General features: G+C 44.0%; 2 protein-coding genes and 1 pseudogene across 2 annotated transcripts; all 3 read left to right on the top strand.

Annotated features, from left to right (window-relative positions):
- The first annotated feature begins 23,850 nt into the window (after nucleotides 1-23,850).
- LOC123049776 (mitochondrial inner membrane protein OXA1-like) lies at nucleotides 23,851-29,567 on the top strand. The gene is made up of 9 exons (XM_044472653.1): nucleotides 23,851-24,353; nucleotides 25,711-25,792; nucleotides 26,341-26,385; nucleotides 26,510-26,568; nucleotides 27,682-27,748; nucleotides 27,879-28,010; nucleotides 28,448-28,567; nucleotides 28,931-28,985; nucleotides 29,076-29,567. Exons 1-9 carry the CDS (start codon nucleotides 23,914-23,916, stop codon nucleotides 29,291-29,293), a joined length of 1,218 nt encoding a protein of 405 aa, XP_044328588.1. The 5' UTR covers nucleotides 23,851-23,913; the 3' UTR covers nucleotides 29,294-29,567.
- Nucleotides 29,568-47,565: 17,998 nt separating this feature from the next.
- Nucleotides 47,566-53,023, top strand: LOC123184727 (mitochondrial inner membrane protein OXA1-like; annotated as a pseudogene).
- Nucleotides 53,024-53,148: 125 nt separating this feature from the next.
- On the top strand, nucleotides 53,149-58,475 carry LOC123049765 (mitochondrial inner membrane protein OXA1-like). Its single transcript, XM_044472645.1, has 9 exons — nucleotides 53,149-53,726; nucleotides 53,811-53,901; nucleotides 56,158-56,199; nucleotides 56,346-56,404; nucleotides 56,622-56,697; nucleotides 56,797-56,928; nucleotides 57,347-57,454; nucleotides 57,584-57,638; nucleotides 57,757-58,475. The coding sequence occupies exons 1-9, from the start codon at nucleotides 53,278-53,280 to the stop codon at nucleotides 58,005-58,007; spliced, it is 1,263 nt and encodes a 420-aa protein (XP_044328580.1). The 5' UTR covers nucleotides 53,149-53,277; the 3' UTR covers nucleotides 58,008-58,475.
- The last annotated feature ends 13,614 nt before the right edge of the window (nucleotides 58,476-72,089 follow it).

Genomic DNA, 72,089 nt, shown 5'->3' with positions numbered 1-72,089 from the left:
GTATCAGAGCCTCGTCTCTTTATTAAGGACTTTACCATCCAAAGAGTATGGTTGATACCGTAGACGGTGTGGAGGAACACTCCGGTGTGAATCCAATCTCGTCTACGGGAGATGGGGGAACTTCGGTCTCTCGTGAGGAGTTCAATGTGGCCTTGGAGACATTGAAAACCTCCATGACGACCGAAGTTGAAAGCATGTTTACTAAATTTCTTGAGGGGCTTAAACTTTCCACCGCACCGTTGAAAGTGGGTGATCCCGCCAACAAGGTGTCGGATGCTATCCCCGACAAGGGGGAAGCTAGTAGTGAAAAAGCTCCTTCTTCTAGTGGCAAGAATGGCACCGGCATCTTTGCCCATGTGGAACCACCACTTGTTTATGGTGGACCGGTTCCTTCCACTCATTTGAATCATGCCGGTCCTCCCCCTAAGATTGTGAAAAATGAGGATTTTGATTCTTGGGTTTACCGCTTTAAATGTCATTTAAATCATGTGAACACTAACCTTTGGAGAATCATTGAAGAAGGTTTCTATCCACATGATCCAAGCAACTTCACTCCTCGAGAAGCCGCGGACAATCAATTCAATGAGAATGCTCTCTTCATCATTCAAGATGCAATTCCACCCTAAGACCTACCTCATCTTCGTCCCTTCGCCTTGGCCAAAGATGCATGGCATTGTGTCGTGTCTCTCTACCGGGGAAGCGCAAGCATTCAACGGTCCAACTATGAAGTGGTACAAGATGAGGCCGATGAGTTTGCAATGAAGGAAGATGAAGAACCTCGTGAGCTTTATCGGAGAGTAACCAAACTCGCGGTCTCACTATGAGATCACGGGAGCAAGGACACAGATGACAATTGGATCAAGCGCAAATTCCTCAAGGCAATGATGCCCTACCACAAGGCCATGTCCTCCGTCATTCGTCAAAGACCGGACTTCCACACTTTGACCTCAAGCGAAGTGTTGGATGAGTTTGTGGCCATGAACATTTTGGACAAGACCGCCGACAATGCGGTGCTCCGTTCTCAACGGGCAAAGAAGCCTAACCTTGCATTGAAGGCCAAGCTCACCGTGGAAGAAGAAGAAGAGGAAGAAGAGGAGAGCAACCCCGAAGATACGAAGTATGCATATCATGAACACATGGCACTTGCTTCAAGGAAATTTTGGAGCAAGAAAAACTTGAGGCCCAACTTTAGCAAAAACAACTCGAGTGGCACAAGGGGCAAGCAACGTGTAAGAACTTGCTACAATTGCGGCAACATGAGTCATTTCATTGCGGAATGCCCGTATGAGAAGAGGGAAGACAATGGTGGCAAACTCATCCGAAAGGACAAGGCCAAGTCGTTCCCCAACAAGAACAACTTCACCAAGAAGACTCCTCCCAAGGCTTTGGTTGTGCAAGAAGAGTACAATGAGGATGATGACGATGATGAAGATGATGAGTCGGTTGCCATGGCCTCCGTTGCCATTGCAACAACGTCACGGGTGTCTCTCTTCGACTCACCCAACGAGAGCATCACCGCCAAGTGCCTCATGGCTAAAGCCACCAACAAGGTAACCTCCAACATCAAAACTACCATCATTAATCATCCTTCCCCAACGGATAGCATTAATGAACTTGAGGGAGCTAATGTGGAGGCTAACGAGTTTGAGGCTTTTATGGGCAAACTCAAGGGAAAATCCAAGAAGCACTTTGTTGCTCTCTTGGAACAACTTGGTGAGGCCAATGACATGATCGAGGCTCACGAAGACACCATCTCTAAGATGGAAGGGCATAGTTGTGACTATGCCGATGAGATTTCGGATCTTTCCAATGCTCTTGAGGAAGAGCGTGGTCTTCGTTTGGCTCTTGAGGAGTCACACAACGTTGATCATGCTAAGTTAAAGAAAGATTATGATCATGCCCTCATTGTTTCTCGTGTGCTAAATTCCGAGAAGGCCAAACTCGGGGTTGATCTTGCTAGACTCAAAGAGGAGTTTGATATACTTTACAAGGCCCACAAGGCCTTGAAGGGTATTCACGCTAGTCTCAAGGAGTCTCATGATCAACTCCAAGTGAAGCAAACTAAGGAGAAAGCAACTTTTCCTCATATGGTATTAATTGATAATGCAAATCCTACTAACCCGTGTTGTGAGCATATACATCTTGTTGAGGAGAATGCTAAGTTGAAGGAGCAACTTGAGAGAGGTCTTGCGACTTGCATACAAGGCAAGAAGAACCTCAACGATCTCTTGATCAACCAAAAGGGAGGTGTGGCCAAGGAAGGGGTTGGGTACGTGCCCGACTCCAAGAACAAGAAGAAGAATGACAAGACCAAACGACCTCCTCCCCTCATGCAAACCTTTTTGAGGGAGGGAGGGAGTGCCCCCGAGGAGAAGAAGAAGAAAAATGTCAAGAAGGGCAATGTCACCCCTCCCAACAAAGCCGGCGATTTTAATCCTTCTTATGTGTTATGACGTGCAAGTGATGGGCATGTTTATGCCAAATTTGTTGGTTCTCTTCATGAGTATATTGAATGGTCTATTTGGGTTCCTAAGACCCTTGTTACTAACATCAAAGGACCCATCACAAAATGGGTACCTAAAACCAAGCATTGATCTCTTGTAGGTGTTTGCTTCCGGTGGTGGATCATGGTTGCTCGATAGCGGAGCTACAAATCATATGACCGGAAGCAAGGACTTGGTGGTGTACGTGCACAAAGTTCCATCTATGCCCACCAATGTCGAGTGGGGTGACGCCTCATCCTCTAAGGTATTGGGACTTGGCAAGGTGGTCATCTCTCATGATCTCACGATCGAGAAGGTCATGCTTGTTGAGTCCCTTGCATACAATTTACTTTCCGTTCGTCAACTTGCAATCATGGGCTTTGCCACTTTCTTTGATATCGATACCGTGGCCCTCTTGTGGAGCAAGACTCTTAAAGTAGCCTTTGTTGGGCATGTCGAGAACGGTCTATATGTGATTAACTTTTCGGAGCGACCCACTAAGACCGCGACATGCCTAATGGCTAAAGTTGATGTGGGATGGCTTTGGCATCGCCGTTTAGCCCATGTCAATATGAGATCTTTGCAAAGTCTTCTCAAGGGGGACCATGTCCGTGGACTAACGGATGTTAGTTTTGTTAAAGATCGTGCTTGCAGTGCCTGTATCGAAGGAAAGCTACATGAGAAGGATCACCCTCCCACGACTATCATTTATTCAAAGAGGCCCTTGGAGCTCCTTCACATGGATCTTTTTGGACCCCCATCCTTCGATAGTCTTGGAGGTAGGAAGTATTGCTTGGTGATTGTGGATGACTACTTAAGGTACACATGGGTGTATTTCTTCAAGAGGAAGAGCGAGACCCAACAAACCGTCATTGACTTTGCAAATGAAGCACAACATCAACACAATGCAAACATCTTGACAATAAGAAGTGACAACGGCACCGAGTTCAAGAACTACACCTTGGATGAATTTCTTAGTGATGAGGGAATCAAGCATCAATATTCCGCACCATACACCCCTCAACAAAACGGTGTTGCAGAGAGGAAGAACCGGACGTTGATGGATGCGGCAAGGACCATGATGGCGGAGTTCAAGTCTCCATACAACTTTTGGGCCGAAGCCATCAACACTGCGTGTCATGCATCCAATCGGCTCTACCTCCACAAGGGCTTGAACAAGACCCCATATGAGATACTCACCGGTAACAAGCCCAACCTCAAGTACTTCCGGGTATTCGGGTGTAAGTGTTTCATTCTCAAGAAAGGTGTTCGGTTGTCTAAATTTGAGGCTAGAGCTTATGAGGGCATATTCGTTGGTTATGCTACAAACTCTCATGCTTACCGTGTCCTCAATAAATCCACGGGACTTATTGAGGAGACGTGTAACGTGGAGTTTGATGAGAATAACGGCTCCCAAGTGGAGCAAAGTGGCACTTGTGACGTAGGTGATGAAATTCCTCCTCAAGCCATAAGAAGAATCGGTGTTGGTTTCATCCTACCCATTGAGGAACCCCTTGTGGCTGAAGGAGAAGGACAATGCTCCACTCAAGTGGAGCCATCACCAACCCAAGGCCCACACGCTTCCGAAGAACAAAGTGAAGGCCCTCAACCTCATGAACAAGACCAAGGGCAAGATCATACTCAAGACGGTGTTGACACACCAAGTGATGCCCAAGGTCAAGTTCTCTCCCCCGAGCAAGTTCAAGATCAAGAACAAGCTCATGACGGCGCTCAAGATGATCAAGTAACCGCTCCTCAACTCACCACCGAGGAGGAATTAGAGCGTCGTGCCGCCAAGGTTGCTTCCAAGCTCTCCACCAAGGATCATCTCATGACGAATGTGCTTGGAAACTTAAGAAAGGGGGTAAGCACTCGTAGACAATGAGCAAATTATTGTGAGCATCACGTGTTTGTCTCTTGTGTGGAACCCCACAAAGTCTATGAGGCGCTAGAAGATCCGGATTGGCTCAATGCCATGCATGAAGAACTCAACAACTTCGAGCGCAACAAAGTGTGGAGATTGGTGCCAAGGCCAACGGGGAACCATAATGTCATTGGAACCAAGTGGATATTCAAGAACAAGCAAGATGCCCATGGGATTATAATTTGCAACAAGGCTCGTTTGGTAGCACAAGGCTACTCCCAAGTCGAGGGTATCGACTACGGTGAAACCTTTGCTCCCGTTGCTCGTCTTGAATCCATTCGCATGTTGATTGCATATGCTTCTCATCATAACTTTAAGTTACAACAAATGGATGTGAAGAGTGCTTTTCTTAATGGTCCCATTAATGAATTGGTTTACGTCAAGCAACCCCTCGGGTTCGAGGATCCCTACTTTCCCGATCATGTGTATCAACTCGATAAGGCACTCTATGGCCTTAAACAAGCCCCACGTGCGTGGTATGACCACCTTACCGAGTTGTTACAAGACCGTGGTTTTGAAGTTGGGCTAATCGACCCCACTCTTTTTACTAAGAAGGTCAAAGGGGAGTTGTTTGTGTGCCAATTATATGTTGATGATATTATCTTTGGTTCTCCTAACAAAGCTTTCAATGAGGAATTTGCCGCTCTCATGACCTCAAAGTTCGAGATGTCTTCCATGGGAGAGTTGAAGTACTTTCTAGGGTTCGAAGTGAAGCAAAGAAGAGAAGGAACCTTCATCAATCAATCCAAATACACCCAAGACATGCTCAAGAGATTCAAGCTAAGTGACGTCAAGCCGGCCTCCACTCCAATGCCCACCAAGTGTCAACTTTACTTAGATCCCAATGGTAAAGTGGTGGATCAAAAGGTATATCGTTCCATGATTGGTTCCTTGCTTTACCTTTGTGCATCTAGACCGGACATCATGTTGAGTGTGGGAATTTGTGCTCGGTTTCAAGCCGCACCTAAGGAAAGTCACTATGTGGCGGTCAAACGAATCTTTCGATATTTGGCTCATACCCCAAACTTTGGCTTATGGTACCCAAGAGGATCAAACTTCAAGCTTGTAGGGTACTCGGATTCCGATTGGGCGGGAGACAAAGTGGATAGGAAGTCCACTTCCGGAGGGTGCCAATTCCTTGGTTGCTCTTTGGTAAGTTGGTCTTCCAAAAAGCAAAGTTGTGTGTCTCTCTCGTCCACTGAGGCGGAGTATGTTGCCGCTGGTAGTTGTTGTGCACAACTTCTATGGATGAGGCAAACTTTAAAGGATTGCGGTGTTACTTGTGACAAAGTGCCTCTTTGGTGTGACAATGAAAGTGCCATCAAGATTTCTCTCAACCCAGTGCAACACTTCAAGACGAAGCATATTGAGATTCGGTATCACTTCATCCGGGATCACATTAGGCGAGGAGAGATCGAGCTCAACTATGTCAACACTCATGACAACCTTGCAGATATCTTCACGAAGCCCTTGGATGAAGCAAGATTTCGCGAGTTAAGGCATGAGCTAAATATCATTGATTCGAGCAATGTTGCTTGAACCCGCGCACACCCTATCACGCTCAACTTGTTGTCTAGTTCAGGTGTAGGCATGGACATAGGAGGAGTGTTGTTCTCTCAATGAACTCTCCCTCCCCCCATTATGCATAAATTGATCAAGTCTTTCACTTTAGCCATTGTTGATGGCACTTGTGCTTAAAAGACGACTTTTGGTCATGGGCCCAAGGTTAAAATCTTCGCGGTGCCATACCTTTTGACTCAAACATAGGTGGCCTCGGCCACCGCCCTCTTGTGAAGAGGTGTGTCTTGGTCGTTTGCTGGTGTGTTTGCCGTTTTCGTCGTTTCGTCGAGCTAAAGCCGTGCCTGTTTAGTTGTCGTGGCGTGCTGGGCGGTACTACCGCTGGTGGTGCACGGTACTACCGCTTATAAGCGGTACTACCGCCCCCCAGCGCGGTACTACCGCTGAGGGACGGGACCAGGGGGTTAAGTCGGGGCAGGGGGAGGTTTCTTATCCCCCATACCCATTCACTTCGCCCCTCTTGTCTCTTCCTCTCTCCAGCCTCCTCTCGCCGCGGGAGGGCTCCGGCGGATCTCCATCTCTGGGGCGTCCCTCTCCATTTCCCTTGGTGGAGTCGATCCCTACCTTGTCCTCTTGCCATGGATGCCGGTATTGCCCCCGTTCTTTCTTTCGTTTTGTTTCCTTTTTAGTTCTTGTTTCTTAGGGGCAATGGTGGTTGCATCTCTAGATTTTTGGCTAAATCTAGGCTTGAGTTGGTTGGAGAAAGCAACTAGACTATCTCGATTAGAGTTTGGTAGGATTATTTTTGAATTTGGTAGGCCGGTAGTGCCGGATCTGACCATGGTAGTAGGAACCCGCTGTTTCACTGCCTCGTGCTAAGAAACTGTTGTTTCTCCGCCTCAAGCGGTACTACCGCTCTCTTGGAGCGGTACTACCGCTTGACCTAGAGCGGTACTACCGCTCTCTTGGAGCGGTACTACCGCTTGACCTAGAGCGGTACTACCGCTCTCTCTGGGGCGGTACTACCGCGGGCAGGTCACGGTACTACCGCTGCCTGCCAATTTCCTTCATTTTCCTGCCTTACCTTGATCTTTTGTTGAGTTTGTTGGCTTATGCTCGTTCTTTCTGGTTGTTTCACGTTGTTCTTGTGTTTGGCTCCAGGTGATGACCGTTCCGAGCAGCAAGGTCGCCGTATCAACCCCGGGCATGCCACATCAAAATGCTACCGCACCTCAGAGCCTGCCGGTGGTTCCTCGAGCACCCAACCGCCTCCAGCAAGTGCTTCTGCAAGTGTTCCTCCACCTCCTCAGCAATCGAAGCGAGCCGCCAACAAGCCAAAAGGGAAGACTGTGACTGAGATGACCAACAAGGAGTTTTGGGAGAAGCGTCGCCGCAACCCCTATGCGGTGGACCAAGAACCCACTTTGGTCAACCGCCCGTTCTGGAACCGTTTTCAGTTTGCCATCTACTTTGATGTGATCAAGGCCAAGAAGAATCTTTTTGTTGATGTTCGCTCCATTGACATTGATGCTATGGAGAACGATCCGGAGTACTTTGGCGAAGCTCTTCAGATGTGCACTCAGCTAAACATTCTCAGGATCATGCAATTCAATAAGGATTTCAATGCGGATTTGGTGGCTCAATTCTATGCCACCGTCCACCTTGGGACAGATGTCGATAGGACTCTGACATGGATGACCAATGGCAAGCTGCTTTCTGTCAAGTGGAAGGCTTTCATGGAGTTACTTGATGTGGTGGATACCGGGCTTGAGACTCCTGTCGGTTTCCGTCCTCACCGCAATGCTACATCCACCCACAAGCAAGCCCTTTGGCCCTACTGCATTGTGAAGATTCACCCAGTAACTGAGAAGAAGACCTATGAGTTGTCTCCGTATCTGGACATTCTTCATCACATATTCCATGAGACTCTCTTCCCTCAGATCGGGAATCTGGATATGGTCCACTCTTACCTCGTGGACATGCTCCTTTTCTGTCAGCATGAGAAGGAAGCAAGCACTGGAGAGAGCCTGGATATCTCTCATGTCATGTGGTCTCAACTTCTATCTGCCGTGTCTGAGCGCAAGTGTCCTATCTATGGTCCATTCACCATGAGGCTCATTGAGAGGGCCTAGGCACAGACTTATCCCCGAGTGCTGCTAGAGACTGGAGACTTGGTGTCTCACGAGATCAAGCATCTGAGGAAGAAGGACAACTGGACAGCGCCTCACATAGGGGGTCCATCTGCTACTGCTGCCACAGGGGGTCCGTCTGCTGATGCTGCTGCTGCTGCTGCTGCCATGGGGACCGAGGGTGAGGCTGCTACTGATGATCATGAGGAGAACTTTGGCCCCTCTAGTGCAAAACCGTCGTGGGCACAGAAGCTTAAGCGCAAGATGAAGAAGCTTTTCTGCTTGGAGTCTCATGGTCAGTACATGACTCATGTGGCAGAGAAGCATGCCAGGACGCGCCACAAGGAGCTCATGCGTTAGATGGGAGCAACTGTTGTTAGTGGGTCTGAGGGTCAGATCACTGAAGAGGAGGACTGGATTCATCAGAATTGCCACTGGACCGACTCTGATGCCGAGCAGTTTTCGACCCACGATGAAGATGCGGAGATGTGATGTTCGAGCTCTTCCTCCTCCCATCACCTGGAGTCGTAGTGTCACTCTATGCCCTTTTTGGTGTCTCGATGCCAAAGGGGGAGAGAGTGTAGGGATTTGCTTCTTGTGTCGTGCTTTGAGTCGTCTTGTGTTTTCTTGTGTGTTCCTTCTTTGGTTTGGTTTGGTGTGAGACCTAAGTCCTAGTCATATGGTGTAAGACATATGCTCCCTATCGCTACCTTATTACTTATGTCATATATTTTGTGCTTAGTATTGTTGGACTATAAAATATAGGGGGAGTGTTGATCCGAATGTGTGTGTCATGCCTTCTCTAGGTGCACACATTTTGGGGGAGCCCGTCTATATTTTGTAGTTCTTAGTTTTCTTCGTTTCATCTCTTTTCCTTGCGCAAATCCCTAGTTGTCATCAATCCACCAAAAAGGGGGAGATTGTTACGGCATATCTCTCTCAAGGTAGTTTTGGTGATTGATGACAACATGTTTGCGGACTAATCTTGTACGTTGAATTATTCACAGATTCTCCCCTGGCACGAGACGCTTTCTTCCCCTCGGAGTGTATTTCAAGACGGTGTAGCTCTTTCGTTTCTTTCTCGATGGACTAGTTGCGTAGAGGGCACCGTACTATCAAGAGGGGGTCCGCTAGGGTTTTGCATGGGTGGAATCATCACGTACACATCAGCTTCTCACCCTCCGAGCTTTTCCTGTCCTTTGAAGAGATCTCTCCTCTCTTCCTTGTTCTGTCTGGGTCTAAGCGGCAGTACCGCGCACCCAGCGGTAGTACCCCTGAGAAGCCACAAGCGGCAGTACCGCTTCATAGCGGTAGTACCGCTGTGGCTCCACAGCAGTAGTACCGCTGGGGGCCTGGCACATCCGCCGTGTCCTCAGCATATTTGAGAGATCCCTTCTCTCTCACACATGCCCCAGCGGTAGTACCGCACTACCTGCGGTACTATGGCCGAAGGGTCACAAGCGGCAGTACCGCTCCACAGCGGTACTACCATCCTTGACCCCACTGCCGTAGTACCGCTGGGTAGTCTGGCTCCTACTGCCTTGATTCGAGAGGTCTTTTTCTCGTGTCGGGTTTTGCGGCACTAGTCACGGTTGTCGTGGCGGTAGTACCGTTCCAGGAGCGGTAGTACCGCCCTACCACCGCGGTAGTACCGCATTTGGGTCCGTTCCCTACTAAGTCTCCTCAGTGCGGCAGTACCGCTGGTTGGTGCAGCAGTACCGTCGCCTGGTGGTAGTACTGCCCCCTCTCAGCGGTAGTACCGCCCTGTGCAGGGCTGGTTGGTGGGGAGCAACGGGATTGTTGCCCTCACTATAAAAGGAAGTCCCCTTCTTCCTTCTCACTTACCTCTTCCTCCCCCAAGCTCCATTTATTGCTCAAGCTCCATTAAATACTCCAAGCTTCATTTCCGCCCGATCTATCTCTCTAGCCAATCAAATTTGTTGATTTGCTCGGGAGTGGTTGAGAAGGCCCCGATCTACACTTTCACCAAGGGATTTTCGATTCCCCCACTCATCCCTAGCGGATCTTGTTACTCTTGGGTGTTTGAGCACCCTAGACGGTTGAGGTCACCTCAGAGCCATATTCCATTGTGGTGAAGCTTCGTGGTCTTGTTGGGAGCCTCCGATTAAGTTGTGGAGATTGCCCCAACCCTGTTTGTAAAGGTTCGGTCGCCGCCTTCAAGGGCACCAATAGTGGAATCACGGCATCTCGCATTGTGTGAGGGCGTGAGGAGAATACGGTGGCCCTAGTGGCTTCTTGGGGAGCATTGTGCCTCCACACCGCTCCAACGGAGACGTACTTCCCCTCAAAAGGAAGGAACTTCGGTAACACATCCTCGTCTCCACCGGATCCTCTCTTGGTTATCTCTTACCTTTACTTGTGCAAGCTCTTTATTGTTTCTACCCTTGCTTGCTTGTATGCTTGTTGTTATTGCATCATATAGGTTGCTCACCTAGTTGCACATCCAGACAACCTACTTTGATGCGAAGTTTAATTTGGTAAAGAAAAGCTAAAAATTGGTAGTTGCCTATTCACCCCCCCTCTAGTCAACCATATCGATCCTTTCAGTCGTGCACAGCTCCTCATCGATGGCGAGCTCCTCCTTCATCTTGACATCACGGACGCCGTCGGAGAACGCTGAGATGATGGCCTCGTCGGTCACCTTGGGGATCTTGATTTGCGTGTTGTTGAAGCGCTGGATGTACTTCTGCAGGGTCTCTCCTGGTTGTTGCTTAATGTGGCACAAGTCACCCGCGACCGAGGGGCGGTCACGAGTGCCCTAGAAGTTGGCGATGAAGTGGTTGCGCATCTCGTCCCAGGAGGAAATCGAGCCTGGAGGCAGGTTCAGGAGCCAGGAGCGGGGTCCATCCTTGAGAGCCATGGGAAACCAGTTCGCCATGACTTTCTCGTCACGTTGGCCGCCTCGATGCTCAGCTCGTAGAGCTGCAGGAACTCCGCGGGGTCGGGGGTGCCGTCGTAGCGAGGAGGCAGATCTGGCTTGAACTTGCCCGTCCAGGCAATGCTACGCAGCTCGGGAGTGAAGGCGCGACAGCCGGCCGTGGTCGCCGAGGCCCGCCTTGGATGTGGAACTCGGTCTTGGCGCCCGCGCGCCGCTACGGCAAGCGGCACGGGGCCTTGTCACAGCAAACGATCCTGGCGCGGCGGTGCGAGGAGCGGCGGAGCGTTCACTTGTGGTCGATGGACTTCTTGACAGCTTCTTTCTTCACGCGCAGGCGCCAGACACGGTGGGTCGTGCCATGGAGCCGCGTGCCTTGGCGCTAGGGCACCGTCTTGGTGCAGAGGTGGTGGAGGTGCTTCGTGAGCCGCGTCGCCCATGGCTGGCAAAGGGCAAGGCAGAGAGTGGGACGGTGCAGGGGAGCCCCCTGCGCCGCAGATAAGCTCGGCGATGTGGTCAAGCCATTCCTCATAGAGGTCGTCGACTGGGCGGTAGCGCAGGAGCTCGTGCGCCATGAGGAGTGCGGCCCGTTGGTCCGTGGAACGCGACGAGCGTGAGATGACGAACCGGCGGGAGTCAATGATGGGGTGGCGGTGCGGCCGTCCTGTCGCACCGAAGGGTGCAGCGAGGATGCTTGCTGCTCGTTCCCCGCCAGGACGGTGGTGATGTTGGCGGCAGGCGACGGAGAGTGATGGGGTGGCCCGCTGACAGGGGTTGTCTGAGCAACATGGGTGGCGAGGGCAGCCCGGCGCTAGGAGGGCGCGGCGTGCGTCCGCCATGGAGACGATGAAGCGATGTGACACGGAGCGATGGAAGGGAAGCTTCGGCGCAACCCTACCTAGCACGACAAATGTCGGATCATGGGTTCTGGCAAAACCCTTAAGGTTCGAACACTGGGGTGCGCGCGAAGATTTCCCCCTACCGATCCATGTTCTAACTCAACTAAGATCTTACGAACTAACTCGACGAACTCACAACACAAGGGACGCAGGATTAAACTGGTTCGGGCCACCGTTGTGGTGTAATACCCTACTCCAGTGTGGTGGTGGTGGATTGCCTCTTGGGCTGATGATGAACAGTACAAAGGGGAAGAACAACCTCCTGAGGTTGAGGTGTTCTTGTGCTTGGCGAACTTGTGTGTGGCCTTGGTGGGGTGGATCCGGTCCAAGATGAGATCCCCCCTCTACGGTGGTGGCTAATCCTATTTATAGAGGCCCTGGTCCTCTCCCCAAATATTGAGCGGGAAGGGAGCCAATAACGGCCAATTTGGAAGGGGACAGCTAGTACAACTTATCCTGACAAAAGTGGTCTTCGCCCGCAAAAAGCTCTGGTGGTGACGTCGCCTTGGGATCCATGGTGACCTCCGTCTTGCCGTCCTTCTGGTCTTGGTCTTGTTGCACCAATATGGAAACCTTTGCTTGATGCCTCGGTACTCCGCGCCTGCGCTTGCCCCCTTAGCATCAAAGAGGAAACGAGGACGCTGCGCGTGCTTGCACCCGCCTGGTGCTCACCTGGTCTCGATCGTCATGGCTCACGTCACGAGAACCTCGCGAGGTTTGCCTGGCCTTGAACTCTCCACCCCTCACGAGCCGGCCTGGTGAGGCTGCTCCTGAGGAGGTCTTGTTTCGTCCGCCTCGCGAGGCTTGGCCCCTCGCGAAGGTCTTGAATGCCTTGTCGATGAAGATGGGTCGTACGGGCCTGCTAGCAAAGCCATGCTGTGGGTCGCAGGCAGGCAAGTCTAGGGACCCCCATTCCCAGAACGCTGACACAGCCAATTATGAACCATTAGATTGGAAAGGAAGGGAGAAGATCTAGGAACAGATTGTGCTCCTGGCACACTTGCAAAAAAACCTTGTGTTGTCCCTGCATTGGACGAACTAGGCGCACAGATCTCCTCCCCAAGGCCCAAATGCAATCATCTCTCTCCCCCACCTTCGGATCAAGGTTACCAAATTTCAGGTTACTAGATCTCGTACAGTTTATTACTGCAGGCCTGAGGGGGCATTTCATTAGGCGTCTTGTATTCCATAGTTCCATAAATCTTGTGTTACATTTCTGTTTAATAATTTTGTATGGTATGGATGTTGGTAATGCATCATCTAAAAGACCCTGCCAATGAGTACCATTTACTAAAAGAACTTGTATGTGGTGAGAGGAAGTAATTATTTCAAGACCTTTTTATGATTTCCATCACTTTCTGCACCTGATGCTTCCCTGTAACGTGCAACATTGTATATATGTAACATCTTTTCTTATGCCACTTGTGTGCGTCAAGTTATACATATTGTTGGGGAATGCAGTAATTTCAAAAAAAATCCTACGCACACACAAGATCATGGTGATGCATAGCAACAAGAGGGAAGAGTGTTGTCCATGTACCCTCGTAGACCATAAGCGGAAGCATTATGACAACGCGGTTGATGTAGTCGTATGTCTTCACGATCGACCGATCGTAGCACCGAAGGTATGGCACCTCTGTGATCTGCACACGTTCGGCTCGGTGACATCCCACGAGCTCACAATCCAGTAGAGTGTTGAGGGAGAGCTTTGTCAGCACGACGGCGTGATGACGGTGATGATGATGCTACCGGAACAGGCCTTCGCCTAAGCACCGCTACAATATGACCGAGGTGGATTATTGTGGAGGGGAGCACTGCACACGGCTAAGAGATCAATGATCAACTTGTGTGTCTATGGGGTGCCCCCCTCCCCCGTATATAAAGGAGTGGAGGAGGGGGACGGGGCGGCCTCCTAGGCGCGCCCCAAGGGGAGTCCTACTCCCACCGGGAGTAGGATCCCCCCTTCCCTAGTTGGATTAGGAGAGAAGGAAGGGGGAGGAAAGGGGGGCCGGCCCCCTCCCAATTCAAATTGGTCTTGGGGGGTGCCCCTCCTTTGCTCCCTTCTCCTCTCTTCCACTATGGCCCAATAAGGCCCATATACCTCCCGGGGGGGTTCCGGTAACCTCCCGATACATCGGTAAATGCCCGATCTCACCCAGAACCATTCCGATGTCCAAATATAGTCGTCCAATATATTGATCTTTATGTTTCAACCATTTCGAGACTCCTCGTCATGTCCGTGATCATATCCGGGACTCCGAACTACCTTCAGTACATCAAAACACATAAACTCATAATACGATCGTCACTGAACGTTAAGTGTGCGGACCCTACAGGTTCGAGAACTATGTAGACATGACCGAGACACGTCTCCGGTCAATAACCAATAGCGGAACCTGGATGCTCATATTGGTTCCTACATATTCTACGAAGATCTTTATCGGTCAAACCGCATAACGATATATGTTGTACCCTTTGTCATCAGTATGTTACTTGCCCGAGATTTGATCGTCAGTATCTCAATACCTAGTTCAATCTCGTTACCGGCAAGTCTCTTTACTCGTTCTATAAAGCTACATCCCGTAACTAACTCATTAGCTACATTGCTTGCAAGGCTTATAGTGATGTACATTACTGAGAGGGCCCAGAGATACCTCTCCGACAATCGGAGTGACAAATCCTAATCTCGATCTATGCCAACTCAACAAACACCATCGGAGACACCTATAGAGCACCTTTATAATCACCCAATTACGTTGTGATGTTTGGTAGCACACAAAGTGTTCCTCCGGTATTCAGGAGTTGCATGATCTCATAGTCATAGGAACATGTATAAGTTATGGAGAAAGCAATAGAAACAAACTAAACGATCATCGTGCTAAGCTAACGGATGGGTCAAGTCAATCACATCATTCTCTAATGATGTGATCCCTTTAATCAAATGACAACTCATGTCTATGGTTAGGAAACATAACCATCATTGATTCAACGAGCTAGTCAAGTAGAGGCAAACTAGTGACACTCTGTTTGTCTATGTATTCACACATGTACTAAGTTTCCGGTTAATACAATTCTAGCATGAATAATAAACATTTATCATGATATAAGGAAATATAAATAACAACTTTATTATTGCCTCTAGGGCATATTTCCTTCAGTCTCCCACTTGCACTAGCGTCAATAATCTAGATTACATTGTAATGATTCTAACACCCATGGAGTCTTGGTGCTGATCATGTTTTGCTCGTGAGAGAGGCTTAGTCAATGGGTCTGCAACATTCAGATCCGTATGTATCTTGCAAATCTCTATGTCTCCCTCCTTGACTTGATCGCGGATGGAATTGAAGCGTCTCTTGATGTGCTTGGTTCTCTTGTGAAATCTGGATTCCTTTGCCAAGGCAATTGCACCAGTATTGTCACAAAAGATTTTCATTGGACCCGATGCACTAGGTATGACACCTAGATCGGATATGAACTCCTTCATCCAGACTCCTTCATTTGCTGCTTCCGAAGCAGCTATGTATTCTGCTTCACACGTAGATCCCGCCATGATGCTCTGCTTGGAACTGCACCAACTGACAGCTCCACCATTTAATAAAAACATGTATCCGGTTTGTGACTTAGAGTCATCCGGATCAGTGTCAAAGCTTGCATCGACGTAACCGTTTACGACGAGCTCTTTATCACCTCCATATACGAGAAACATATCCTTAGTCCTTTTCAGGTATTTTCAGGATATTCTTGACCGCTGTCCAGTGATCCACTCCTGGATTACTCTGGTACCTCCCTGCTAAACTGATAGCAAGGCACACATCAGGTCTGGTAGACAGCATTGCATACATGATAGAGCCTATGGCTGAAGCATAAGGAACATCTTTCATTTTCTCTCTATCTTCTGCAGTGGTCGGGCATTGAGTCTGAATCAACTTCACACCTTGTAATACATGCAAGAACCCTTTCTTTGCCTGATCCATCTTGAACTTCTTCAAAACTTTATCAAGGTATGTGCTTTGTGAAAGTCCAATTAAGCGTCTTGATCTATCTCTATAGATCTTGATGCCCAATATATAAGCAGCTTCACCGAGGTCTTTCATTGAAAAATTCTTATTCAATTATCCTTTTATGCTATTCAGAAATTTAGTATCATTTCTGATCAACAATATGTCATCTACATATAATATCAGAAATGCTACAGAGCTCCCACTCACTTTCTTGTAAATACAGGCTTCTCAAAAAGTCTGTATAAAACCATATGCTTTGATCACACTATCAAAGTGTATATTCCAACTCCGAGAGGCATGCACCAGTCCATAAATGCATTGCTAGAGCTTGCACACTCTGTTAGCACCTTTTGGATCGACAAAACCTTCTGGTTGCATCATATACAACTCTTCTTTAAGATATCCATTAAGGAATGCAGTTTTGACATCCATTTGCCAAATTTCATAATCATAAAATGCGGCAATTGCTAACATGATTCGGACGGACTTAAGCATCGCTACGGGTGAGAAGGTCTCATCGTAGTCAACTCCTTGAACTCGTCGAAAACCTTTTGCAACAAGTCGAGCTTTGTAGACAGTAATATCACCGTCAGCGTCAGTCTTCTTCTTGAAGATCCATTTATTCTCTATGGACCGCCGATCATCGGGCAAGTCAACCAAAGTCCATACTTTATTCTCATACATGGATCCCATCTCAGATTTCATGGCCTCAAGCCATTTTGCGGAATCTGGGCTCATCGTCGCTTCCTCATAGTTCGTATGTTCGTCATGGTCAAGTAACATGACTTCCAGAACAGGATTACCGTACCACTCTAGTGCGGATCTTACTCTGGTTGACCTATGAGGTTCGACAGTAACTTGATCAGAAGTTTCATGATCATCATCATTAGCTTCCTCACTTACTGTGTAGGAATCACTGGAACTGATTTCAGTGATGAACTACTTTCTAATAAGGGAGAAGGTACAATTACCTCGTCAAGTTCTACTTTCCTCCTACTCACTTCTTTCGAGAGAAACTCCTTCTCTAGGAAGGATCCATTCTTAGCAACGAATATCTTGCCTTCGGATCTGTGATAGAAGGTGTACCCAACAGTCTCCTTTGGGTATCCTATGAAGACACATTTCTCCGATTTGGGTTCGAGCTTATCAGGTTGAAGCTTTTTCACATAAGCATCGCAGCCCCAAACTTTAAGAAACGACAACTTGGGTTTCTTGCCAAACCACAATTCATAAGGTGTCGTCTCAACGGAATTAGATGGTGCTCTATTTAATGTGAATGCAGCCATCTCTAAAGCATAACCCCAAAACGATAGCGGTAAATCAGTGAGAGACATCATAGATCGCACCATATCTAATAAAGTGCGGTTACGATGTTCGGACACACCATTACGTTGTGGTGTTCCAGGTGGCATGAGTTGCGAAACTATTCCGCATTGTTTCAAATGAAGTCCAAACTCATAACTCAAATATTCACCTCGACGATCAGATCGTAGAAACTTGATTTTCTTGTTACGGTGATTTCCCACTTCACTCTAAAATTCTTTGAACTTTTCAAATGTTTCAGACTTATGTTTCATTAAGTAGATATACCCATATCTGCTCAAATCATCTGTGAAGGTGAGAAAATAACGATATTTGCCGCGAGCTTCAATGTTCATTGGACCACATACATCAGTATGTATGATTTCCAATAACTATGTTGCTCGCTCCATTGTTCCGGAGAACGGAGTTTTAGTCATCTTGCCCATGAGGCATGGTTCGCAAGTACCAAGTGATTCCAGAAGTCCATCAGAATGGAGTTTCTTCATGCGATTTACACCAATATGACCTAAAGGGCAGTGCCACAAATAAGTTGCACTATCATTATCAACTCTGCATCTTTTGGCTTCAATACTATGAACATGTGTATCACTACTATCAAGATTTAGTAAAAATAGACCACTCATCAAGGATGCATGACCATAAAATATATTACTCATATAAATAGAACAGCCATTATTCTCTGATTTAAATGAATAACCGTCTCGCATCAAACAAGATCCAGATATAATGTTCATGCTCAACGCTGGCACCAAATAACAAGTATTTAGGTCTAAAACTAATCCCGAAGGTAGATGTAGAGATAGCGTGCTGGCGGCGATCACATCGACTTTGGAACCATTTCCCATGCACATCGTCACCTCATCCTTAGCCAATCTTCGCTTAATCCGTAGCCCCTGTTTCGAGTTGCAAATGTTAGCAACTGAACCAGTATCAAATACCCAGGCACTACTGCGAGCATTAGTAAGGTACACATCAATAACATGTATATCAAATATACCTTTCACTTTGCCATCCTTCTTCTCCGTCAAATACTTGGGACAGTTCCGCTTCCAGTGACCAGTTCCTTTGCAGTAGAAGCACTCAGTCTCAGGCTTAGGTCCAGACTTGGGTTTCTTCACTTGAGAAACAACTGGCTTGTTGTTCTTCTTGAAGTTCCCCTTCTTCCCTTTACCCCTTTTCTTGAAACTGGTGGTCTTGTTGACCATCAACACTTGATGCTCCTTCTTGATTTCTACCTCCGCAGCCTTTAGCATTGCGAAGAGCTCAGGAATCGTCTTATCCATCCCTTGCATATTATAGTTCATCACGAAGCTCTTGTAGCTTGGTGCCAGTGATTGAAGAACTCTGTCAATGACACTATCATCAGGAAGATTAACTGCCAGTTGAGTCAAGTGGTTGTGGTACCCAGACATTCTGGGTATATGTTCACTGACAGAACTATTCTCCTCCATCTTGCAGCTGTAGAACTTATTGGAGACTTCATATCTCTCAATCCGGACATTTTCTTGAAATATCAACTTCAACCCCTGGAACATCTCATATGCTCCATGACGTTCAAAACGTCGTTGAAGTCCCGGTTCTAAGCCGTAAAGCATGGCACACTGAACTATCGAGTAGTCATCAGCTTTGCTCTGCCAGGTGTTCACAACATCTAGCGTTGCTCCTGCAGCGGGTTTGTCACCTAGCGGTGCTTCCAGGAGTAATTCTTCTGTGCGGCAATGAGGATAATCCTCAAGTTACGGACCCAGTCCATGTAGTTGCTACCATCATCTTTCAACTTAGCTTTCTCTAGGAACGCATTAAAATTCAACGGAACAACAACACGGGCCATCTATCTACAACAACATAGACATGCAAAATACTATCAGGTACTAAGTTCATGATAAATTAAAGTTCAATTAATCAAATTACTTAAGAACTCCCACTTAGATAGACATCTCTCTAATCATCTAAGTGATCACGTGATCCACATCAACTAAACCATGTCCGACCATCACATGAGATGGAGTAGTTTTCAATGGTGAACATCACTATGTTGATCATATCTACTATATGATTCACGCTCGACCTTTCGGTCTCAGTGTTCCGAGGCCATATCTGCATATGCTAGGCTCGTCAAGTTTAACCCGAGTATTCCGCGTGTGCAAAACTGGCTTGCACCCGTTGTATATAATCGTAGAGCTTATCACACCCGATCATCACGTGGTGTCTCGGCACGACGAACTGTAGCAACGGTGCATACTCAGGAAGAACACTTATACCTTGAAATTTAGTGAGAGATCATCTTATAAGGCTATCGCCGAACTATGCAAAATAAGATGCATAAAGGATAAACATCACATGCAATCAATATAAGTGATATGATATGGCCATCATCATCTTGTGCCTTTGATCTCCATCTCCAAAGCACCGTCATGATCACCATCGTCACCGGCTTGACACCTTGATCTCCATCGAAGCATCGTTGTCGTCTCGCCAACTATTGCTTCTACGACTATCGCTACCGCTTAGTGATAAAGTAAAGCAATTACATGGCGATTGCATTTCATACAATAAAGCGACAACCATATGGCTCTTGCTAGTTGCCGATAACTGTGTTACAAAACATGATCATCTCATATAATAAAATTTAGCATCATGTCTTGACCATATCACATCACAACATGCCCTGCAAAAACAAGTTAGACGTCCTCTACTTTGTTGTTGCAAGTTTTACGTGGCTGCTACGGGCTGAGCAAGAACCGTTCTTACCTACGGATCAAAAACCACAACACGGTATACTGATTGCTTTTTGATCTTCAGAAAGAACCCTGTTCGTTGAATCCGATTCAACTAAAGTTGGAGAAACTGACACCCACCAGCCACCTGTGTGCGAAGCACGTCGGTAGAACCAGTCTCACGTAAGCGTACACGTAATGTCGGTCTGGGCCGCTTCATCCAACAATACCGCCGAATCAAGAATCAACTAGTGACGACAAGCAATATGTATATACCCACGCCCACAACTCCTTTGTGTTCTACTCATGCATATAACATCTACGCATACACCTGACTCGGATGCCACTGTTGGGAAACGCAGTAATTTCAAAAAAGATCATACGCACACGCAAGATCATGGTGATGCATAGCAACGAGAGGGAAGAGTGTTGTCCACGTACCCTCATAGACCGTAAGCGGAAGCGTTATGACAACAATGACAACACGGTTGATGTAGTCGTACGTCTTCACGATCGACCGATCCTAGCACCGAAGGTACGACACCTCCGCGATCTGCACACATTCGGCTCGGTGACGTCCCACGAACTCACGATCTAGTAGAGTGTCGAGGGAGAGCTTCGTCAGCACGACGGCGTGATGACGGTGATGATGATGCTACCGGAACAGGGCTTTGCCTAAGCACCGCTACAATATGACCGAGGTGGATTATGGTGGAGGGGGCACCGCACACGACTAAGAGATCAATGATCAACTTGTGTGTCTATGGGGTGCCCCCCTCCCCTGTATATAAAGGAGTGGAGGAGGGGGAGGGAGCCGGCCTCCTAGGCACGCCCCAAGGGGAGTCCTACTCCCACCGGGAGTAGGATCCCCCCCTAGTTGGATTAGGAGAGAAGGAAGGGGGAGGAAGGAAAGGGGGGCCCGGCTCCCCTCCCAATTCGGATTGGGCTTGGGGGCGCCCCCTCCTTTGCTCCCTTCTCCTCTCTCCCACTATGGCCCAATAAGGCCCATATACCTCCCGGTACATCGGTAAATGCCCGATCTCATCCGGAACCATTCCGATGTCCAAATATAGTCGTCCAGTATATTGATCTTTATGTCTCAACCATTTCGAGACTCCTTGTCATGTCCGTGATCATATCCAGGACTCCGAACTACCTTCGTACATCAAAGCACATAAACTCATAATACGATTGTCACCGAACGTTAAGCGGACCCTACGGGTTCGAGAACTATATAGACATGACCAAGACACGTCTCCGGTCAATAACCAATAGCGGAACCTGGATGCTCATATTGGTTCCTACATATTCTACGAAGATCTTTATCGGTCAAACCGCATAACGGTATACGTTGTTCCCTTTGTCATCGGTATGTTACTTGCCCGAGATTTGATCGTCGGTATCTCAATACCTAGTTCAATCTCGTTACCGGCAAGTCTCTTTACTCGTTCTGCAATGCTACATCCCGTAACTAACTCATTAGCTACATTGCTTGCAAGGCTTATAGTGATGTACATTACCGAGAGGGCCCAGAGATACCTCTCCGACAATCGGAGTGATAAATCCTAATCTCGATCTATGCCAACTCAACAAACACCATCGGAGACACATGTAGAACACCTTTATAATCACCCAGTTACGTTGTGACGTTTGGTAGCACACAAAGTGTTCCTTCGATATTCGGGAGTTGCATGATCTCATAGTCATAGGAGCATGTATAAGTTATGGAGAAAGCAATAGCAACAAACTAAACGGTCATCATGCTAAGCTAACGGATGGGTCAAGTGACCCCGTTAATCAAATGACAACTCATGTCTATGGTTAGGAAACATAACCATCATTGATTCAACGAGCTAGTCAAGTAGAGGTAAACTAGTGACACTCTGTTTGTCTATGTATTCACACATGTACTAAGTTTTCGGTTAATACAATTCTAGCATGAATAATAAACATTTACCATGATATAAGGAAATATAAATAACAACTTTATTATTGCCTCTAGGGCATATTTTCTTCACATATGTCCAATAAATTTGTGACGCAATTTCCACATCATGAACTAGATTACTGATATTCTGATGTTGCCTAGCGTTAAAACTGGTGTCATGTTTTTTTGTTAAAAAATGCATATACAAAACATCTACAGTGTCTCCGAAAAATTGTTGTAACATTTCCTTCCACACACAAATGGTACGGGTACAATGTAAAGTGGACATGGCAGGATCTAGCTATGTGAAATGAAGCAAAATAAGTATTCTGGTAGTAGCTCATGCCGGCCGTTAAAAAGAAGCAGTATACAGAAGAGGTGGGAGATGAATTTTGTCCAGCTTTACTCATTTCTACAAAAATGAGGACCAGTATGAAAAATTGTCAAGTGCCTTTTGCAAATGTTCCATCGGCCCACGTTGAGGTTGAATCTTCCCCTCTTATTCTCCATCCAACGGCCCATAAGTAGCTGGTGCATCAGGTGCACCAGTCCCGTTAGTGCACTGGATACTTTCTCCATGTCACCTAGAGGTCACATATTTGTTGGATGATAACTGCTTACCTATGGAGGTTTTTGGATATTGTCTAGGCTTGTAAATTGGACAACAAGCATTACATACACCACAAATAATCAACTTGACAACCAATCATCAAAGTAATCTCACAAATACATAAAAAAAGATTAAGCACAAATGAGTCTTGCTAATCCCTAACATCTCTCACACAGAGAATTAATTGCCCATGAGAGAAGAGTAATAACTGAACACAGAGATCAAATGAAAGGGGCCATATCGATATTATCATAATTTGTCACAACAAGATAAATGATTAAACACATCACGATCTATTTATCAAAATACAAACGTAGTTTACAAACATGGCCTTACAAGTTGGACATTTCTCTAAAATGGTCGTGTTGCCGATGGAGACGTGATTCAGAGAGACCCAGAACGGATCCAAGTGAAGTAATTCTCCTCTGAATCTCTCTCCCTCTGCTATGGTCGATGGTTCTATCTACCCTGTTGATCTGAGACCTCTCGCTCGATTACGAAAGTTGTCTGTGTAGTTGAGAGGAAGGCTCCAACGGCTGGTACGAGCGGCCGCGCTTATATCGGGCGTCGTCTTCTCTTAATTTGTTGCCAGATCCAATTATCTCGAAAGGGAAAGTTATCAATTCCTTTCTCAATCAAGCAAGATACAATGTTTCTTTATTTTCGATGTATCAGATAGTGAATGAACAAAACCGACACATAGTATGGTTAAACAAGCAAAGTACTCTAAAAAAACCCAATATAAAAGGGATCTATCACCCTCGTCCTAAGCTACAGTGATAAATGAAGTTGCGCTGCCATATGTCCACATCCTCTGCCTATCGTATGTTGCCTCGACATCGACTCCTGCTCAATTCCCTCCAATGTCGCATGTTGTGTTGTGACGAGCTTGCAGTCTCGGTCGATCTTTGCTCTTCGATGATGCAAGATACCTTCCCACTTTTCAAACTGTTTTGATGTAGCTGTGTTGGAGCTCTCGGTTAAGGTTCATATCCGTCGACAACCTCACGACTACATTGCTCCAGCATCATGCCCCTTGTAGCAGATCTTGCGTCCATGCTTACGACACTCGTTGATTGTGTTTGCTCATGTATCACGTCAGTGGGATCCGGCGTGCACGTGGGTAATTTCGACGTCTCGTAAGGTCTTGGTATTTTCATACCTTCCACAGTACCCCAGTTAAATCACAGATGCTCTCTCCGTTCCTAAATATTTGTCTTTCTAGATATTTCAACAAGTGACTACATATGGAGTAAAATGAGTGAATCTACACTCTAAAATATGTCTATATACATCCGTATGTGGTAACCATTTGAAATCTCTAAAAAGACAAATATTTAGGAACGGACGGAGTATTAAGGAGGAAAAAACGATGCAAACTACCGAATACATATGCCGTGTTGCAAACCCACTGGCAAATAACTAGTTCCCCCCCAAAAAGGGAACTTCACCCTTCTCTTTCGGGCGTACCGCGCTGCGAGCAGCAATGGCGTTGGCCGCGGCCGCGCGCAGAAGCCTCGCATCCGGTGGCCTCTCCGGCCCCCTCGCCCGCCGCCTCCATCCGTCACTGGCCCAGCTGCTTCCATCCAACTCCTCCGGCGATCCTCGAAAGCCCTCGCCCCTTCCACCCCCACCCGCACCACGACCGTTTCACTTCGCGCTCGCCCCTCGCGGGACATCCCAAACCCTAAGCTTCCCCCCGTTCGGTCTTCACCTCTTCCCCGGGCCATCCCGCCGCAGCTTCTCCTCTTCCCGCGACACTGGCTTCACCGACACCCTCACCGATGCCGCCCATTCCGCAGCGTCCGCGGCGGTCCCAGCGAGCTTCCCCGGCGAGGTGGCATGGGCCGCGGAGGACTCATCAATGGCCGTCGCGGCGGTGCAGCATCTCATCGACGTGATCCATTCCTTCACCGGTCTGAACTGGTCAGGGTTTAGGGGTTTGAGGAATTTGTGCCCTTTACCTTGGGGCGATGCTAGGCGCCGGCGCGCCGGCCGAACCGTTTCGGCCGGTCGCGTCCCAGCCGCCCGATGCAGCCAACCAAAGCCGTCAGATCTGCCTTCTCCCCTCCGCCTTGACTTCTCTCTTCTTCTTCTTCCGCGCGCGCCCACCCCGGCCGCCTCCTGCCGCCGCCCACCCCTCCTCCCCTCACCTGGACCTCTTCCCCCCCTCGCAGTCCCATGTTGCTGGATGCGCTCTTCGTCCCCATCGCCGCCGGTCGCCGTCGCAGCACCCCTCGCGTTCCCCAGCAGGAAGTCGCTGCCCCCTTGTAGCAAAAAACGCCGCCGCCTTGAAGCACGCCGAAGCCCCTCTGTCGTTGCAGCACCTATCAGCCGCCGTCGTCGCTGCGTTTGTCGTGTCGCCGTGCAGCTCTCAACTTCGCCGCTTGCCACCATTGGTGAGTCGGGTTGAAGCTTTTTCTATCATCGGTTGCAGCTTTTCTCTATGCCGGTTGAAACTTTTTTCGCACATTAAAACTTCCGCCATGCCGATTGAAGCTTTTTTCACCCAGGGTTGAAGCTTTTTTGTAAGGGTTGCAGCTTTTTCTGTGTCCAACATTTTGGTTGCGAAAAAATCCCCCGGCTGAAGATTTCTTAATCTCTGGTTGAAGCTTTTTCATCTGCGGGTTGAAGCTTTTGTCAAAACGGTTGTAACTTTTCCTCTGTTCCATTGTTTGGTTGAAGCTTTTTTATCTGTTGGATGTAGCTTTTTGCGTCCACGGTTGTAGCATGGGGAAACACGGTTGTAGCTTTTTCCTCTGTTCGCAACTCTCCCCGATGCCGCGGTTGCAGCTCCCCCCCCCCCCCCACCCCCCCGGTCGCCATGGTCGTAGCACGGGGCACCTCGGTCCCCTCCACGACGTTTTGCCTGCCGCCGGTTGCAGCAAAAAAAGGGGGAAAGAGGAGGAGAAAGGAAGTGAGGAAGAAGGAAGAGGGGGAGGTGGGAACACGAGCGGGGCTGCAACCATGGCCCGACGGGGACTTCGATCTTCCAAGCTCATCCATGGCCGACGGCGAGCTGCTCACGTGCTGCATCAGGGGAGGCGAGAGATGCATGCGTTGTGGGGCGAGATCCGCGCGAGGTGGAAGAAAGCAGAAAGGATAACGTTTGGTGGCCCCCATGTCTACGTGTCGCCTGGTGGGTGGCTGGAGCAAAGCGTGCGTGGATGCGACCGGCCCAAAGTTCGGCCGGCGCACCGCGCCCAATCGTTTCCCTTTACCTTGTCTTCAGAATTTCGTTTCCGGTGTGCATCATGTTCCTTGTGTATTGTTTTCACTGCAGGTGGATTTCTATTGCTCTCTCCACAGTGCTGCTACGCTGTGGGATGTTCACAATTTCGACGCTTGTCAATAAACGACTATATGTAAGATCTTATGTATTTACCATTGTTCCTCCCTTTGGTTTTACTTTATTATGCATGTTAGAACACTTGCTTATACTGAGCGCTATAAGTAAGTAGGCTCGTATCTTGTGTAGCCAGAAGTTGCTTGTGCCCAATTAGTCACAGGTCAGATTTTATCCCATCTTTTGGTCATGAGAAGTAAACCAAATTTCTGCATGCAAAGTTAAGATTCTTTGCTCGGGGTTAATCCCACCACCAAGCAACAATTTTAATCAGCCATCTTTTTGTAGACCCAAAACTCACATGTGGGGAATATGTAGTAAATGTGTGCTATGAATGCAATACCCCTGAGTAAAATGTGTGTTAGGAAATGTGAGAACCTCTCCAGTATCCTGTAGGTTTCAATTGTTCCATATGAAGTTCTTGCAGAATTCCCATGCATCGCAAAAGTGCCTAACTAACTACAGAGCCAACTGAAATAAAATTTTAATTGTCATATTTTACTTTGAAGAACTTTGTTTTGATCACAGGATTAACCCTACTTTCTTTAATGCTTCAAACTTATATAGGGTATGCGTCAGGACCTTGAACAATACATCAAGTGGGTAAAGAATGTATGTAAGATCCCTGCAATAAGGGAAGCGAAACACTATTATATTTTGTACTACTCCTATTGCACTGTACAAGCCACATATTTTATTGTCAAGAAATTTGACTATACACAATCATTTCCTGCAGACTAAGGGTGAGAAATCAATACAAGAACTTGCAGATGCAGCAGATCCTATGGTCAGAAAGTATGTAAAATGCTTTACTTGTGCTTGTATTGTGACATTATTGCGGGCGCTAATGTTTTCTTTCTGAGCAAATACCGTTAAATGTTACATAGTTCTTGCTGGATGAAAGAAGAGACGTGTGTGATGTTTAGTGTTAACATGAAAGAGAGAAAAGGAAGTTTTGTGCTTCCCCTATCTTCTTTCTTTCCAGTGTTCAATCATGACACATATCTGCCTAAAAGTTATTCAATAGGAAAAAGATGTTAGATTGTTTCATCTGAGACATGAAATGATTTTGGCCTAGCAGACAACCCAGTTTAAGAAAAATCTACTCCCTCTGATCCATATTAATTAATGCACACTTAGTACAACTTTAGTACAAAGTTATACTAGGTGTGCGTCAATTAATATGGATCTGAGGGAGTAGTAGAGCTTGTTTTTGATGGGGGCTGTGCACTGTGCAGCACAATATATTAAGAAAACCGCACTAATCCTGTCCAATTACTGTCGGCTCCCTGTAGATTGATATATATACATCCCCAGGAAGACATAAATGCATTTAACTGCAACAAAGTGTGGAGCCATGGCTCCATGGGACTGAAAAATCATTTCTAGTGTTGAAGTTGGATGTATGAACGTGGAAATTTAGTTAGGCCCTTTTTATTTGTGTTCTTGCATTTGCAATTTCAAATATAAAAAGAGTGTTGTTCCAGTCAAACACTTTGGAAGTTGTATAATGTCCATACCCCATACCTCCTTCAGCCAATCGGGTCACTTTTGCTGGACAGTTTAACGATAATAATTTCCTTTAATATTTGCTTATTTACTGTGAAATTAGAGTGCATGTGCAAACTTCCTACTTTGCCTTCTTAATACTATGGTGCCGTGGTGTGAGTGCCTGGGTCTAGCCAATATAATAATAATTCATCTTGCTGTGTAGCTTATTTGGCCTTTCCCTTCCAAATTGTTGCTTCTGACTTCTGTGCTCCTTATTGCGTTGATCAAAATTCCTTTTGACTGACAAATTTAACCGTGTGCCATAAACAACATCCAACTTCTTTTGCTCCTACTTGTTGTTTTAGGGACCTTGCATGGATTTCTCTAAATTCTAAATACTCGCTCTTGTTCACACAGGCTTGGTTTTCTGCCAACTCTTCACATCATTGTGACACCATATACCTTTATAACTCTTTACAGTGCTGTAAGTTGATTTCACATGTAAACCATCTGTTTAGCCAATTTTTTATGCATCGCTTCTTACCACCACAACCACCTTCTTGTTTCCATTTTCACAGACTTCTTGTCATTTCAATTTTCTGTCATGCTTCTAGATATCAAACATGGTTGAGAAAGTTCCATCTTTAAAAGGGGGTGGAGCTTTATGGTTTCCTGATCTGACGACCCCTGATGCTCTTTGCATCTTTCCCATGATAACATCACTGTTCATCATGCTTCGCTTTGAGGTATGTGTACAGTTCTTCTTATCTAAATGTATGTTTGTTCTTGTGCTACAAAGTTCGAGATGCCATTTATCGCATCCTTCAACTAATTTTCCTTTAGATTTTGTTTAGTTTGTCTGTACTCCCACTGTACACTGTTTCCATGAGATTAATTTGTTTTCTTAAGTGTTACTCTCTATTGAGAAATGTAAGGTGGCAACTGGCCAGTGCTGGCCACGCTTTTCAGGATTCCGATATTTAGTTAAACAATGTGTACATTATTTGATACAAACTGATGTTGTTGGATTTGTATTAAAATCCCACCTAGCAAACTCAATTTTTTATCACAGAAACCACATAAATTTCACTAATTGTTGGTCAAAGATAAGCACTGGGAAGCGTGGACACCTTACCTTTCCAAATGGATGGAGGGATGACTAATATGAGTTTTTGGCTTTTAGGTCAACTATGGTGTTGCAGCAAAACGTACAGAACGCTCTCGCAAGATGGAAGATAATGTAAGGCAGGTTGTGAGAGCAATGTCTCTTCTACCTATGCTGTGGACAGCTACCCTTCCTCAGGTAGAGTGGATTACTTGCTCATGCTTGGAGTTTTTTGTTATTGAATAATTTTACATTGTTGAATTTAGCCTGAACACCCTCAGAATAGGAAGGTATTTACCCCCCGCCCCTCCTATTTCAAATAAGAGCTAAAAATGGTAACCGGCTTAATTTTTTTGTTTGCTTCAATGCCTTGAGACAGTAGGTTTATTACCATGTCTCCGTGGGTTCTTAAATACTGCATTATGGTTACTGTCTTTTATAAAGGCCAGAAGATTAAATCCAACTACTAAGTATTCAAGCAAGTCTATTTAAGGTTGTAAACATGCTGATACTGCCCTACTTTCTGATGTCAAATCATCTCCAAATTTATTGTCTGTCCAGGCGATTTCTTGTTCCTTGGTCACCTGGAGCGGTCTGACTCTTGCAGGAAAGATAGGTGAGACCTGTCACAGGCTCCTGTACCTTGCAATTGAGTTTGGCCTTATTTCCATTACGCTTGACAATACACGTCTTTCATTGCTTGCAGTTCTTAAGCATCCAGATGTGCAGAAAGTACTATACGGTGGCCCCTTTCTACTAAAACAAGAATGTTCCTCTTCCGATGGACAGAAGGGCCCGACTGCTGAAGATTCCCCGCCTCCTGTCAAAGAAGAGGAAGAGCCAGTTTCTCCAGAGACAAAGAAATCTTCTGATGCCAGCATTCACAGAGACGAGTCTGACAAGAAATCGACCAAAGACGGTTAAATTTGGTATAATCCCGACTTATATCGCAGCATGTCCACTTGCTGGGACGACAATCTCCTAACGAACTGCCGTCTTGTGCTTTGTATCTGAGCCTAGATAGCTATGCTGCCATTCCAGGATTAGAGTGGCCGGCTGCTACTGCAGATGAGTAGGTAGCATACTGACGTGATTTAGCTTATCGTATCTTTAGTTTGTTAGCTCTAATATGATGGTTGAAAAGAAATTGGGAGCAGAAGCTTCATTTTTCTTAAGCACTGATGGCTTGGTCTTCGAGGAGCAAATTTATTGCGTTTTTGTGAAGAAACTTGCCTGATATCAAATGAAGATCTGTCATATGTCCTTATTCTGTAGGGTCCTTTCATTTAGATGAGGTTTAAGTAGATCTCACCATAGATGACACATAACAGGATTTTTTATTCCTTTCACTTATTTTTCCTCCTTTTGTTTCTCCACCCTCTTTATTGTATTTTTCTCTCTCTAGAAAATACGTAAATATAGTTGCCATGCAGTTGTGTGTAGTAACTCCTAGTGAGCATACGTTTGCGCAATAGCCGGCTGGCGTGCCGGAAAATGCCAATGGAGGCCGAGCTCCAGTGAGCTCGTTTTCAATTTTTATTTTTTTGGAGCACGAAAAATTCCAATTTTATTTTTTGAACACACATGCATATGTATACTATGTATATGCAAAATTTCACAGTATTATATGTTTACATGTGGCGTACAGGAAAAAGACAAATACACATTTTTAACGGGCCTTTTATTTTTGTTATTGGGCCAGAAATTTGTTATTTTTGTACAGCCTACAAATCACAACATTTTTCGACGAAATCTAACACGTTCTTGTGGAATACATATAAGTTTTCATGGTATTTTTTTAGTTTTTTTTGGAACTTTTAAATACGCTTTTTGATTTATTTTTTCAAAATACCGAGCTCACTGCAGCTCGGCCTCCAAAAATCCGCACTCGCTGGCGTGCTTGCAATTGGAGTTGCGCTCGGCTGAAGTGGGATGTTGTAGTTGCGCATAGCCGGCGGGCGTGCTATAATTACACGTCGATGAGCATGCTGTAATTGTGTGTGACGTCGAAAAAACAACATAAAGTAATCAAACAAAAAGGGAACATCTTCACGAATCTTCATGTAAATTAGATGATGCTTTGCCCGTTGCTGCGGAAACTTTGTTAAAGAAATGTATAAATAGTTGTTGAAAATAATTAAATCTAATGAAAACAAAATATAATCTTGAAAATCAGTAAAAAATATGTCTAGAAATTAAAAAAAGTATCACAGTTAAAAATGCCATTTCGAACAAAAATGTGAAAGATGACTAACATGCATGTATGATGTGGCAGTGCTACATGCATAGAGTAATGCAAAAATAATTATAATTTATAAGTTAAATACATGGCTTGCTTATGTGGTAGACTAAAATGCATGACTTAGTGGGAGAGAAGACTTGAATCGGAGGAGCTGAGCGAGATATAGTTAACACTCTTCTAGATAAAAGCTAACAAACCCGTATATTATAACACTAAATTTTGATCATATTATGTGTTTTTTAATGATATTATGTGTGTTTTCTTGTCGATGAAATGGTATAATTTCATTATCAAAATCACCAGAGTTACGGTATCGAAGGTGTGGTAGGTTATGTATTATTTTAGCGAGATTCAGATTCTAAATAAAAATATTTTTTGACCGAGTGATCAAACTACAAATCGTTTTCATTGTCGCACCCTCACATGAGCTCATCTTTAAAAATAGATCCCGCGTTGATATAGTTTGACAACTTTTTAACATAGGTTATCTTTGCCATATTTGCATAATCTCAGGTGCTTAATGTCTTAGGAATGTTGTGGATTGCCTTATGAATATTTGCCTTTTTTTTATGTGCATGACAGAGCATTATTTCTCACGAATGCAAGTTTAACTTGGCGTGGCTTGAACCATACATTTCTTAACTTGATCAAATTTGCCTGCTGTGACTTAGTATTTTAGACCAGATTTGCTTATAACTTAAATTAGAACAATGCCCGTGCGTTGCAACGGGATATAAAAATTCTACTCCCTCCGTTTCATAATATAAAATGTTTTTTAGCACTATACTAGTATAAAAAAACGTCTTACATTATGGGACAGAGGGAGTAGTATGTTAACTTGTGATTTACCTGTCAATGGACGTTCCCGTCGACAACGAGACGCCAACGGTGACTTCGTAAATCTCAAGATGATATGCCGGCTCGGTCTCTCGAAGGCGCTCATAAGGGTAGAGTGTGCGTGTGTGCGTTTATATGAGTGAGTGTATGCGCATATGTTTAACCGCTTGCGTCTGTACTGTGTTAAAAAATGTATTTGTGTAAATAAATGTTTATCAAAATTTGACATTGAATTACCTTATATTTTCATTAGAGGTTTGGTAAGTAAATTAAAATAAAATTGATTCGGAAGATAAGTAAATTAATGTGATTGATTATTATATACATAAAAGATTGGACAAAGAGGTAGTGGGAAGAAAGGTAAAGTGAGAACCGACTTATATCGCAGCATGTCCACTTGCTGGGACGACAATCTCCTAACGAACTGCCGTCTTGTGCTCTGTATCTGAGCCTAGATAGTTACGTTGCCATTACAGGATTAGAGTGGCCAGCTGCTACTGCAGATGAGTAGGTAGCATACTGACGTGATTTAGCTTATCGTATCTTTAGTTTGTTAGCTCTAATATGATGGTTGAAAAGAAATTGGGAGCAGAAGCTTCATTTTTCTTAAGCATTGATGGCTTGGTCTTCGAAGAGCAAATTTATCGCGTTTTTGTGAAGAAACTTGCCTGATATCAAATGAAGATCTGCCATATGTCCTTATTCTGTAGGGTCCTTTCATTTAGATGAGGTTTAAGTAGATCTCATCATACATGACACATAACAGGATTTTTTTATTCCTTTCACTTATTTTTCCTCCTTTTGTTTCTCCACCCTCTTTACTGTATTTTTCTCTCTCTAGAAAATACGTAAATATAGTTGCCATGCAGTTGTGTGTAGTAACTCCTAGTGAGCATACGTTTGCGCAATAGCCGGCTGGCGTGCTTGCAATTGGAGTTGCGCTCGGCTGAAGTGGGATGTTGTAGTTGCGCATAGCCGGCGGGCGTGCTATAATTATACGCCGATGAGCATGTTGTAATTGTGTGTGACGTCGAAAAAACAACATAAAGTAATCAAACAAAAAGGGAACATCTTCACGAATCTTCATGTAAACTAGATGATGCTTTGCCCGTTGCTGCGGAAACTTTGTTAAAGAAATGTATAAATAGTTGTTGAAAATAATTAAATCTAATGAAAACAAAATATAATCTTGAAAATCAGTAAAAAAATATCTAGAAATTAAAAAAAGTATCACAGTTAAAAATGCCATTTCGAACAAAAATGTGAAAGATGACTAACATGCATGTATGATGTGGCACTACATGCATAGAGTAATGCAAAAATAATTATAATTTATAAGTTAAATACATGGCTTGCTTATGTGGTAGACTAAAATGCATGACTTAGTGGGAGAGAAGACTTGAATCGGAGGAGCTGAGCAAGATATAGTTAACACTCTTCTAGATAAAAGCTAACAAACCCATATATTATAACACTAAATTTTGATCATATTATGTGTTTCTTTAATGATATTATGTGTGTTTTCTTGTCGATGGAATGGTATGATTTCATTATCAAAATCATCAGAGTTACGGGATCGAAGGTGTGGTAGGTTATGTATTATTTTAACAAGATTCAGATTCTAAAAAAAAATCTTTTGACCGAGTGATCAAACTACAAATCGTTTTCACTGTCGCACCCTCACATGAGCTCATCTTCGAAAATAGATCCCGCGGTGATATAATTTGACAACTTTTTAACATAGGTTATCTTTGCCATATTTGCATAATCTCAGGTGCTTAATGTCTTAGGAATGTTGTGGATTGCCTTATGAATATTTGCCATTTTTTTATGTGCATGACAGAGCCTTATTTCTCACGAATGCATTTTTAACTTGGCGTGGCTTGAACCATACATTTCTTAACTTGATCAAATTTGCCTGCTGTGACTTAGTATTTTAGATCAGATTTGCTTATAACTTAAATTAGAACAATGCCCGTGCGTTGTAACGGGATATAAAAATTCTACTCCCTCCGTCCTATAATATAAGACATTTTTTTACACTATATACTAGTGCAAAAAACGTCTTATATTATAGGACGGAGGGGGTAGTACGTTAACTTGTGATTTATCTGTCAATGGACCCCGTCGACAACGAAACGTCTACGATGACTTCGTAAATCTCAAGATGATATGCCGGCTCAGTCTCTTGAGGGCGCTCATAGGGGTAGGGTATGCGTGTGTGCGTTCATATGGGTGAGTGTATGCGCGTTTGTTTGAGCGATTGCGTCTGTACTGTGTTAAAAATGCATTTGTGTAAATAAATGTTTATCAATTTTTGACCTTGAATTACCTTATATTTTGATTAGAAATTTGGTAAGTAATTAAAATGAAATTGGTTCGGAAGGTAAGTAAATTAATGTGATTGATTATTATATACATGAAAGGTTAGACGAAGGGGTAGTGGAAAGAAAGGAAAAATGAGAACCTTACGTTCTTTTTAGAGGTATAAATACACCGGGAGTCTTCAAACTTGCACGCGACGGTCAATTTGGTGCACAAACTTGTAAAATACATGATTCTGGTCATCGAACTTGTGCGGACGTGCAAATACGGTCACATATCCTGTACATGGGCGTATCCGATACTTGGCTGCCTGCTGTCAGCAACAGATGGCACTCAGCGCAGCGTGTTTTTGCACAAAACCCCATAGCCTTTTTTATTTGTGAAAAATTAACAACTGATGGGTCCCACTTATCAGTATATAGCGAAATTTAAATACGAAGAAGTGTGTCGCCCAGTCTAGAACACACGCCTAAGGCGAGGACACAATCCGGCCAAGCCACTCCAACCCAATCCTGTGGATGTTTACGTAGTATAACTTTGCTTTACTGTACTATAACGAAGGAGCTTGTGTAGCAGAAATGGGTTCCATTTTGTGCGGCCTATTTTGCATCTGCTCTCCTTTTTTTTACAGATTAATAGATATGTAGTATGTAAATTATAATCTCAATAATAAAATGACTTCCAAATATTGTTCATTTATTATTTTAAAATAATATTTATGAATTATAAAAGATATTTGCATAATTATAATACAAATATTTTTTAAATATTCATAATTGCAAAAACATTGTTTTCAAAATTTGTAGAATAACTTTAAAAATAAAAATAATAATTTTAAAAATAGTAATAATTAAAAAATGTATGTATAGTTGCACCTGTTCGTTTTTTTGAAATTTTTGAAGCAGAAAACTTTGTTCATGTATTATTTTAAGATAATATTGTTAATTAAAAAATTGTGTCATAATAATATAAGTATTTTTATAATTACTATTCATAAATATTATTTTAATTATACAAGAATTTCAATAATTATACACACGTTTTCAAAATCTTATGTTTGTATAAGTAAAATATTCATAATATAAAATCTAAAGTCTTGTTATGAATATTTAATCGTGTCTAATATGTAAATTATATATTCTTTTTGAATATAAATCATGATTAAAAATTGTACACAAGTGAATATTCATAAATATTTAATAAATATTGTATTCATCATTCTGTATAATTTAAATATAAGCCACGAGTGTATAATTCTTTTTGTATTCATTATTTTTTATTTAATAACATTTTAAATGTCTGTATTAAATAAATATATTTTATGTAATACACAAGTTTATATTTCATAAACTGTTGACTCTACATTTTACGCAAGAACATGTGTCGAACATCGTATTAAGTCATGTCATGTGCATGACACATATTTAGTTGATAATCCCGGACGTTTTCAGTATAAGTGAAATTGTATCTCATGTTAGACACGTAAATGTTCCTGTTGCAATGATTGGGTCTTTCTTGTGCGTACCTGAGCTAGCTAGACCGAAGACCCACCACCCGCGCTTTTGTATTTCGCTCCTCGCTGGAGCGTATTTTTGGTACCAATGATGATTGTTTTTCTGCAAATAAACAAAGGTGAGGCTGTTTTAAGCAAGAACAAGTCGCACCGAGTGCCTTCTTGTCATTGACAGTGGGCCTTGCACACTCTGGCCTGCCAAGCAAGCATCGTATACGTCCGCGTACGGGATATGTGACCGTATTTACACGCTCACGCAAGTTCGATAACCAAAATCACGTATTTTACAAGTTTGTGCATTAAACTGACCGTCGCGTGCAAGTTCTAAGACTCCCAATGTATTTACCTCTTCTTTTTAAGTACTTTGCTTTTTTTTTTGTAATAGATTAGAATTTGTGGAGCATGCCCTTCTCTTTTGTCCTCATACTAGAGATGTTTGGGACGTGATCAAGGATACTTATGGGATCTGTCTACAACGCCATAATTTTATATCCTAAAAAAACGGCTTTTTGATTCCCTCGGTTGATCCTTGGATCAAAATTATACTATATTGGCATTGACTATATGGCATATTTGGGAAGTTAGAAATTATGCTAGAAATAACCCAGAGGCACTCTATCCTCAACGTACAGCCAGGGCCGGTCCTGAGATTTCGGGGATCCTGAGCGAAACTATAACTGAGGCCCTCTCAATATAAATATCAAAATAGTAATTAATATATGTTTATATCAAATGTTCTCAATACATATATAAAGTCCACCGAACACAATTTTTATATCGAATAATTTCTACATACTATCTTCAATAAAAAATCTAACTCTATCTATTTTTATTATAGGCCGCCTTCTCCACTATTATTTCCCTTTCTTTGTTAATTATTATGGTATCCCAATTTTTTGGATGATAGATATCCATAACAAAAATTGTTTTTTTTGTGTAAACTAGCTGATTCTATACAAGACGAATTAAATATGTGCTCATAATCATTTACAGTGTTTTCATCTACTAGTTGCCCTTGTGCCCGTGTCTTCTGGATTAAGGCTAGTAGTTCGGTCAGAACAAATGCCATGCCTTGATTTCTTCAACTCCTCATATTTACTCTTACAAAAAGTTATCAATCGATCCTCTTTGTAACTATATAAACTCATCTGCTTGTTCCTTTTTTTTTTCCTCGCCGGATGCATATGTACTCCCTCTATTTTTGTATACAAGGCCACAAACCCATATTACAGGTATCAAGGTAAAAATCAATGCATGTTTAAGTCAATGTTGCAAGCTAGCTTGTCACCTTGTTTGTCTGTCAGCGACCCAAATACGACCACAGTTGCGTCGATCGGTGGCAGCCCAAACTGCTGCCACGACAGCCGAAGCAACAAGCCCACCAAGTGATCAGCACATGGGTCGGGCCTGGTTGGGCGCCACTCCAGGGCAAGGCAGACTACAAATATCCACGGGAGGTGCAGCGAAGAGTCATCCGGGCTTGGATCACGAACGGCAACGGCGACTTCCTCTTTCCCCTATCATCTCCTACCTCCTGTACTCCTCCTCAACCTCTTGTAGCTCAGCTTGATCTTTCTGTAATGGAGTAATTCGAGTGATTCGTAAGTGGGTACCTAGCATCGTGGTACCAGAGCCTCCTTCCACCCTTCTGATTCGCCACAAATTTTCCCGAGTTCGTCCAATTTTTGCCCAATTTTTTTTGAGTTCATCAATTTCTTCCACCACCATGCATCCGGAGCTGAAGGCCTACTTGGTCGATTACCATGCGCGGACCATGGCACGCTACAACGCCGTGGACAAGCAGCACGGCGGATGTTGAAGATCCTCACGGGCGTCTCGACCCCGCAGCTGGCTTGCCCCATGGGCACGGCAGCCGATGGCGGCCTCACCGACGACGCCAGAGCCCCGGCGGTCGTCCATGACGTCTTCTCCTCCACCACCAAGGCCCAGGAGACCTTGGAGCTCACCCCCGGCGCGTCCCCTGCTTCCATCAAGATGGTGCCAGTCACCTGTTCGACGGAATGTTCGACCCAGGTCATCACCGTCACCCATGTCGACGAGGTCCACGACGCCACCACAACCCTGCGCCCCGAGCGCGCAGTCGACATCAACGACAAGGAGGTCGAGAAGCTCACACCCGCGTGGGCACCACCCACCATCAGCACCAACACCTCTCTCAACGAGGAGTTCGTTCCTCTAGTGGCGACCACCATCAACATCGACCCCAAGGCCGTCGTACAGGAGTTGGATACCTCACCACTACCCTCCATCGACACCTCCACCCCGGTCGTGAGCGATGGGGAGCACGGCGTCCTTCTCGTCGTCTCCAGCAACCTCGCTGCACCAGCGCTGACCATGCGCTGGGCAGACTGCCCTGTCCCTGCAAGCGACTGGGTGAAGCCTCTTACTGCCACCATCAACAGTGCCGACGAGACACATGACACTGCCATCGCCGAGCGTCTGCACCTGCCTTCCTTCGAACATCAACCATGGCTACCCACTGTACAAGTGCAGTTCTATCACATGGGACCCCTCTTCAGGCCTAGTCTGTGGCCGTCGTTCCGACCTCTGTCAGTCGCAAGCTACTTGGAAGAACCATGTTCACGTATCCATAGTCAATCACTTGGAGGTTCCTGCTTCAGTCCTTGTCTAATTCGATTGACAATCTGAGATGTTCCTCGGGACGACCCTATTAATGGAACCGATTCAGACAGGACTTGCACCAATGGAATTCAACATAAAGTGCCTGAAAGTATTAGTACAATTGGACCGCTTGCAGTTGCATGCTCAACTGAACTAGAAGCTTGCCTTGAGGAGTACTGGGATGCATCTTATTTTCTTCATCAACCAGATCCAGGAGATGGTATAGCAATCGCACGTGAGTCAGATGTTTCTGCGAACCTCAAGAGTTTGGATAAAGGCTCAGTGGGTTCGTTTGGTTATCGGAATGATCTTGTTGTTACAGTCGACGACATGCTCGAGTCCACTTCTGAAGATAACTGCAGTACACGCATTTTAATACAGGACAGTGCATGGCATGTTTCCTATGAGGCTTTTCACTTTCAGCATAATGAGAGGGATCCCAATTCAGCCTTAAACTGGTTTGCTCATGCCAAAACCACTCACGACACTCATCATGCTACCGTGGTTGAATATTTTATCCATCTGGTGAGAACTTTGTTGATTATGATTGAGCTGGAGCAGTGCACTAACCCAGGCTTATTTGTTAAATGGTTTGTCGAGTCTGGGAGCAGCAAAAACAGCAAGGTTGTTTGGCAAACATCTACGGAATATTTCTGGAGAGTGTGTGTTATGGGGGCCCTGATTATGCCATTTCTATTTAATCTCATGAGTAACTTGTGCTCAGCAGGAGGTATCATGTTCACCTCATGTGATTCTTTTAATTTTTTGAGAAAGGGTGATCACCTTAACAGTCAGGAGAGCACCACGGCTACCTCTGCTTTGACATTAAACACTTCCATTCAGTTCATGTTCTCTGTGAGAGTTGAGCGCTTGGCCCCCCTGTGCGATAACGTGCATTCATCTAGTGACCAAGCTGCAGAAAATGGTACTGACAAGAGAAAAGTTCTGCTGACTACTCCATATGAGGTATGGCTTACCAAGCTCCGACCAAGACCATGGCCATGGTTCGAGTTTACTCCGGAGACCATTCAACCTAGGCTAGACTTGGTTTCACTTTCAGGTCATTGCCGCAAAACTTGTGTGGTGTTCGAGCAATGCTTTTGTAGTCAGCTCTATTTACGGATTGAACACTTGAGGCTCATGTGTGATGAATTGCCCAATACTCCTGGAATGGTCAGCTTGGAATTCACTGTCTTTGCTATCTATCTGGCTTTGCTGCTACTCGCTTCTACTGATATTAGTCACACTAGATTCTCCCGCTCAAGCACAACTGTTACAAACCTGAAGCTGCAGCTTATTGCCTTTTCAGATGAGTCACTGCATGTTGGTCTGTTATTACACAAGACACATGGCCAGCAACATATGAGCAATCTACAGGCTAGTGGCGATGAGTGGAAACTCCTGAAGCCTAATTTCGTTCAAGCTAATTTTGTCCCCTATTCGTATGCATTTCTCACTGGGAACCAATTCATGATGGTTGTTGAGCTGTTGTTGCATCCTGTTGGGCAGATAAGTGACATGGTTCAAAGGTGGAGAAGCCAATATCATACAGGGGAGCGCAACAAAATCACTTACAACTATGGCATGTGCGTTGGCATCCTAGTGGTAAGGAGTGGGCTCATTCTGATTGAATTGGAACTACTTATTCCACAACCAGGAGAGCATTTGGCCTTGTTGCAACCCAAACCTCCATGGTCACCTCTTGTCTCACCACAATTTTCTACATAATGCAACAACAATATGCGAACTAATTCAGAGTTTCTACAGCTCACTGGAGCTCTTTGGGAATTGACTCAATCTTGGACCTTAACTGATCATTGCAGTACCTTGTCAAGCTATTGGTGGTGCTTCTCTTGGGGGCCAGATGCAGGTCTCACTACTACTCTGTTTTGGTTAGCCCATAACAGCACCGGGAAACTACAAGAGATGCCATGTATTTCTGGGAGCTCTAGTACCTGTGCTGGCTTGCATGCAATGAGATCCATAACTGAAGATTATCCCATAGCTTTTCTCATGTGGCAGTTCATACAGTCAGTTCAACATGCAACTTCTTGCGAGCAGTGGGACCAGGGAGGATTGCATTTTGCGGAGCTAGAAGAGAACGAGCACCGGCTTGGGGGCAAGCCGGTTGTTAAGGAGGAGGGGGTGTCAGCGACCCAAATACGACCACAGTTGCGTAGATCAGTGGCAGCCCAAACTGCTGCCACGACAGCCGAAGCAACAAGCCCACCAAGTGATCAGCACATGGGCTGGGCCTGGTTGGGCGCCACTCCAGGGCAAGGCAGACTACAAATATCCACGGGAGGTGCAGCGAAGAGTCATCCGGGCTTGGATCACGAATGGCAACGACGGCTTCCTCTTTCCCTATCATCTCCTACCTCATGTACTCCTCCTCAACCTCTTGTAGCTCAGCTTGATCTTCCTGTAATGGAGTAATTCGAGTGATTCGTAAGTGGGTACCTAGCATCGTCATGTTAATTAATGTGGTTTTTCTCTCTCACGCACAACAAGCCAACCCTCTTACTCTTCATTGGTTGATTAATGTTGTGAATGCAAGCCAACCTTCTCAGACTAGTCACAGTGAGGAGTAACTTAGAGTAGTAACATACATAAGTTACTAGTCTATGTTACTACCACCACAGTGGGTAGTAACATATGTGTTGTGTCATGCATCACTTCATTTATTAGGTTGTAGACTCATCTTTTCTTGTTATGTGTGATGTTACAATAGCTAGCTATGTTACCACATACCTCTCTTTCTTCATTAATTACATGCTACATCATCTATTTTGCCTAGATAAGTGTGATGTTACCACCTATGTTACTCCCATTGTGGGTAGTCTCACTCCCGCATGCATACAAATGATATTGATGTCCTTGGGTGCTAGTACGAGGCAAACACCATCAATTTTACCTCGATTAATGTTAGTGGCCTTGTATAGTTGCAAATTATAATTTTGATAGTGACCTTTGAAAGTGCAACTATCCCTGGGTGGTTTTGGTAATTCCTAACAACATATAGCTCATTGAGGTAACATTATTCCAAGATCAATATTTCAGGAAAAGCTCAATGAATGGCATGGCATGGATGAGGAAAGTGGATCCCTCAAAATTCTAAGGACAAAAAGTTTGGCTCAAGCTTCAAGATCAAGACTCTACATTTTATATTTTAGTGATCCAAGATCACATTGAGTCTATAGGAAAAGCCAATACTATCAAGGAGGGATGAGGTGTTGCTTAATGGCTTGCTTGCTCAAAATGCTTAGTGATATGCTCCAAAATCCTTAACTACCTTCCCACATCCACATATGACCTAAACCAAAAGTCAAACTCGGCCCCACCAATTCTTTCTATCCGGCGCCACAGAGTTTCAAATGTCATAGCCACTGCCACAAACCCTAGGCAGATCGGTCTCACTGATGGGATCTTGGTCTCACCGAGATGGGATTGTAATCTCTCTGTTTCCCTTCGTAACGTTTCGGTCTTACCGAGATGAGCGATCGGTCCCACCGAGATTGCAATGTAAACTCTCTATTTCCCTTTTGTAACATTTTGGTCTCACCGAGATGAGCGAATCGGTCCCACCGAGTTTACCTGACCAACTCTCTGGTTAGCTTATTACCAAAATCGGTCCTACCGAGTTTGTGTAATCGGTCTCACCGAGATGAGCGAATCGGTCCCATCGAGTTTACCTGACCAACTCTCTGGTTAGCTTATTACCAAAATCGGTCCCACCGAGTTTGTGTAATCGGTCACACCGAGATTATGTTATGCCCTAACCCTAACCATATCGGTCCTACCGAGTTGCATCTCAGTCCCACCGAAAATCTTAACGGTCACTAGGTTTGCTGAATCGATCCGATCGAGTTTAACCATTCGGTCCCACCGAATTTGGCAAATTGTGTGTAACGGTTAGATTTTGTGTGGAGGCTATATATACCCCTCCACCCACTCTTCATTCGTGGAGAGAGCCATCAGAACATACCTACACTTCCAATACATATTTTCTAAGAGAGAACCACCTACACTTGTGTTGAGGTCAAGATATTCCATTTCAACCATATGAATCTTGATCTCTAGCCTTCCCCAAGTTGCTTTCCACTCAAATCTTCTTTCCACCAAATCCAAATCCTGTGAGAGAGTTGAGTGTTGGGGAGACTATCATTTGAAGCACAAGAGCAAGGAGTTCATCATCAACACACCATTTGTTACTTCTTGGAGAGTGGTGTCTCCTAGATTGGCTAGGTGTCACTTGGGAGCCTCCGACAAGATTGTGGAGTTGAACAAATGAGTTTGTAAGGGCAAGGAGATCGCCTACTTCGTGAAGATCTATCGCTAGTGAGGCAAGTTCTTCGTGGGCGACGGCCGTGATGGAATAGACAAGGTTGCTTCTTCGTGGACCCTTTGTGGGTGGAGCCCTCCGTGGACTCGCGCAACCGTTACCCTCCATGGGTTGAAGTCTCCATCAACGTGGATGTACAATAGCACCACCTATCGGAACCACAACAAAAACATCCGTGTCTCCAGTTGCGTTTGAATCCTCCAAACCCTTCCCTTTACATTCTTGCAAGTTGCATGCTTTACTTTCCGCTGCTCATATACTCTTTCGCATGCTTGCTTGAATTGTGTGGAGATTGCTTGACTTGTGCTAAGATAGCTAAAATCTGCCAAGAACTAAAATTGGGAAAAGGCTAGATTTTTATTTGGTCAAGTAGTCTAATCACCCCCTCTCTAGACATACTTTCGATCCTACAAGTGGTATCAGAGCTTTGGTCTCCATTTGCTTTGATTTCCATAGCTTTTGGTGGTCATAGCCTTGGTTTCACAACCTAGGAGAGTATGGCGTCTAGCGAGGGAAATTATCACCGTAGAGGTCCTTACTTTAATGGCACTAATTTTGCTAGTTGGAAGCATAAGATGAAAATGCATATTATTGGACATAACCCCGCCGTTTGGGCTATTGTGTGTATTGGCTTGCAAGGTGAATTCTTTGATGGGAAAGAACCGAACCGTGAAGCTACCGCGGAAGAGTTGAAGATGCTGCAATACAACACTCAAGCTTGTGATATCCTCTTCAACGGATTGTGCCCTGAAGAATTCAACAAAATCAGCCGTCTTGAGAATGCAAAGGAAATTTGGGATACTTTGATTGATATGCACGAAGGTACCGACTCCATCAAGGAATCCAAATTGGATGTGCTTTAAAGTCAACTTGACAAGTTCAAAATGAAGGATGGTGAAGGTGTCACTGAAATATATTCTAGGCTTGCTCTTATTACAAATGAGATTGCCGGCTTAGGGAGTGAAGAGATGACCGATAGATTCATCATCAAGAAGATCCTAAGAGCCTTGGATGAAAAATATGATACCGTGTGCACATTGATCCAAATGATGCCCAATTACAAAGAGCTCAAGCCAACGAAAGTCATCGGAAGAATTGTTGCTCATGAGATGTCACTCAAGGATAAAGAGAAACTTCACAACAAATCAAGTGGTGCTTACAAAGCCTCATGTGAAGCCCCCACATCATCGAGTGAGAAACAAACCTTCAATGAAGAATTGAGCTTAATGATGAAGAACTTCAACAAGTTCTACAAGAGTAGAAGCAAAGAGAGAAGCTCCAAGTCAAGGTCCTACAATGACAAAAGATCTTCTAGTCGAGAGCGAAACTGCTACAATTGTGGAAGGCCCGGACACTATTTCAATGAGTGTACGGCCCCCTACAAGAGAATAGAAGATTCTCCCAAGAGAAGAAGTAGAAGAGAAGAATCACCATCTAGATAAAGAAGGAGTAGAGATGATCGTTATTAATAAAGATCCTCACGGAGAAGCAAGGATTCATAAAGAAAGGACAAGTCATCAAGGAGCTACACAAAACGAAGACATCAAGCTCGTGTTGGTGAATGGGTATCCGGCTCCGACTCCGACAACCACTCCGAGAGAAGCTATCACTCCGACTCCGAATATACTCAAGATGAAGGTGTTGCCGGTCTAGCACTTGTGACAACCAACTCCTACGACATATTTTACTCACCAAATGAAGGAGTTGGAACATGCTTCATGGCTAAAGGTCCAAAGGTATCGCACCCCGAGTATGTTGATTTCAATAGTGACGAAGATGACTTGTTAGGTGATGATGATTTACTTGTTGACAACTCTAGTGATGAATACTATGATGAAACGTCAATTAATCATGCTAATCAAGATAAAACGAATGACAATGATAAGGAGAAGATTGAGTCTCTAACTAAAGAACCAAACACTCTTAGGTTAGCTCATGAAACTATCTTAGGAGATCATCGAGAACTTTTAAGGACTCATGAGAAATTACGCTTTGAAAAGCTCAACCTTGAGCAAGAGCATGAGTTCTTAAAAGCAATCAATGATGATCTTCGCAAGAAAAGTTCTTCTTACATTGCCAAGCGTTTACTCTTATCCACTTACATGCCTCAAGTCAAGTCTAGTAACAAGAACAAGAAAGATTCTTCCTCTAGTAGTAACAATAATCATGTTAAATCCAATATTGTTGCTTCTAGAAGTTCTCTTGATTCCACTAATGATTCTCTTAGCCAAGTTACACTTGAGCAAGAAAATAGCTTATTGAAGGGAATTATAGAGAAAGGTGTTTACAAGAGCCTTGCCGGAAGTAAGCAATTCGAGGAAATTGTACGCAAGCAAGGAAGGCACCGGAAGAATCAAGGTGTTGGCTTTGAACGGAAGTTCAATGCCAATGGAGTTGAGTGGGAAGAAGATCAATACCCCAAGACAAAGTTTGTTCCTCAACAAGAGAAGTATGATCCTACTTCTCTCAAAGGGACACAAGCTCAAGATGATCTTCCACCACAAGACCACAAGACCACAAGCAAAAAGGCAAGGACAAGCTTTAAGAGGAAATTGATGCATTTGAAGAAGCTCCTAAGGCCTTGGTCAAGTGGGTTCCCAAGACTACTTCAAGTTCCACTTCATCAAGTACAACTACAACATCGAGGATTCCCATCAAGATGGTGTGGATCCCGAAGAAGAAGAACTAGAGAGTTCTTGAGGGTGACTCCGTCAATATACTTCACTCTTCTCATCTTGGCAAGAACAAGTGCAATCAACTTCCACATCTTGCACTAGTTCAAGGAGTCACAAACCCTCTTGTTGGTAAGACAAGAGACAAGGTAACCTAAAAGCTTTCATAGACATCATCTTGTGTGTGCATCACTTTATGTATATGGATATCCTTGTTTGTTCCTTGTGGGACTAACCCGTGTAGGTATTGAAAGTGCAACTCACTCCAATGAATAGCTTCAAATGATCTACATCAACATTGAGCATCCACATCTTCAACATCTACATGAAGTCATCATCGACAAAACCCAAGGTTAGTTCATCCCTCTTAGGGGGGATTTCACATCTAGGGGGAGCTTTACTCTAAGAATTGAGCTAAAGCAACTATAATAGTGTGAACACAACAAATGCTTTATGTAAAAGTGGTAACCCCACTTGTGCTTAAACGATGAGTATGACCTATGATTAAATGTTCTCATTTGACTCCTAAGTCAATATACTCATATATAGATGACCTAGTCATCGCAAATTGTTTGATAGATGCTAGAATTGGTTGTGCATGCTTTGCCACATATTTCAATTGCCATTTTATTGTGTGAGCATGTTGATTGCATATTTTACTCATTCGAGGACATCCACTCGTTGTTTTGATTGATTGGTTTTCTTTTCTTTTGCCAAGTGGATTGACAAGAATGCCTAAGAACCCTCTCTAGCTATCTATACTTTTCTCGTCTCAAACTCTATTCATGCTACATCACAAAATTTGATCAAGTCAGATTTGAACCACTTTGTGTGAGGAGCACTCGGAGTCCCCGATTCGTCATAGACTTAAACTTCCAAAACTTCTTTGTGCGTTTCGGTCTGACCGATTCATCCATTTCGGTCATACCGAGATCACTAAGTCGATCTAGTTTTTCAATCTCAGTGCAACCGATTTGAACCTTTCGGTCACACCGAGTTTCAGTAACTGCTTGCAGTTATGAATCTCGGTGCCACCGAGTTGTTCCACTCGGTCACACCGACAGGCCCGGGCTATATATACTCACGGACAAAATTTTGGAAATTTCACCGAAACCCCTTCGCCCGCGCATAGCTCGCTCTGCCTCCTGGGTCTCCGGATCGTCCTCCTCGTCGCCAGCCGCCTCCTGTTGCGTTTGAATCCTCCAAACCCTTCCCTTTATATTCTTGCAAGTTGCATGCTTTACTTTCCGCTGCTCATATACTGTCAGGGCCTTGTCGGCGGCTGGTTACTGTTGCTCAATCTTGGTGGCGAGGGCTTCGCCGAAGTAGGCGTGGCTACAGTGCCGCCGCCCGGTGGGCAATCACGGTAGCCCCACAGCGTCTTGTCTCCTTAATGGGGCGTCTTCTTCGAGGGAGGTGGCAAGCCGGCTGTGGGGAGCCGGCTCTATTTTGAGCCGACTGGGGGAGGTCTGGCCGCCTTCGGGTGTCTCTCTGCCCGAAGGGGCCCACCGCCCGTAGGCCGTACTGGTAGCCCGTCGTGGATGACATCAGGGTCAACGTGGCAACAGTGCTGCGCCGGACGGGTCATGGCCACCCGTATGGCGCACTGTGCCAGGCGTGCTCCGGGATTCGGGGGTGGCAGGCTTCACTGTAGCCACGCCCCGTCACATCGCCGTTATGTGGATGCAGACTTCGAGGGTACGATCTTGACCGCTTTATGGGAGCCGGCTTCTTGGAGTCGGCCTTCTCGGAGCCGGCCCTCCCGCGGCTTCTCTTCATGAGGGCTGAAGTCGGGCCGCCTTCCGATAGCCGGCCTGGAGACAGCCGGCAAGGGGAAGGCGGCCCTGTGTCTTGGATTCTTAAGGGCCGAATCGGCTCGTAATTTTTTCAGAAGGGCCAGGGGGAGCCGGTTAGGCTATCCATGGTTATTTACTCCGACAACTTGTTTCCAGGGTAGATAGTTTAAGTTCTTTATGCGGTTTCAGTAGCCTTTTTTTAATCAGGAATGAATGATCCATGTCAAAAGCACGATCTTATGAACTTGTTATTTTTGCACTAAGCATTTATGCATGACACAAAGGAAAAACATGCATGTACACTCTGTGGCATATGTTGTGCACCAGATTCTTAAATTGGCACTTAATGTAGTTATGTAGGTGGTTATCAGTCATCACCATAGCAAACGGTGGCCGATCACAGGGCTTGCTACTCTAACCAGCTAACTTTCTGCACATCATGTGCAAGAAGCAGCGATAATGGAGCTAATCTTGTCCAAGTTAATACACATTATACCATGAGTGCATGTTTCAGTCATGGGCAGGGACAGTCCACACACTTGCATATATATTTTTCGGATAAACTAGAAAAGTTTTGCGTCTTGATTTTATGATATATAGAAACAACCTATGTACACCAGGCCTACAAATAGGCCAACACGGCAACATCGTATGCGCACCCCTAAGAAAACTAAGCTCTGCTGGTAGTAACGCCTGTAGGCCAGTTGCCCCTGCCTTAGCCCAGAATCCTGACTCTGCACGTATACTGACGAGCAGCGTAGCGATATCAGGTCTATAAGTCTATTGATGTTTAAGACGGCAGCGTTTCACTGCTTCCAAATCCACCATGCTGTGAGCATTATCAACGAGGTTCCCTACCATCCGATGGATCCTCGAGAGGTGAGCCACTCAATCGAGATAAGATAGTTGATACTACATTAGCACAGGTTTTGTTTAATCATTGTTTGCACATTGTTTTGACTGCACACTGCTACCACCGTTCAGGAAACAGCATCCAACGGAGGGCGGTTACAATATGCATAGGCATACAAAATGCAGGAATAGTGTAGTGAAAACTGCTCATTTTCAGTGTGTGTCGCCAGTGGAGCTAACACAGCATGCATGACCTTCTCTCCCTTCCCTATCGCAGTAGCTCAGCTGAAGGTTTATATCTCCATGTTATTATTCTTCACGTTGGAGCTAGCGTTTGAGGCTACCACTATAAGCTTTGGTTTTAATAATACGAGTTTCTAAATATCGGTCCATACACTCAGTTTGATACCGATTTGGCACATCCTTTTGTATTTTTGTTTCCAGACATGCTGGCTTATACAGACCGACCTTTTATCCTGTACTTTTTATCTTGTATTTATAGAAGACAAGGATTCTTGTTAAGAAAAAGTTGAGAATAAAATTACACATGTACAACTTCAATCAAATTATTGCATCATTTGCATGGAGGCACATACTTTTTTTATGGAAACGAATGCATATATATGATGTACTTACATACCTTTTATGTCATATTAAACTATTGTTTCTTTCTTTCTTTTGTAGTTCTATAGTGTCCATACTCCATACCACCTTCAGCCAGTTGGGTCACTTTTGCTGGACAGTTTAGTAAATATAGTTGATTATATCTCCTATTTGCTATGAAAATATAGGCATGTACATGCATATCTGAATTCTGAAGTGCAAACTATAATGCCAACTCCTCACTTCTAACTTTGCATTAATAATCCTATGGTGCTGTGGTGTGTTCCCTAGCCATAACTAAAATAATTATAATTTATGCTGTTGTGTAGCTTTTCTGGCATTTCCCTTTCCAAATTATTGCCGATCTCTTTGCTTTCTTATTGTATTGAGCTAAATTCCCTTTGGCTAACAAATTTAACCTTATATGCTATAAAAAACAAAATTTCTTTTGCTCCTACTTATTGTCATAGGAAGCTTTGCATGGATTTCTCCAAGATCTAAATGCTTGCCTTTGTTCACACAGGCTAGGTCTTGCATTATATCTTCCAGTAATTGTGACACCGTATACCTTGATAACTCTTCACATTGCTGTAAGTTGACACCACGTGCTTCCTTCTGTTTGGCTAACTTTTGGTACCTCCCGTTACCACTACAACCATCTTCACCGTTTCCATTTTCACAGACTATTTCATTCTTCTATCATGCTTCTAGATATCAAACATGGTTGACAATGTCCCATCTTTAAAAGGGGGTGGAGCATTGTGGTTTACTGATCTGACAACCCCTGATGCTCTTTGCATCTTTCCCATGATAACATCACTGTTCATCATGCTTACCTCAGAGGTATGCTCACAGTTTCTTCAGATCTAAATATATTTTTGTTCTTGTGCTATAAATTTTGAGATCCCATTGATTACTTGCTTTGAATATTTGCTCATTTGATTTTATTTAGGTTGTCAATGCTTCCACAGTAAACTGTTCGCATAAGATATTTTGTTGTTTTAAGTTTAAACCATAAAAAATGTACTACCTCCGTTTCAAAATAATTGAAGGTCTGGGTTTGTCCAAGGCTATAGAAAACTGTTCACATAAGATATTTTGTTGAAGTTTGACCAAGGCTATAGAAAAATATATTAACATTTTTTGAACACCAAATTAATCTCATTATATTCTTTATGAAATATTGTTCTATGTGTATTTGGTGATGTAGATCTATAGAGTTGGTGAAGGGGAGCCTTGGCGCAGCGGTAAAACTGTTGCCTTGGGAAAGGCTGCGTACTATAGACCCAAAGTGGTCGGACCCTTCCCCGGACCCTGCACAAGTGGGAGCTACATGCACCGGGCTGCCCTTTTCTGTAGAATTGGTCAAACTTAAGCAAGTTTGACTTATGGAAAATGTAGAATTTCAATTATTTTGGAACGGAAGTAGTACTTATGAGTAATGCTAGTGGTGTTTGCTGAGTGAACAAAGCTGAAGTGTAGATGGAGAACATCATTAATAGTTTCTTCCTCTTTGTTCTGTGTGTCTGCTTACTTAAGTTCTGTGTGTCTGCTTACTTAAGTTCTGTTTATGAATAAATGTACACCCTCTGTTCCATAATTCTTGTCATGGTTTTAGTTCAAATTCGAACTAAAACCATGACAAGAATTATGGAATGGAGTTACTAGTTTTTTACTTTAGTTTTTTTGGCAATACTATGCTGTTTCTGCATGTATTAACATTAGATCTTGGAGATAATTTTATTTTAATGCACACTGGCGATCTTTCTTTACCATTTCAAGAATTGAAAGCTCCCCAGGGGCACATTTATGAGTGAAGATCCACTAGTGGAACGTGGTGTTTCTTACAAATAGCACTCAATTCATATTAGTTAGTAATCTGTTGTCTTCAGTTGTCTGTGCATTGGTTGTTGATCATTTGGAGCGACTGTAATTGAATCAAGACACATGATTGTTTGTCATGGGCACATGATTATGACCAATTAGCAGTGAACAGTCTAGTTCTTAAGAATCCTTGAAACCTTTACAAAGTTTTATGTTTTATGCACAACTCCTGCATTTTGGTATGTGCAATTGATTTAATCTACAATCTAGAGATATTTTGGCGATTTAATGCATGTATCTAATTGTTTGGGCTGAAATCTCTTTTTCTTTAAAACTTGTTTGACGTGAACCTTGAAGGTTTTTACCTATAGTCCTCATCTACTGTGCCATCAATCCATCCATTACTTCTCTTACTTTTAAGTTTGTGTATGCTGTATTGTTTAATTTCTCTGTGTAATTTAAGATGTGGCAATAATACTCAGATGTCAGTTTGCACTGCCGAACGCTGCTAATTTGACTCTTTTTTTTGTTTATAGCTGTCTCTTCATCTTGTTCCTTTTACTTCTTTAAGGCCCTTTTCTTATAATAGTTGATTCATTAATTTTGGGTTGTTGTACGGAAGCCTCCTAAGGCATCCGTGTTTGATAAAATTACTTTGTCAGATTCAGTGTTAACTGTTACTCCCTCCATTTGGAAATGTAAGGCCTCCAGCTTTTTAGGATTTATCTTAGGCCAACATTTAGTTAAACAATGTATAAAATTACATGATACAGATCGACACTGTTGGATTCATATATAAAATAACTACCCAACGAAATCAATTTTGTATCACATAACATACATATTGTTTAACTAATTGTTGGTCAAAGATAAGTATTGAAACGGTGGATGCCTTACAATTCCAAACAGAGGGATAGCTAATAAGAGTTTTTGGCTTGTAGCTCAAGTACGGTGCTTCAACGAAATGCAAAAAAATGCTCTCGCACGATGCACAAAGAAGCAAGGGAAGCTCTGAGAGTAATATCTCTTCTATCTATGTTGTTGACAGCAACCCTTCCTCAGGTATTGTGGAGTATTTGCTCATCCTTTGAATCTTTTGTTATCAAAACATTGAATATATGATTCTGTAAGCTGAACCCTCTATGCTGAGCTTGGATACGGGTTCTGTGCTCTTAGGATCATATGCAAGGTAAAATCCATAAAGAAACCATAGTGCCTGAGCATGTTAGAATATATATGCATGGAAAAATATTGCTATATGTGCACATTACAAAAAGAGAACATGTCTTTATGTAAAATGCACTCATGATATTATTTTTTCCACCGTGTTTGGGCTTGCACGTATGATAACATGTTCTAGTAATGTACTCCCTCCGTTCCAAATTACTCGTCGCAGAAATGGATGTATCTAGAACTAAAATACATCTAGATACATCCATACCTGCGACAAGTAATTCGGAACGGAGGGAGTAATATGTTTGGGAATTTTTTGAAGTGCACATGTGCACTGTGTTGATAATAGGTGCGTTTGATCCTAAGATTTATATCTCTTTTTCCCATATGTTTTGGTTGGCCCGTGCTTCTCATTCTGTGATGTAATAGGATCATATATCTGGGTTTTATGTTTTAACCAATTAAAAAGTAAAGAGTTAAAAAATGCTTCCCCATGTAGTATTTTTTTTCTTAATACCTTGACTTCAGTAACAGAAAACAGAATGAACGTATACTTGTTCTTCTGATTGTACTTTTGTATTGGATATATGTTCATAAACGATTGACATGTTAATAATATAAATACAGTATGCATCATTGAGCATATTAGCGTAAGGGGGGATCACTATGATTTACTGTTTCTGTGACCATACAACTATTTTATGGGGCGGTAGCTTATAAAAAAACATTCAATTTTTCAAGCTCTCGGATGAATTGGCTGGTACATGTATGATGGAATTCATTAGCTCTGCAGTAAAATCTCCAATTCCATGTAGCTTCTAGGTTTATTACCATGTCAGCAGCTAGCCGGTGAGCTCTTTCTCCAATAAATAGTGCATTACAGAGCATCTACTACTATACTATTAATTGATATTCCAGACATTCTGAAGTAAAGCACGTAAACATTCTGGGGTTCCCCTTCTTTCTTATGTTAAAGCATCTCCAAATCTATGCCCTGTCCAGGCGATTTCTTGTTCCTTGGTCACCTGGAGTTCTCTAAGTCTTGCAGAAAGGATAGGTGAGCCTTGTATTTTGATTGGTCCTTTTTCTTTACAAAATAAATAAATAAATTTGTTTGGTCCTTTCTCCATTATACTTGACATATAGAAACACGCTTTGATTGCTTGCAGCTCTCGAACAGCCAGCTGTGCAGAAAGTACTATATGGCACCCCCTTGAAACAAAGAAAATGTTCTTGTGATGGACAGAAGGGCCCAACTGCTGAAGATGATGCCCCTTCTGTCAAAGAGCAGGAAGAGCCCGTTTCCCCAGAGACAAAGAAATCTTCTGATGGTAGCACTCACAGAGAAGAGTCCGATATGAAATCGACCAAAGACGGTTAAATGTAGACACTAATACTCGCCACTTTTTTTTCGAGATGAACTACACCACTTACCGGGTAGCAATCTCCTAGTCTTATGCTTTATCTGGTTCCAGGAGTAGAGTAGCTGGCTACTACTGGAGACGAATAGGTAGCATACTGACGTGTTCATCATGTGCTAGCTTAGGTATGGTGAGATCTCCTGGCCTTCATTGACACCATGTTTTGTAAGAAAGATTTCATCGACACTGATGACATTGTACGCCTTCTCAGTTTCATTGTGAAGGAATTGGGAGGGACAACAATAGATTTTTCAGAACAATGATGACTTGACTGTTTTTGCGAAGAAAATAACTGGATATCAAGCCTAGATCTGTCATTTTTACGAAGAAAACACTGATGACTCGTGTCATGACTTGAATTTTGAAGAGTGACGAATTATGTTTTTTGTGTGTGGAGGGAAACAGTGACGAATTATGTGTAATCTCCCTTTTAGGTTTTTTAGATCAATCTTATAACTGTTGATGGGCCAGGCCCGCACATCTGACCCACGACGTTGTACTGAAAAACCCTCAACAAGAAAAGCCCACAACGAACACCTGGAGGCGGGAAGCCCACTCTAGAGTCCTCGGTGGCTCAGACACCCCATTCCTCCCGCCGCCGTCTCGGCTCCGCCGCCCTCCTCTCCGAGCGTCGCCTTCCACCCCACCCCACCAAGCCGAGGGCCATGGCGTTCGCCGCGCGGAGGAGCCTCGCCTCCCGCTTCTCCCACCACCTCACCCGCCGCTTCCACCCATCCGTCCCGCATCTGCTCACCCGCTCCAACGACGACGACCCCCCGAGCCCCTCATCTCAGCCACAGCCACTCCCGTCATTCCGCTCCCCGCTCCCGCCCGCTTCCAGAGCAGCCCAAACCCTACACCACCTCCTCCCCTTCTCTCTCCACCACTCGGGGCTACCTCGCCGCGGCTTCTCCTCCTCCGCCCCCGCCCCGGACCCACCCGGAGAGGTTGATGCTGCCGCGAGCGTCCTTGTCGACGCCGCGGAGGCGGTGGCTTCGTCGGTGCCGGCGCCGTTCCCGGGGGAGGTGGCAGCCGCCGCCGCCGACTCCTTCTTCCCCGTCGCCGCGCTGCAGTACCTCATTGACTACGTACATACCTTCACCGGTCTCAACTGGTAAGCTTCGCGATCTGTTTCTTTGGGCCGTGTGCTCGGTTTGCTCATATACGCCTCTCATGTGGGATTTGGTCTGGTGCTCAGGTGGGCTTGTATCGTGTTAACGACGGTGCTGATCCGGACCGCTACGATACCAGTGCTGGTTAGCCAGCTGAAGTCCTCCCAGAAGCTAAATGTAAAGTGCCCTCGGTCTGATTCAGCGTGCATTTTCTAGCCCGTTTGTTTGCTTCATGTGCTAGTGTACGTGTGGGTCAAAACCTATGCAGATCTAAGTGTAAGGTTGCTTATAGTTGCTGCACTGTGCTTATTTTGTAATCTGCTGCGGGAAAATAGCGAACTAGAGATAAGTTGGTTAAACAAACACCAAAATGGACAAAAGCTGGTTGGATAAGCTGAATTATACCATAATCCACTGCGATGCCCTAACTAGTGTCATTGGGGGAACATGTAATCACTGTCTTCCCTACATGACCAGACTGCCAGATAAACACATGAGCAGTCGAGTTGTTGTGGCAGAGTGGTGAGGTGGTTAACTACCTCTTATGTAAATATTTGTGTTTCTCCTATTGTGTGAATTACTTCTTATTCATGTACATATAGTTCCCCTGTTCAGTTCCGAATCCTGCTTTACTATGTGATTTTTGGGTGTTACCAACTACATAATCATGGCACTCAGTCTTGAAACCTTATCTTTACCACATGAAATCATGTAGTGATGCAATGCTGGTCCCTCCTGTCCAAAACACATGCCCCTTGCACTGCGCTAATATGTCTTTTACTTTTTTTGTTTGTTTGTAATTTTGGCTCTTTGTAGTATTTAAAATAGGCGCATGCTAGGCACCGGTAGGCCGGATGAAATTTGGGCCGGTTGCCCGTGGCCGCTAGATGGAAACGCGTGCGCTGTCCGATTCTGCCATCCACCTCCATGCTTGCTGTAGACGCCAGACACTCCTTGCAGCACCGCCGGCAGCTTGTAGTAGCATGTCCCTGTATCGATGCCGTCGACATGCCCTCTTGTGCCCCCCCCCCCCCTGCTTGCAGCTCTGCTGTCGACGGGGACGGGCACAACACCTTGCTCCGCGGTCGCTACGGTTGCAGCTCCACCGTAGGCGGTTGTACCACCACCGTTCAGCGGTCGCAGCTCCTGTCACCGTCGGCTGCCATCACCGTCGCAGCTCCCACTGTGAGCGGTTGTAGCACCGCTAGTCGCTGGTTCCAGCAAAAACTACACTGCCATTCGAGCACTCAGAACCGTCCCAGCACCCCAAATCGCCAGTTCCAACATCCTGAATCGCCGGTTCCAGCAACCAGAGATGCCGGTTGCAGCAAATGTCGTGGTGCATGGTCGTCGCCGTCATAGCTTGCAGGCACCACGGATGCAGCTTCTCGCCACGGGCGGTCGTCGGTCCCAGCACCGGACGTCGCCGGTCGCAACATCCTCCACTACCGCCCCATTCACATCTACACCGGACGCCGGTCACATCTCCCCACTCGCCGGTTGCAGCTTCCCCAGCAACGGTTGCAGCTTCTGGCTCATCTGGTTGCAGTTTCTAGGGGGGTGACGGTCACGGCGGCCCAGCGTGCCGGTTGCGGCTTCTGGGGCGCTGGTCGCAGCTTCTGGCTAGGCTGGTCACAGCTTCCAGGGTCTCCGGTCATGGTGGCCCAGGCGCCGGTCGCAAAAGGAGGAGGAGGGTGGCCATGCCCTCGGTAGCAGGGAGCAGGTGGGTGCTATTCTGCCTGAGAGAGAGAGAGAGAGAGAGAGAGAGAGAGAGAGATGGTGCGAGAGGAGGGGAATTGGGGGAAGAAGAGGATGCACGCGAGGGGATAGGATAAGGTCACTGTCGGTGGGCGGGGCCAATATAGGAGGCATGGCTCTCGCGCCTGGGCTCGACCAATCAAAGGTGTGCGTGCGAGGCGACTGGCCGATTCTAAACATTTACCTTTAAAATACTGCATTCCAATCAGCAAACTCTTCTATGCATCATGGAGATGCTATTTCTTATACCTGTTCATCAGCGGCTTGGCCCTGCCCCATGCTTTCTTTTCAGCCCGGAAGCTTGAACTAATTTTGAAACGCTTCATAGGGAAGTGATTACAAGACACCATTTTTTTTACTTTAAAGTAATCAATTTGATATTTTTAATTGAAAAAAAATATATGTCTACCGGTGGGCTGGGCTGCTCCATGGTTGGGATTGGCTTTTTTGGTAGGCTGTTTCAAGCTTGGCCCATGGTTTTAACATGTCTTATATTCATAAGATATCTTTAGCAAGTCACATGCTATGCTATCACTGTATTTAGTTTAGTTTTTTACTCTTTCAGTCTTCCGAGAATTTATTTTGTTGGTAGTACTTTAGTAGGTAAGGAACAATTTTCCTTCATGTAAATTCTCAGCTGATTATTTTTTTCTTTCAAACCTGTCCAATTTTCAGGCAATAAAACCAGAGATGGAAGCCATTAAGGATGCAATGGATGTGAGATATTGTGCTTTTGTTGTATAGAATATACTATGTACTGCCAACTCATGAGAGAGTGGGTCATGGAGAACAGTTATTTAACTTCTGCTAGTTAGATACTTCATGCAGCTCATGCTTTAACCTTTCAAGTTTATTTCATACAGAGTCCGGATCCAAAAGCAGCGCTAGAGGGGAAGTATAAAATGACCGCACTCTTTCAAAAGTATGTAACCTTCATTAGATTATTCTTGTCTTTATTTCAATAAAAATGACAACATATGTCTATTTTTGTGTTAAATGATCATGTTCAAAATTTTGGGAGCACCTTACTCACTATTGAACACATCGTGAAGATAGCTTTTTTTTTATGTGGTGCATGATGTATTAGAAATACTGCTCTTTGGTGCAGTTACTCTTAACTTTTGGTATTTTTCCTTTAGGCATGGTGTTAGTCCATTTAGTCCACTAAAAGGAATGCTAATCCAAGGGCCAATGTTCATGAGCTTTTTCTTTGCTGTGAGTCCTGCTTCTTTCTGCCCATCTGATTGTTCCATGTTATACTATCTGTTGAAGAAAATAAATGTACTATTTACCTTGCTGTTTTTCTGATTGTAGATAAATAACATGGTTGAGAAAGTCCCTTCAATGAAAGCAGGAGGAGTATTTTGGTTTACTGATCTGACAACCCCGGATCCTCTTTACATCTGTCCTGTGTTAGCAGCACTGACCTTCTTGGTCACAGTGGAGGTATGCAGTTTGTCTGGTGTGATTGTGATGTCTGTGTATCTGTCCATAATTGTGCATTCAAACTTGGTGTGCCGCTGCTTCTTGCTTGCATGCTTAGTGTTGCAGGATTTAGGGGTGATCATTTTTTACATACGATCCAGACCTGAATTTCCTTCCGTTTCTGTTCTATACCATCTTGCTTGCATAAGTGCATAAGCATGTATCCCTGTCAAATGGTGCATTTGTTTGTAACACTTACAAAGGTAAACAAACTCTTCATGTCTGCATCCAGTTGGCAACTCTGCTTTAATGGCACCCTTTATTTACTGAACATCCAGAATTTCTTACCGCTGATTGTGAATTTGAAAATTTTGCTGTGCTGGCTACTTTATTTTGCAGTACTGCACTCTAATATAGTGAATATATTGTGTTATGTCAGCTTAACCTGCAGGAAGGAATGGAGGGCAATTCTATGGCTGATAAAATGAAGACATTTTCTAGAGGAATGGCACTCATGACAGTCCCGTTCACAATGAATTTTGCCAAGGTATAATAATATTGAGATCTTTCACCTATGGGTATTTTCTAGAGGAGCTAGTCAAGTGTGCTAAATATATACATTTTCACAGTATTCAACAATTTCGTCCTAATCTCCTAATGGTTTCTCCTTCTCCAGGGAATTTTCTGTTACTGGGTCACGTCGAACTTGTTCTCCCTCGTATATGGTATTGGTGAGTATGTTTCGAGTCTTTAAAAACTGAGACAACGATGATTGCTGCAAGGCATTAGGTTCTGTTTGATGGTCTAATAGCTCATAACATGTGATACTTTGGTTTTTTCTTTCATCAGTTATTCGTCGACCCGCTGTGAGGAAGTTGTTTAATCTTCCTGCTTGGGAAGCTCCGTCTGCACCTGCGCTGAATTCAGCCTTGAATATGTTTGGTGGATCCAAGGCAGTACCTTCAGAAAAGTCACCTTTAGCACTCACGGCAGCCCAGCAATCTTCTTTGGAGAAACCTGATGCTGCCGCTCTTGGGTATCGGGTAAAAAATCTTGAAAAGAAGGGGAAATCTAGAGGCAAATCTCGGAAGCGCAGGTAAACCATGCGGCACATAGGAGCTTAATGAGAGAGAAAAAAAGCCATTTTGACCTCGTGGACGGTTGAGACTTGATTTATCCTGACATGGTGCTAAGATTTGATTTTGCACAAGGAGGCCGCCATTGTTTCTTCACATTGTAGGGTTGCTGTGGCCTTCTTCAGTGAATAAGAGCGATTTTGATATCCTAATAGTTTATACACAAATGTAATTTGAGCAAGTTGCAATAATTAATCTTGGTGTTCATCTTCCGTAAATGGAGATTAACCAGTTCCTCTGGAGTTTTAGAGAGCCTGGGTGACAAAATGGGGTAAACTATGATAATCGGGAAAATTAGATCTTTGCCCCACTTTACTTCCCCATTAGATAATTTGCCAGTTCCTCTGGAGTTGTACGCCTTTTTCTTGATGTTTTCAGACCTGACCAAAGGATCACTCCTTCCGGAATAACATGAGCGTGTGCTTTCTTTCAGTTGTTGCTAAGATATTGTTGGCCTTTTTTCATAAGGGCGCTCACCTACTAAGGGATGTGATATCAATTCCAATTCACAAGCCTGCTTAGCGTGAAAGCCAAAGCATGTATACATCAGCTCACATCTCTACTCCTAATGGAGCAGTTGGTAGTCTCGCTTCCAGGTTTTTTTTCGTCCCAACTCACCCGGTTTTTTTTGGTACTTCTTTGGTACTTCCTCCCACCTCCCACCCGTTTCATTTCGCTGGGTTTTTTCGTCCCTTCCCTACCCCACCGGTTTAGTTTCGCGTCACCCTCTCACACAACGAAAAAAATCTTAACGGATCATAACTTTCCATGCGTCACCCTCCCATCAATGCAATTTGATTTAGGAAACATATAATAAATTTTAAGGAAACAAATAACAGACTTTAAAGAAAAATCCAATTTTAAGGAAACAAATCAATCGATCCATCCAAATCAAACGATCCATCTCATCAATGCAATTTGCTTTAGGAAACATATAATGGATGTGAAGGAAACAAATAATAGACTATCTAAATCAATCGATCCATCCCATCAATACAATTTGATTTAGGAAACATATAATAAATTTTAAGGAAACAAATAACAGACTTTAAAAAAAATCCAATTTTAAGGAAACAAATCAATCGATCCATCCAAATCAAACGATCCATCTCATCAATGCAATTTGCTTTAGGAAACATATAATGGATGTGAAGGAAATAAATAATAGACTATCCAAATCAATCGATCCATCCCATCAATGCAATTTGATTTAGGAAACATATAATAAATTTTAAGAAAACAAATAACAGACTTTAAAGAAAAATCCAATTAACTAATCTCTACTCTTAAAGGCCCCTCGATTGATTTTTGTCCCTCGCTTCCTTTCCCAGCACTTATACAATGGAAGGAATTATAATCCACCTATTTGTTCTCCTATATATCCGTGCAGGCAACACAACATAAACCGGTGAAAAAAACACTCACCTCGCACGTCCCCCTGCCTGCAATCCCGAAACGCCGCCATCGCTCCAGGCTCCAGCCTCCGCCGTCCTACATCTTGCCCCTCTCCAACCTCAGAGACCTCCGCCACCGCCGCCATCTCGGAACCCCAGTTCAGGGCAGGACTCAGAGAGGGTGTGGCTGTGGACGACGCTGCCGCCGTCGCAGAACCCTAGGGCAGGGCGTGGTCGCGTTGCGGGCAGCACGAGCGGCCGTGCGTCTCCTCCGTCAGGCTGTCCTCGGCAGGAACTCGGGACCTCCTCCTGACAGAGCTAAGGCCCTCCGAGGTCCAAGTCGCTGTGCGGCGTGCACAGTAATCTCCCCGGCCTACTCTGTCTTCACGTCAATGCTCATGTGCTCCGACCCTCCCCGACCCCTCCCAGCAAGCAGCAGAGTCTCTCGGGTTCGAGCTCCACCGGGCCGCCGGCGGCGGCGTCCATGTTCGTTGGGCGGAGCACAACGCTAGGTTTGAAATTCACCATGATGCTACTGATGAGGCTCTCCTTCTCCTTTGTTTCGTCTGGGTTTTTTCGTCCCCCCTCCCACCACCCCATCTCGTCTGGGTTTGAAATCAATAAGAGCAGCACAAAGTCTAGGTCCCTGTCTCGGTGGCAGACGGAAGGAGAAGAAGGATTGATATGTATGAGAATATTAATATTGAACTCTTAAAGTTAATGTGGCCCCGTTGCAACGCACGGGCTTTCTTCTACTTTTTTTTATGTGTGGCTGACTGGCTGTGTGTGATTTTTTTTTTGAGATGAGGCAAAAGACCTGCCTCATTCATTAATTAAGAGGGAAAACGAGTTTAATGCTTGTGTTACTACACCGCTACAAAAGGCCTACTCTCCCGCGGTGACCCAAGTTTGAGCCTCAATCTTGAGGTTAACTAGTCGAACCGTTGGCGGAACACTTTTGAGTTGGAAGATCCTTCCATTCCAGATTGTTCAAGAGGTGAGCAGGAGAGGATAGCCATGGCCTTCCTATTTGGTATGGTAGAGTCGGAGAGCCTGATCCACCACTCTTCGATTGGCCGTGTCAAGTGGAAGTGTTGATGCTTTCGAGCTGGAGCCAATTTTTTATCATTTCTCAAAGTCTACTAGTGTACTGGCATCTGAAGAGGTGGTCGATGGATTCTTGCACGCGCTTGCAAAGAGGACAAAGCCCACAATTGGGCCACCCCCGGTTGGCCAAACAGCCAACAGTACATACCCTATTTTGCATGGCCAACCACGTGAAAAATTTGACCTTGGGCGGGCCCAGGCTTTCCACACCGCAAGCTCCATGGGGGAGTGGACGATGTCAAAGAATTGGGCCAAGTGGGTGAACTTGGCAGTGTATATCTCGCTTTGTGTGTTTTCACACAATGTCGTCTTCGGCGTGCACCTCAAGAGGGAAGTCGCGGATGGTGGACCAAAACTCAAAAAATTGTTGAATATGTTCGAGGGTGAACTTGGGAGTGACCTTGATCTTGCGAACCCAAGCATCATCTCGAGGGCTTCTCGAAGTTTCCAAGTATTCCGAGAGGAAGCGTAGTAGATAAGTGGTGCGATGTCCTAGAAGGGCGTGCACGCACCGTTGCCAACGGTTATGGTCGTTGAAGTATAGAAAAGATTTTTGCCCATCTCGTCGCACGGGTCAATTGTGATTGGTTACACAAGCAACCGACGACTTGAGCAGAAAAGAAATGCAGACATCTTGAGAGATAAGCTCCCTCCGTTTGAAACCAAGAGTAAAATCAATCAAGGTCAGTGCATGTCTTGTTGCTGGCTACATAGTTTTCTTTTTAGCCAAATTTTAAAAGTTTAGGACTGATATTTGGCACACGTGTGCCATATAAGTAACACGTGCATTTTTTTCTTTAATTACATGCATGCACTAGATGACAGAAAAGTTAATGTCATGCTAGGTTCTCCCTATTCTAAAAATTTAAAATGTTTTGTAGCTCAAACCATCGGCCTGATGCGAAAACCGTTTTCACATAAAAGATCTGTGTTGATGAATTCTTCGAAACTAGATCTCATATTGTTATGTTCCAATGATTTTCCTTTTAGGTCAAAAGTTACCACGCCAGTGGTATGCAAGTTATCTAGTATTTTCATATGAGTTATTGTGGTTATGTTTTTCAACAACTTTTTCTCCCCTTAGTCAAAAGTCCCTGTGGTGTTTGTACGTAAGTTATCGGGTATGCAGTTCGTATATTACCGTCCTATTTTTACATAAGTTGTCGGGGGAGTATGATTTTAACAACTTTTCCCCCTTGATCAAAATTACCATAGTGTTTACGTAAGTTATTGGGTTGCAATTTGTATATTAATGTGTTATTTCACATAAGTTACTTAGGGTATGTTTTCAGCAATTTTTTCTCCCGGTCAAAAAAGTTATCGCGCTGTTTCTACATAAGTTATTTTGTATGTGGTTCATATATTACCGTGCTATTTTCACATAAAGTTACGGGAAGATATTTTTCAACAACTTTTTTCCCAAACGTTATCGTGATGTTGTACGTAAGTTATCGAGTATGCGATTTATAAATAACTGTGCTATTTTCACATAAGTTATTGGAGGTATGTTTTCCAACAAATCACGCATGTGGTGCCTATACCATGTTATTTACGCAGAAATTACTGGAATATGTTTGATGCTTGTACGCAGGATATCATGACATCCTAGATTCTCCACATTTCAAAAATTCAAATGCGTTGGTACGTAAAACGCGGGTCTGATGTAAAATATGTTTTCACAAAAAAAAAACGTCGCGACAAGACCTTCGAAAATAGATCCCATGTTGGTATGTTCCAACGAATTTTTTTAGTGTTAAAAGTTACCACTCGTAAGTAAGTTACCACTTCTGCAAATTACAATGTTATTTTTACAAATGTTATCAGGATATGTTTTCAACAATTTTTTCACCTGGGGCAAATTTACCAATGTGTTTGAGCGTAAGTTATGAACTCTACGATGTATTATCAACTTATTTACTCAGAAGTTACCGTTTATTAACAACTATTTTTCCTTGGTTAAAAAGTAATCGTGGTGTTTGTGGGTAAGTTATCATGTCTGCGGTGTATATATTATCATGTTATTACACATGACTTAACAGGTATGTTTTCAAAAACAACTTTTTCCCCGGATCAAACATTACCATGGTGTTTGCACATGTGTTATCAGCTCTGTGGTGCATAATTTATCATGCTATTACACATAATTTATCAAAGGAAGTTTTCAGCAATATTTTTCTCGGTGAAAGTTACCGTCGTATTTGCGTGTAATTTATCAGGTCTATGATGCATATATTACCACACTATGTACATATAAATTATCGGATGTATTGTTTCGTTATGTTTTTATACGGGTCAAAGTTACCTTGTGTTTATATGTAAGTAGTTAGGTCTGCAGTGCATGTATTACCATGTTATTCACACAAAATTTATCAGGGGTATATTTTTCATTAAAAAATTCCCAGCGTCAAAGTTACTGTTGTGTTTGTATGTAAGTTAGCAAGTCCGCGGTGCATATATTACCATGTTATTTACATAAAATTTATCAGAGTATATTTTCCATTAACCTTTTCCCCATTGTCAAAGTTACCATTGTGTTTGTATGTATGTTATCAGGTCTGCGATGCATATATCATCATATTATTTACACAGAATTACCAGGGGTATATTTTTCATTAACTTTTTTCCACTGTTTCAATGTTATCAGGTGTTAGTACCTGAATTATCAAGGTTATAATGCATATATTATCATGATATTTACATACAAATTACCGTGGTATATTTATGAACAACTATTTTTCCTCGGATCAAAGTCACCGTGGTGTTTTCCCCTGAATCATTGTACAAGATTTTGGGATTTCCCCAGGTGCGATGTTGCACAACATTTGGGGTAAAGCTAGACCTTTGCAAGGCTGCAAATACCTCATCGATAACTTTGCCCCCTCAAGTATCCCTGCAGAAAGGAACAACTTGGTATATCACCAAAAAGCTACTAATACATGGAATTTCCCATTTTACAAACATCCTCCAAAAATTGATGGTTTATCGGATCCACCATACATCAAGGGGTTCTGAAGCACATTTCAAGGTTATGTTATCGCCTAATTCCTGCAGTGCATATAAAACAGCTAGTCATAGCTCCTGTATCACCTTCAGAGGATAATCATCATGTCTTATCTTAACCCTTGGAACTTGATCTATCGCCAGACGAAGCCAAGAATGAGTCCGCGACCCTATTCTAATTCTTGTCTATTTCGCCCTTGCCAGCATCGGACATCATAACAGACGGGATATTGCTGCAACATGGATGATAACAACCTAAACTTGGCAAAGACAGTAATTGTTCTCGACACCAAAACAACAAAGAATGGGTATTGGCAACAATGGGGACAAGAGTGGTTCTTGGCACCAAAACAAGAAGAATCGCTCACATGTAGTAATGGGACATGAATTCCATCAAAATGGCAACACACAATCCCATAGCTAGCGTGGTTGCTCAGAACAAAAAATGGAACACAAATAGTCAGATGTATGATGTTTTGTGACATTGTTGTATTTGCGAGAGAGTAGCAACATCACGTCGTGAGGCACAAGATGCAACATGAGGAGTTCAGGAGATAGAAACGACCATGGAGAAATAGCAAGATGTTAGACATAATGGGAGGAATATAGCTGAGCGGTGATACGTCTTCAATGTATCTATAATTTTTGATTGTTCCATGCTATTATATTATCTGCTTTGGATATTTTATATGCATTAATGTGCTACTTTATATTATTTTTGGGACTAACCTATTAACCTAGTGCCCAGTGCCACTTTCTGTTTTTCCTTGTTTTTGACTTTTACAGAAAAGGAATATCAAATGGAGTCCAAACGGAACAAAACTTTACGGTGGTTTTTCTTAGACCAGAAGAAACCCACGAGACTTGGAGAGGTGGCTAGAAGACCTACAAGGCGGCCACAAGCCATAGGGGTGCGTCCCAGGGGGGCGCCCCCAGGGCTTGTGGGCCCTGATAACCCACAAGTATAGGGGATCAATTGTAGCCTCTTTCGATAAGTAAGAGTGTCAAACCCAACGAGGAGCTAAAGGTAGAACAAATATTCCCTCAAGTTTTATCGACCACCGATACAACTCTACGCACGCTTAACGTTCGCTTTACCTAGAACAAGTATGAAACTAGAAGTACCTTGTAGGTGTAACGGGATAGGTTTGCAAGAATATAAAGATCACGTAAATAAAAACTAGGGGGTGTTTTAGGTAAAGAAGCAATAAAGTTAGTATAGCGAGTGTGAAAAAATGGTGGTAGGAGTTGCGGAATTGTCCCTAAGCAATTCACTACTTTACTAGACCGATAGCAAGTTTTATGTGGGAGAGGCCACTGCTAGCATGTCATCCCTGACTTGGAATTCTATGCACTTATGATTGGAACTATTAGCAAGCATCCGCAACTACTAACGTTCATTAAGGTAAAACCCAACCATAGCATTAAAATATATTTGTCCCCCTTCAATCCCGGATGCATCAATTTCTATGCTAGGTTGAAGCTTCTGTCACTCTTGCCCTCCAATACATAGTCCTATCAACATACAACTAACCATATGGTGTGATCCACACGCGCGCTCATATGATGGGCACCAAAGGACAGCAACATAACCACAAGAAAATTAAACCAATCATAGCAATTCACCAATTACCGACAGGACAACGAAAATCTACTCAGACATCATAGGATGGCAACACATCATTGGATAATAATATAAAGCATAAAGCGCCATGTTCAAGTAGAGGATACACCGGGTTGCGAGAGAGTGGACCATTGTAGATAGATGGGGGAAGGTGATGAAGATGTTGGTAAAGATGACGGAGGTGTTGGTGTAGATCGCCTTCACATGATGATGGCCCCGGCGGTGTTCCGGCGCCACCGGGAGAGAGGGGGAGAGAGCCACCCTTCTTCTTCTTCTTCTTCCTTGACCTTCTCCCTAGATGGGAGAAGGGTTTCCCCTATGGTCCATGGACTCCATGATGGTGGAGGGGCGAGAGCCCCTCCGAGATTGGATCTGTCTCTCTGTCTCTCTCTGTTTCTGCGTTCCCAAATTCTGCCCTTTCATCGTTTCTTATATTCCCGGAGATACGTAACTCCGATTGGGATGAAATTTGAACACGATTTCTATCCGGATATTGGCTTTCTTGCGGCGAAAGAAGGGCACCAATTGCCTTACGGGGTGGCCACGAGGGTCAGGGGCGCGCCTCCTGCCTTGTGGGCCCCTCGAGCATCGTCTCGCATTGGTTCCACTTCCTACAATTCACATATATTCCAAAAAAAATCTCGTCAGTTTTGATCTCATTTGAACTTCGTTTGATATGGATTTTCTGCGAAACAAAAAATGCAACAAACAGGAACTGTCACTGGGCACTGGATCAATATGTTAGTCCCCAAAAATAGTATAAAAAGTTGCCAAAAGTATATGAAAGTTGTATAATATTGGCATGGAACAATCAAAAATTATAGATACGACGGAGACGTATCAGCATCCCCAAACTTAATTCCTGCTCGTCCTTGAGTAGGTAAATGATAAAAAAGATAATTTTTGATGTGGAATGCTACCTAGCATAATCTTGATCATGTAATCTAATCATGGCATGAATATTAAGACACGAGTGATTCAAAGCAATATTCTATCATTTGACATTAAGACAATAATACTTCAAGCATACTAATAAAGCAATCATGTCTTTTCGAAATAACATGGCTGAAAAAAGTTATCCCTACAAAATCATATAGTCTGGCTATGCTCCATCTTCACCACACAAAATATTCAAATCATGCACAACCCTGATGACAAGCCAAGCAACTGTTTCATACTTTTGATGTTCTTAAACCTTTTCAACTTTCATGCAATACATGAGCGTGAGCCATGGACATAGCACTATGGGTGGAATAGAATATGATGGTGGAGGTTGTGTAGAGAAGACAAAAAGGAGAAAGTCTCACATCGACGTGGCTAATCGACGGGCTATGGAGATGCCCATCAATTGATGTCAATGTGAGGAGTAGGGATTGCCATGCAACGGATGCACTAAGAGCTATAAGTGTATGAAAGCTCAAACTGGAAACTAAGTGGGTGTGCATCCAACTTGCTTGCTCATGAAGACCTCGGGCATTTAGCCCACCATCGAAATATACAAGCAAAATTCTATAATGAAAATTCCCACTACTATATGAAAGTGATAACTCAAAAGACTCTCTATATGAAGAACATGGTGCTACTTTGAAGCACAAGTGTGGTGAAAGGATAGTAACATTGCCCTTTCTCTCTTTTTCTCTCATTTTTTTGTTTTTTTGTTTTGGTGGGCTTCTTTGGCCTTTTTTTATTTGAGCTTCTTTGGCCTCTTTTTTTAAAGTCCGGAGTCTCATCCCGACTTGTGGGAGAATCATAGTCTCCATCATCCTTTCCTCAGTGGGGCAATGCTATAATAATAATGATCATCACACTTTTATTTACTTACAACTCAATATTACAACTCGATGTCTAGAAAAAAGTATGACTCTATATGAATGCCCTCGGCGGTGTACCGGGATGTGCAATGATCTAGCGTAGCAATGGCATCAAAAAACGGACAAGCCATGAAAACATCATGCTAGCTATCTTACGATCATGCAAAGCAATATGACAACAATGAATGGTCAAGTCATGTATATGATGATGATGGAAGTTGCATGGCAGTATATCTCAGAATGGCTATGGAAATGCCATAATAGGTAGGTATGGTGGTTGTTTTGAGGAAGATATAAGGAGGCTTATGTGTGATAGAGCGTATCATATCACGGGGTTTGGATGCACCGACGAAGTTTGCACCAACTCTCGAGGTGAGAAAGGGCAATGCACGGTACCGAAGAGGCTAGCAATGATGGAAGGGTGAGAGTGCGTATAATCCATGGACTCAACATTAGTCATAAAGAACTCACATACTTATTGCAAAAATCTACAAGTCATCAAAACCAAGCACTACACGCATGCTCCTACGGGGATAGATTGGTCGGAAAAGACCATTTCTCGTCCCCGACCGCCACTCATAAGGAAGACAATCAATAAATAAATCATGCTCCGACTTCATCACATAACGGTTCACCATACGTGCATGCTACGGGAATTACAAACTTCAACACAAGTATTTCTACAATCCACAACTACCCACTAGCATGACTCTAATATCACCATCTTTATATCACAAAACTATTGCAAGGAATCAAACATATCATATTCAGTGATCTACAAGTTTTATGTAGGATTTTATGACTAACCATGTGAATGATCAATTCCCGTCATCTCTCTAAATAAATATAAGTGAAGCAAGAGAGAGTTTAATTCTTTCTACAAAAGATATGTCCATGCTCTAACAAATATAAGTGAAGCAAAAGAGCATTCTACAAATGGCGGTTTTCTATGTGAAGAGAAACAGGCAATCTAAACTTCAAATGATATAAGTGAAGCACATGAAGCATTCTATAAAGCCATACTCAATAGATATAAGTGAAGTGCAAAGAGAATTCTCTAAATAAAACATGGACTATCTCATACCTGCATGGTTCATAAAAGAAAAGTGAAAACTAAATGCAAAAGACGCTCCAAGATTTGCACATATCACATGAGCGAAACGAATCCGAAAACATACCGATACTTGTTGAAGAAAGATGGGATGCCTTCCGGGGAATCCCCAAGCTTAGACGCTTGAGTCTCCTTAAATATTTACTTGGGGTGCCTTGGGCATCCCCAAGCTTGAGCTATTTCCTCTCCTCCTTCTCCTCACATCGAGACTTCCTCGATCTTCGAACACTTCATCCACACAAAACTCAACAGAAAGCTCGGTAAGATCCGTTAGTACAATAAAGCAAATCACTACTCTAAGTACTGTTGCAAACCAATTCATATTTTGTTTTTGCATTGTATCTACTGTAATACAACTTTTCCATGGCTTAATCCACTGATAGAAATCGATAGTTTCATCAAAACAAGCAAACTATGCATCAAAAACAGAATCTGTCTTAAACAGGACAGTCTGCAGTAATCTGAACATTCACCATACTTCTGGTACTCCAAAAATTCTGAAAAAATTAGGAAAAATAAAAAAATTCTATAGAAAGACAGTGCAAAAAGTTTCAGAACCGTTTGATGTTCCAGTAAAAAAAATGTAAAATCGCACACTACAGCCAAAGTTTCTGTCTTACACCACACAAACCAACAAGCAATGTAAACATCCTGAAGGCAAATCTTGGCACATTATTATTGTTTTTAAACTTTATAAAAGCACACAACAGAATTAAATGACTCTCTAAAACTTTCGGGTTGCCTCCCTGGTAGCGCTTTCTTTAAAGCCATTAAGCTAGGCATATAGTGCTCAAGTAATGGATCCACCCGGATCGCAAGGTATATCAAAGCCAATTTTAATTAACAATGATTTGTGATTTAGTAGTGAACACAAAGTAACATATATCATGTAATGATGAAGTCTAACAAGCGGTACTAGCGCTCCATGGAGAGGTACTACCGCTCGGGCGGCAGATTCAGGAAAATAGAGCAAAGGCGAGGAACATAGGGGAGGTAGAGCCTCGCAGCGGTACTACCGCTTATCCTAGTGGTACTACGGTGAGAGATGCAGAACACAGGAGTAGAGGAGGTAGCGCAGAGCAGAGAACGAAGGCAGTACCCTAGCAGCGGTACTACCGCCCGACCAGGATGGTACTACCGCTTATAGGCGGTATTACCACACCTCATTGCCGCCCTACTATAGCTGAACCTGACACAAAAACAGAACCCCCCAAATAAGTCGAAGTGGAGCGGTACTGGAATAGTAGAAGTACGACTTACAAGCGGTACTACCGCCCGACTGGGACGGTACTGCCGCATGCAAACGGTAGTACAGCTGCCCAGAGTGGTACTACTGCAGGGGTGCATCAAGCAAGCCCCAGCAAAACAAATGCAGCAAGAAAACGAGAATTGCCATAACTTCTGCATATGAGCTTCGAATTGAGCAAACTCAAGCTTGTTGGATAGATGACGACGAGTACTATCCAAACAATGACATGAAAAATGGGAATATGCACTATGGCACCACGGCTCAGAGCGACCGGTTTACCATGCATTGCCAGCCCAGAGCTCATGTCTTCTGGCAACACACAACATATTGGTACAGAAAACAACTGCTTTATTGATGCTAGCGGACCAAAGTTTATATTACAATAGGTGGCGAGGCCAAGCGGCACACACAGTGCGGCTGAACAATATGTACATTATTTAGTGAACATAAAGGGGCCTCGATCATAACAACTACGTAGCAGCGGGACAACGTCGTAGCGGAACTCCATAGCACATGTACACCGATGTGGACACGATCTAGACGCGAACATCACTCCTTTCCAACGAGACTTTCCTGAAATCTGGCATGACACGCTAGGTCAGTACATTGAATGTACTTGCAAGCTCACAACAAGCATAAACATAATGACAAACAATATCATGATAATTAACCAATTATTAATCATGCAACAATATATCCAACATGATGTGATTAAGCTCTTGTGAGAAAAATTCCTCGTACTGTCTTACCAACGGTGATCTCTTGGATCACGAACATACCAGCTTTGTGGTCTTAACTCAGGTTACCTCGTGATCTTACCGGTGATCACAGCCACGACCAACACTTGGTCTCAAACATCAAGATGGCCTTCCCGCCATCATACATAGTGCAAAGTTCATGACTTAGTGTGCAAAATTTATTAAACGTTGACCCATGATGTGACCTACTTTTGAGCGTGTTCGTAATCGTGGACTCGGCTATCGATAGATCAATACACTCTGCAGAGGTAGCACACTGTACCCACACCACGAAACCCATGGCCTCGCACTCCCATTTGGGTGGACCAACGACATTCAGACGAAACCCCTCCATTGCCATGACACTCTCCCGGCCACTCCGACTCACTCCCCACTGGGCTACTCCTGGGTGGCCTCGTGTCTACGAAAGACACCAACGACCACCGTCGTGGCCAAAACATAAACGTCCCACACGGGAACACGGTACCATAATCTCAACAACGGGCACACAAGGTTATGTCTGCTTACCGAGCCAGGGTACCGCACGCCCATAACCTTCCCTCGTTGGAGGCATCGACCAGAGGCATGACAACGGACCGAATAAAGGCCTTCCCATAAAGGCAAATGTGGTTGCACTGGGAAAAACTCGATTCAGTGGAACCATGACCCGGTCAACGATATATTCAAGTTGGGTTATTAACAGGTTCAACTTAACGTGAAAGTAACCGGTGTCATAACATGCCATGCAAGTGCAACACAAACATATGCATCATATATCATCGGAAATAACTGGGTCAACTATATCCACACTAAGCATAAACATCAACAACTCATGACACTTCTCTGGTTAGAATTAAACCTCACGTTAAACAGAATCTTTTCTAGCAAATTTTATGATTTTTCTCATGCAAGAAGAATAACTCCAAATAATTACTTATATTCATAACTATATTACTTCTTCATAACAAAATTTACTTCTCGTTACTTTACCAACTTAGTTAGCTTCAACCTTTCTGTAAACTAAGCATGACAACTTAAACAAACAACCAACAGAATATAAATAATATAATAGTGATTTAAATGCATGGATTAAATCATTCATTCAAGTTGTAAAATCACAAATATTTTAATGGCACCATGAAAATATTGCTGTGGCTTGCCTTGGTGCAGATGAGGTTCACAAGCCTCCTGGTGACCCTCAAGACAAGCTATACTCTCTGAAAATATTTACAAACACCAAAAGAAAACATCAATAACCCTTCTGAAATTCACCAGAAAATCTAGACAGCAGAGAAAAATCTCATTTTTGGTGAGCTGCTAGATTTCTTCATAAAGAACACAATGCAAAAAAGAATCAATTAATTTGGACTTATGGTTAAAGAATTTTGGCTGTTTGAAGCTCTCTGGAAAAAAAGGAAATTTGAATTTAAATAAAAACAGACTAGGGGGGTGACGTCGAAGGCGTAAAGCCTCGCGGGCGCCACCACTCGTACCGCTTCGCGCGCGTACTGAGTGGCTGACTAGCGGGCCTCGCTAGTCAGGTGAGAGGGCGGGGAGAGAGAAACAGAGGACGGCGCGACTCCGCCGGAGCACACACCAGCGAGGAGAGCTTCTTGGCCAGAACGAGAGGGATGGATTGAAAGAGGAGACAGAGGCGCACCTGCCCATACCCGTAGAGTAGCTAGGGGTGGTCGGACGGCGTCGGAAACAACCTCTCTAGCGGAGGCAGAGAGCAGAGGTCGCCGGAGATGAAGACGACGACGACTAGAGGCGACTTCGGGGGCTCCAACCGGGCGGAATAGCACCACCGAGGCACGGCGGAGGCCCTGGAAGGGAGGCCCGAGCCTGGGAGGGGCTGGAGCTACGGAGACGACCCGAGGGGATCGCCGACGAGGTCGATCTCGGGGACGGCGGCCCACGGCCTGCCCGGTCGGGCTACGGCTTTCTACAAGATCGTGGAGTGCGTGGGTGGAGTGGATGGTGCTGGAGGAGGCTGGGGAGGGATCTATATAT

This window comes from Triticum aestivum, chromosome 1A, assembly GCF_018294505.1.
Source record: "Triticum aestivum cultivar Chinese Spring chromosome 1A, IWGSC CS RefSeq v2.1, whole genome shotgun sequence".
Classification (NCBI taxonomy): domain Eukaryota; kingdom Viridiplantae; phylum Streptophyta; class Magnoliopsida; order Poales; family Poaceae; genus Triticum; species Triticum aestivum.
Note: the sequence above shows the minus strand (reverse complement) of the source record. Positions and strands in the feature narration are given on the sequence as shown.

Excerpts from the sequence above, each read along its gene's own strand:
- LOC123049776 (XM_044472653.1), top strand. The coding sequence starts at position 23,914 with ATGGCGTTGGCCGCGGCCGCGCGCAGAAGCCTCGCATCCGGTGGCCTC. Across the intron at positions 26,569-27,681 it reads GCAGATCCTATGGTCAGAAA|GCTTGGTTTTCTGCCAACTC; the intron begins GTATGTAAAATG and ends TTGTTCACACAG. Across the intron at positions 28,011-28,447 it reads TCATCATGCTTCGCTTTGAG|GTCAACTATGGTGTTGCAGC; the intron begins GTATGTGTACAG and ends TTTGGCTTTTAG.
- LOC123049765 (XM_044472645.1), top strand. The coding sequence starts at position 53,278 with ATGGCGTTCGCCGCGCGGAGGAGCCTCGCCTCCCGCTTCTCCCACCAC. Across the intron at positions 53,727-53,810 it reads ACCTTCACCGGTCTCAACTG|GTGGGCTTGTATCGTGTTAA; the intron begins GTAAGCTTCGCG and ends TCTGGTGCTCAG. Across the intron at positions 57,639-57,756 it reads CTCCCTCGTATATGGTATTG|TTATTCGTCGACCCGCTGTG; the intron begins GTGAGTATGTTT and ends TTCTTTCATCAG.